General features: G+C 44.2%; 1 long non-coding RNA gene across 2 annotated transcripts; it reads right to left on the reverse strand.

Annotated features, from left to right (window-relative positions):
• Nucleotides 1-17,386: 17,386 nt before the first annotated feature.
• LOC136611165 (uncharacterized) lies at nucleotides 17,387-46,276 on the reverse strand. 2 transcript variants are annotated; one of them, XR_010790228.1, is made up of 3 exons: nucleotides 46,147-46,226; nucleotides 43,637-43,680; nucleotides 39,103-39,424 (listed from the first exon to the last, which is right to left on the reverse strand). It is a non-coding gene; the product is annotated as an uncharacterized lncRNA (long non-coding RNA). The 2 variants fall into 2 exon arrangements; XR_010790227.1 differs by lacking the exons at nucleotides 39,103-39,424; nucleotides 43,637-43,680 and adding an exon at nucleotides 17,387-18,341 and having other exon boundaries at nucleotides 46,147-46,276.
• Between the last annotated feature and the right edge of the window lie 25,813 nt (nucleotides 46,277-72,089).

Below are 72,089 nucleotides of genomic sequence, written 5' to 3' on the forward strand. Positions count from 1 at the left end.
TGATGTTTTCTCAGGTTATCGGAGACGGTGATACTAGAGTCACATTCAATGTTGGCTAGAGGAGATAGATTTTCAATTTCATAAATTTAGAAGTCCGATTGACATCAGCATGTGCCTACTTAGCCCAACACTTCAGATACCACCTTGTGCTTCTTGTGTGACTGCGGCGGTTTATAAATACAGCTATGTATTGTAGAAGGGTCTCTACGCCGAGAGCATCTTCATAAATAATGATCAATCACATGGCTCCCTCTTCAGCATCGGCCAGACAGGCGCCGTGTAAGGGCTTCTTCACACGGGCGTAATTTAGGCCTCTTTCACACGGGCTACATAATCTCGCTACAGAACGCATGTATATGAAGCTCATGGTTTCCAATGGGTTCTTTCACATGAGAGATGTTTTGTAGCCTGAAAGAACCCATTGGAAACCATGGGCTTCACATACATGTGTTTTGTAGGGAGATTTTGTAGCCCGTGTGAAAAAGGCCTTAGTCCCATTATGCGTCCGTGATAATCACGGGACAAACGAAACCATTGATTTCAATGGTTTCATTTTCATTAGCAGTATTCTCACCTGTTAATAGCACGGATGAAAAAAGAAAGGATTTGCCCTAATAACTACCTGCTGTTTTTTAGTCCAAGAGGAAAGAAAAAAAACTCCATTCATGCACAATTATGCTCCGTAGCGGCAAGCGTAGTTATGCAGACGCCCATGTGTTTTTGTCCTAAGGCCGGACTCACATGAGCATATCTTGCTGAGTGTGGGTTGCAAGATATATACATGTGGCATACAGCAAATACTGGTTGTATGCCGCCCTTCACCGTGTACTGTCCTGGAGTGTATGTGTGAGTAACACGCGCCAAGATAGAACATGCTGCGATTTTTCTTGCATGCGTAACTTGCACAATTGGTGTGAACGGTAGCATGGTACAGCATATTATGTGCACAAAACCCATACATTAGTGAGAGACAGCCCTTACTGACCCCATTTCTGTTGGTTCCATCTACATACAGTAGTGATTGGAAACGCTAGCAAATATATCAAATATACAGAAATCTTCTATGCAATACTTGTCAGCAGCATCACCCTCACAAATGTGTAACCTGACATATATTACAGAGGAAAGCTACTTAATACTGACTTCTGACATGTAGCTTATAGGTAGATTATCAACGCTTTCTGCAAATTGATCAATTTTAGGATATATTGGATTGTAATATATTGTGCTTCCCATAATTTGACACATGAAGTAAAGTATTAGAGTGCCATTTCGTATTCATACCGCACAATCTGAAACACATGATGGCTAACGGTCATCAGGTCAATTGCTCAGTAGTTTACTCCAACCGGTTGTCATTTCACCACTTGAATAACATGATTGCCAAAAGGCATTGTGCTCCCAAATGTGTCTAGAATGAAAATGTATTTAGGGTAATGTTTTCAAAAATCCAGATCTTCAGAATGTATTATGATGATGATTAGAAATGCAAATGACTGTTATTGTTATTAAAGCAGAAATGTCTGGTGTTTTTTTCATATTCAGTCTTATTTACTTAAGAAATGTTGTGTTAAGAGCGCCATCTACTGTCAGAAAATGGAGATAAGTCAGATCCACTTATGATAAAAGAATGAGTTGCTTCCTTATGCTTTATTTCTATGGGGATTGTTTTGAATTAGAAAATTGGGAATAGCAAGAACAAAAAATAGCAAAGTACAAGATGAACTCAAGTATAAAAAGTAATAGAATAAAGACCTGCCTAAAAAGAATAAATGGACTCATTTGCTTCATTTGCTGGGATTTGTGCTTCCTTGCTATGAATTAGAAGAGAGAGAGAGAGAGAGAGACCGAGAGACCTAGGAGGAAAAAAAAGCTCGGCTCCCGGTGTCCCAGATACAAAAATGCTCGAGTCTCCCATTGTAGCCAATGGGGTTCGTTACTCGAGTAGAGCTCTCGAATTTTATGAAAAGCTCGAATAACGCGGACCCGAACATTTGGGTGCTCACTCATCTCTAGCCCTTATGGATGGAAACAGTTTAGGGGCACAAACCAAACCATAAGTAGTCTGGAGGACCTTATGAATCCAAAAGATGTTTGACACTTTATTAACCACAAACAGTCACATTAAAATTGGAAAAACCCTTTTGAAATGTCACTTTTTTTTTTGTAGAGTTTGAATTCATGTCTCATGTAAATGTATTTGACGCAGTGCATGTTTAACCCCTTAGTGACATAACTAGTCTTAGCCTTAAAGGGCTTGTCCCCGTTAAACCATCTCGGTCCCATTAAGTAACATAGCAAATTGTCATATAATCACGTCTGCCGATCGCCCGCTCTGTTGCAGCCCTGCCTGGTTTAACGAGACATCACAAGGGCTGCAGTCAATAACAGATCTCAGCGATCCCCTCCCTCTCTGCTCTGCACACACACTAAGCCAGATGAGAGCTGTAGGCGCTCAGTATAGGTGTGCACAGAAAGCGCTTCTATAGGAACCAATAGTTTCCTATAGAAGCGTTCAAATGAAGGAAAGTTAGACGCACTAAATTCGCACATTTAACAAAGATAGGACATGCGAGTGCAAGTTCGCATCTAAGGTCCGTGGTGCGAGAAAATATAGGACCTGACCTATCTTTGCTGCGTGCTTTCCATAGACTTTTATGGGAGCTGGATAACACGCACCTCGGATCAAGTGAATGGGCTAATTCAAATAGCTGGAATTAACCGTTCATGCGATCTTTAGAGCAGTGTATAGAGCGGCTATACTGCGGGTGGACAGCACTCCTGTGAACAAGCCCTAAACATGACAGCTAGAGATGAGCGAGCGTACTCGCTAAGGCAAACTACTCGAGCGAGTAGTGCCTTATGCGAGTACGTGCCCACTCGTCTCAAAAGATTCGGGTGCCGACAGTGGAGAGCGGTGAGTTGCGGGAGTGGGGGAGAGTGAGAGAGAGATCCCCCCCCCCCCCCCCCCCGTTCCTCCCCGCTCTCCCCTGCCCCCCGCCGGAACCCGAATCTTTTGAGACGAGCAAGCAGGTACTCGCATAAGGCACTACTCGCTCAAGTAGTTTGCCTTAGCGAGTACGCTCGCTCATCTCTAATGACAGCTGTAAATTCGGTATTCCTGACCCCACTTCAAATGGCTATAACTTAGCTTATAAAATGACACCACATATATATTGGTAGCCCTGACAAAACCGGAGCCATTTAAAGTAGAGCAAGGTCTGTTTGACCTAAACTATAAAGTACTTTTCCTGCAGGAGGAACAGCGCTGGTTCTAAACTGCTGGAGGGTTAAGAAGTCTGGATACAAGGCTGTTCTGTCTCTTATCTCAAGTAACAGAGGTTAAAGGGGTTTCTGGGACTAGAAAAAAAATTCTGGGCAGGGATTGGTGGAAAATTTAAAAAAATAAGCCAACTTCACTGGTGATACTGCCATAAATGGAATGTGATCGCTGAAGCCAGTGATGAATGAACAGCATATAAATGTTGCAGCTTCTTCCAACACTGGTAGGCTATTTAAGATGTGAGTTTGGCCCCCTGCTCATGGGCGGAAATTCCGCGGCGGGATTTCCCGCAGAATTTCCACACCTGCCCGCCTGCATAGGATTGCATTACAAAACGCAATCCTATGCAGATGACGGCGATTTGTCCGCGTGAAAACACACGTGGAAAACAAATCGCGGCATGTTTTATTTCTGTGCGTGTCTCGCAGAGGCCCACACAGAAATGTCACTCCTGATGCCCTGGCTCTGCTCTGCGCATGTGCTGCTGTCACATCACAGAGCAAACGCTGAAGAGGGTGAGCCGCACTGGTCACTGCAGGGGCGCGGGTCGGATCCCGCTGCCAGAATTCTCGCAGCGGGATCCGACCCGGCCATCTGCAGGTGGCCTATGGCTTATTTCTTCATTTTCCCCCATTCCCTATCTAGCATTTCTTTTTTCCCAGAAAACCGCTTAAAACTAGAGTTCTACACATAGACATAACGGTTGATGCTCTCTAGCTGTAAGATATTATCTAGGCCTTTTTCGTAAAGGTTTTTATGTGACCAGCTGATGTGGCCTGAGGCAACTACTCCACAGTTTGGGCTTTTTCATACGACTGTATAAGTTGTTACAGCCGCCCATATGCAGCCAATCAAGTCCCGATTTTTCACTGTCTATTTTCTGCTGTTCACACAGGCAGCGGCAACGTATCGGCACAAAAATACGCTGCAGCGCAGAAATCCCTTGATCGGCAGAAATCTTCAGAATGACTGGTAATGCTTAAATAGAGCTATAATCTTCTCCCAGCGTTGGACACAGCTAAACTGTCTCCCCTCCTTTTATTTTAAGCTCCCATAGGAGTCTATGGGAGCTTCCAGCGTATTTCCGCCAAAGATAGGGCAAGACCTATCTTTGGACACGGTGTATAAAATTGGCAACCACAAAAAACATAGCCAATGTGCTATGTTTCCTGGCACAATTTTTTTAAGCGGCTAAAAATTGTCTGTCTGGATGAATACATTGGAATCCAAAGGTTCAGATGGTCGCAAATTTCTCCCGAGTTTTGGACAAAGCTAAATAGCACCATATATACGGTCATGTAAATAAGCCCTTTCACTGCTGAAGATTGAAACTTTTTTCCCCAGATGGAGGCATTGACACCTGTGTCTTGTCTAGTTTACATGGAGCAATTTTTCACCATACTTTTTGTAGGGGACAAATTTATCATGTGTTCCTTAAAGAAGTTGTCCAAAATACTAAAATAAACAGGTTCCTCACGATAAAGCATAATAAATACGCGTATACTTACCTATCCAGAGTCCTCAATGCAGATTGATCCTCTGTGCTGGGTCTGTGTTTATAGGCTTCAGGAGCACTGAGGTCTGCGATTGGCTGCAGCAGCCTGTGATGTCCTATACACAGCTGCTACAGCCTGTAAGCATCACATCATAGAAATGACCAGACTTGCTACCACAGGAGATGCGGGAACCCAGAAGCTTTTTCATTATGTTTTAACACAGGAAGCCTATATTTTGTAAATTATCTCCTACAACTCCATTGAATGGCATCAAGTGCTTCAAAGGAAGGGAAGACGAATCAGTGCTGTTTGGTTGCTAGCAATGGCTAAGAGCACAAAGTAGACCCACAGGAAAACATGGCGCACACCCAAACCGCATGAAATAACAAAAGCTTGATTACAATGTATGGAAAGCACACAAACAGTAAAGAAAAGATTAAAATAATTTTTTTAAAAAGAAGAACTACCTGAACCCTTACAACATCAGGGTTTGGGTGAGCAACAATATCCGAAAGATCAATATAGGATGGCAGCAAAAAGTATAAATGAGCTGGTCAACAAATTCCACAATACAAACAGTACAGCAATTAAACTAAAGAAAGTAATGTGATGTGCTGAGAGTATAAAGGGAAAGGAGCTGAACAAGAAGACCAGGAAGGACATATATGAACAAATATATCAAAAGTATACCCATTCATGCTACTGTGCTTAGATGATGTCAGATTACTTATTGGATGGATGGATATAATTTTCTTCACGTTTGTGTTTTCCATAACTTGTAATAAAGTCTGTCCCATATTTTGCTATTGGGTGTGCGCCATGATTCCTATGGGTCTACTTTCTGCTTTCAACCATAGTTACAGTGATTGGAAACATTGTGGCCGCACTCCATTGGAAAATAGTGCGGTGCCTTTCCCACTTTCATGTGTTTGGTTGTTAGTTGGCATTGTGTGAGACAAATATAAGTTCATTTGTGGGAACATTTTTTATTTTTCTAATAAAATATTTGTTCTCATAACTGTGCATTGTAAAGTCCTGGAATATTTTTGGCTACTCTTAATTTTAATAATAGTCCATGAAACAAACTGAATTCATTCCCCGCAGCTGCACGACTTGCCATTCAGCAGACAGCAAGCATGCTGCGTGCTGCTATACAATTTGTTACATTTTCAAGCCAGACACTTGGTCTGTCAGTACTAAAACGCTGTTGACAAGGTGCCGTTAGGCTGGGTTCCCATACGGCGTATTCCTGGGGAAAATCTCGCGGTTTGGCCGTAGCAAAAAAATGCGAGATTTCAGCCGGGAAAGCGCTGCTTCCAAACCCACGGCACTCAGACGCAGGTTTTGGAGCGGCTTGGCCACTCGCTTTTCCGTTGCGGCCAGTGCTCCCATAGAAGATAGCGTGTCCGCAATGGAAAAGAAAATAGACATGCTGTGGCTGGCGAATCCGCAACGCCGGCTTCTGCTGGCTTTGCCGCGATGTAGTCGCCATCCCGTGTGGATGAGATTTCTGAGAAATCTCAGCCAAATGCCTGGCTAACCCTGGGATTAGCGGCCACAGGCGGACTTGCTGTGGCGAAATTCTGGACAGAATTTCCACCGCAAATCCACCCTGTGTGAACCCAGCCTTATACTAAGTTTGCTGACTTTTAATAAACAGGTCCTATCACAGCAAGGAAAGCAACAGTGTTTGCATTATTTATATAGGCAAATTAGTAGATTAAAAATCAAAGGTAAAGATAATCAATGGCGTTTACTGTAAGCCTATGCATTTACTTGGGACCCACTGGATTTTATTCTAGCGTGAACTACAGTGTGCCTGTTTTATTGTATTACTCACTGCGCCCTCTAGTGACTGAAATGCAATTTACAGTGATACTGTATACAGTATGTCTTTTACTACAATTTGTTTTACTCAACTATATCAATTAAAAAACAAGAAGGAAAAATCTTGGGGCAATAAACAAAACAAAATGTTCACATAGCCCTCATAGAGAGATTTCACCCAAAAAGGAAAACATTCTATATATTTGTCCATGTCTGTCTGTTTGTTTGTTGGAGCGTCACTCACAAACTGCATGACTGATTGACATGACATTTTATAATCACACAGTATAATCTCAAAGCGGAGAAGGTTATAGGCTAAAAAAAATCTGAAATTTTGTTGTCTTGGCAGCCTTATTTACATTTTTTTTGCCTTTGCTTGAATTTTAATGCAGCAACCCCCAAATTAGCTTTCACCAATAGATTCTATGTACTCGATTTAGTATTCCTGGTTATTTCCAACAAGTAATTTCCCCTAAAAGAGTCAGACTGAGCACTGAACATTTGTGTTTCAGGACCGCTTCTTAGCCCCAGTCTAACCCTGGTGGAGCCACCAATCATTTGCCCATTTTGTCCTTCCTAATAGTACAATTACTATGATCCAAATTTATGTTGGTTTTTTTTTTTTGCTGTACTACTTCAATTTTTTCTTTATTTTCTGCCACCATCTTCTGTGCGCAATAACTTTTTTATTTTTCCGTCCACATAGTTGTGCAAGGGCTTACTTCTTGTAACACATCCTGTAGTTTGTGTTGGTACCATTTTGGAATACATACGACTTTTTGATCCCTTTCTATTGCATTTTTTCTTGGAGACAGAATGACCAAAAAAAAGCACATTTCTAGCGTTCTTAATTTTTTTTTCGAATGACATTCACTGTGTGGGCTAAATAATGCATTACTTTGATAGATCAGACTTTTACGGACGCAGCGATACTAAACATGTATTTTAGCTTTATGATTTTGATTCTTTTATTCAGTCTAACCAATGACCTGTAAAAACACAGTTCAGTAATTACAACTTACCGGTGGACGATCCGCAGTGTTTCCGCCATGTGGAAACATACTCTACATGTTACATAAACACACTCAGTCAGCATGCGGTGTGTAACTGCGATTGTGAAATAGTTGCGCAATCACTTTTGTTATTTTTTTTTATTAGGCAAGGTTAATGGCGAGCTGATGGGATTAATTGTATAGGCAGATTTCCCAAAACTACAATACAACGGCAATTGGATTACATTATTCCCCATAAGTGGAAAACCTTACATGGCAGAAAAAAAATGGATATCATATTTGAATTCAGCGCACTAAAGTTACTATAAGCCGCCTATCTGCTTCTTTGTCACAAAAATTGTGTTGCACAGTGTAATTGTTCTGCTTGTCTCATGTCGATAAAACGTGTCCACATGCCCTATTAGGGCATATGCACATTGTAGAAAGGGGTCCTCCATTGGTAGGGGCCGTTATAAACTAGAATGGAGAGTCATCATCCCACAAGAACAACTTCATATATCCCCCAAACATGGAAAAAAGGCAAGTGTAAACCACCAGTAAAATGATCCAGGATACAAAGCTTCCTTTTTCCATGGCCAATAACCAAATCATTAGAATGATGTATAAAACATCAGATAACGTTTTGAAGGTAAAAAACCCTTCCTCAGATCAGGCAGACATATCTACAGAACATGGGGGCATGCTTTATGCATCATTCTATTAATGTGACTGTTGGCCATAAGAAGGTTCTTCACAATATCTTGGATCTTTTTTCTGCTGGTTTCTACCTTCTTTCTTTGCACTACATCCAGCTCAGATGAGGTCCCGAAGCCGTATCCCAGTGACTGCAGCACTCCAAGCAATGCCTTACAGGCTTCAAAGCTGTTGTGTGTCTTCACACTATATAGGCGTTACTACCAATGAGAACACTCGTCTTCATTTTAGAATTCCCATGTATCATCCTAACATGTTATTGGTAGTATATACTTTAAAGCGCTGCGGAATAAGTTGGCGCTATACAAATAAAGATTATTATTATATTATAAATTTCATCAGTTGTTAGAATTGGGAAGAAACACAGTTAGCAAATGTACAATTTTCAAACAAAATGTGAAGCTTTTTAACACATTTTCCAATATTTGTAACATCTGGATATGCAGTAAAATAGAAAAAGTGTGTGAACTTGGCTTTTTATTTGTGCAAGTAAGAGTTTTGTAATATTCATTCATAGTTCCCCATCTACCCAATCATCAGATCGCACTTGTGTACATTCTCTTTACTAGACATACTATTCAAATAATCTTATTTCTTAAAGGGTCATATAATAATGTAAAGTGTAATGTAAAACTTTCAGGTAAGGTAAAGTCCCCTGGTGCAAGTTTCGAGTCTTGACTGACTCCTAGGGTGACATTGTGACGTTATCTTGGCAAACTGTTTTTGCAGGGTGGTTTGCCATTGCCTTCCTCAGTCATCTTTTACCCCCCAGCAAGCTGGGTACTCATTTTACCAACCTCAGAAGGATGGAAGGCTGAGTCAACTTTGAGCGGGCTAGCTGAACCACGCTTGGTTGGAACTCGCAATCTTCAGGTCGTGAAGAATAGCTTAGGACTGCATTTCTGCTACCTTACAGGGATGATATCTAAATACTCTATATATTAAATCTGTCTTGAGCATAATTGTAGAAAAAAAAATCAAACACCTAGAACAATGGTTCCCAACTGGGATGCCGCGGCGCCCTGATGTGTTGTGAGAGCCTACTAGGGTTGCCACAAAACCCAGGGTGGATTGGCTGTTCACTCCACCAGGAAAAATCTCAGTGAACTGGTCACATCCTGGGGCGGCTTCACAACTACTACTGCAGTAGCAACTGCTACAGGCATTTCCCTAAGCCTCCAGTTTACAAGGTGGCCAGGTGAGGCTATACAGTTAAAAAATAAACTGTATACTTACCTCCTTCACTTTTCCTTCAGTGCGGTCCTGCCTGACTTCCTGTTGCTCAGTCATGTGATATATGTGTGGTGCCCCAGTGGCCAACCAGACACAAGACCCATGCTAAGGGGCTGGGAGGGTAGAGTTGGCACTTGTCATGGTGGCTCTTACCAGGCTCCTCCGCGGAGGGACGCATGCAACCACGGCCCAAGTACCGCTAGGCTTCTTCCAGGCAACGCTGGGACAGCGATTACCTGTAATCGTGTGGTTGACCGTAGACTTGTCATGCGTGACACCACCGTTCCTTACACACTGGTATGATCCTCGGAGAAATGAAATAAGTCCACACACACAATAATCTTTAATACCTCAGTCCCAGGGAACGGACAGGGTCTGGAAAGACTTTACTTGAAGCTTGACAGCATACAACTTAATACACACCAGTGCAGGCAGGACAGTAGACTTGAGGGCAGGGAGGAGACACAGGATGACACTGGTCCTACAGTCCACGTTATCTGTAAGGTACCGCTCCTGTAAGGGGAACACTCTGGATAGGAGTAGGATCACTCCACAGACACTCACTTGACTCAGCACTTAGATCACTGCACGGCAGACTCTTCTCTCCACTCCGCATCTCACTCTCAGATGAAGGTTCCTGGGATAGGGACATCAGGATACCTTTCCTCAGCCTCCATTCTCTTCACCACATGATGGTTAAAGGTACCCCATGTGGCCAGCGCTCTCACCCCCCTTAAAGATCCTGGACTTGACTCACTACCACACCCAAATCACTCAAATTTATAGGACACAGACATCACTTGACTAGATAGATGTTGATAATTTTCCAGACATATCCCAGTTACTTTCAGACAATAACCACTTATATGCTGCAGCTGTGCAATACACATAACAAGAGACTAGACACTTTGCACAGTGCATCCACATTGCAGAAATGACATGTATGACATTTATGGAGGGGCCAGAAATATAGACTTCGGGCCACTACATATGACTGCTGTGGCTAATTGGACACAGCGATCACATCTGACCATGCAAACCGAAAGTCAGAAAGAACTGAAGTGGAAGGAAGGGCCGTTGGAGCGGAGCAGCCTAGACAGCAAAAGAGGTGAGTGTAATTTTTATTTCATTATACAGCATAAGAGGAACTGGGGAAGCACAATTGCTGATGGAGACAAACAAGGAAGGGGGGTATTTTTACTGACGGAGGGTTACAAAGGGCAGCATTATTACTGATGTGAGCAACTAGAAGGATTATAATTACTGATAGGAGCACCATTATTACTGATGAGCAATAAGGGGGATCATTATTACTGACAGAGGCAACAAAGGGAGCCTTTTTAATGATGGGGACAATATGAAGGAGCTTTTTTAATGATTAGGCAATAAAGGGAAGCATTATTCTTGATGATGGCATAAAAGGCTGGCATTATTACTACTGGGGCAACTAACAGGAGAGCCGTTACTACTGGGCCCACTGAGAGGAGGGACTATCACTATAGGGGCCACTGGAATAATGGAGGTAAACTCAAAGTCATGATAAGCTACGTGCCTAGCCACGCCCCTGACCACATTCTTTTTTTGATAGGGGCACTCCGTGGTGCCCCAAGGCTGAAAAGGTTGGGAAACACTGACCTAGGAGTTGTCGGAATTTAATTACATTTTCTATGTGTGATTGTAATATTGATATAAATAAGTGATTACAATATCAGAGCAAAAGGATCATTTATTGTGGAAAACAGAACACTTTAAGGGAAGCTCTAGTACCCTGTTTTACAGCCTCTAGCTGGGATACAAGATGTAATATGGGCAGGCATGGAGGCTCTAGTACCCTGTTGTACCGCCTCTAGCTTGGATGCAGGATGTGATACGGGTGGGCATGGATGCTCTAGTACCCTATTGGGCCGCCTCTAGCTGTAGGTTCCATATAGTATCCTAAGGCATATCAAACCACATTTCTTGCAACTAAGGCTATAGATAATGAAAACTTGTAGGCTGATGAAGAGAGTGTGTCAGGCTGGCAGTACAGGCAGGCATGGAGGCATACAGGTTCTGTATTGTATCCTGCGGCATATTAGGCGGGAAATCACGTCGGTACTGGTGTATTATGTTGCCACCAGAAGTTAGGGGTGGGGACATAATACACCAGTCTTGACATTTGATGATGCCCCCAGCTTATGGTAGGCTGTGGGCGCTCTCAGTCAAATGCGTTCCGGCTCCCTGCTGCCCTCTCAGCTGAATGTCCCAGTGCCGGTCTTCTTGCTGCTCCCTTTGCCGCTGCCGCCATCACTCAACCCCGGCTGGCCGTGGCACAAAGCCCCCTGCGCTCCTGCTATCAGTGACCCCCGGGCCGTGCAGTCACCACTCCTGCCATCAGTGGTCCCCGGCCCTCTGCCTGCTCCGCTGTGCGCTGCAGACTTCCGGAGCTTGTGCTGCTGCTGTGTTTGCCGGTGCTGGCCTCACTTACCCCCACCCCTCTGGCTGCTGCGGTCGGTGCAGCTGCGCTGCTGTTTTCGGCCGCACAGCTGTCGCTCACCTCACCCCGGCGCTGTGTGTTTTCCTCATCTCTCTCCCATCACGGCTGCAGGGCGTCCCGGCTGCTGACACTCGGTCCTGGCGGTGGCGCTGCCCTTGTGTGTGGTAGGAGGTGGTTATGAAGGAGTTTGTGCCCCTGCTGGAGGGTTATGGCTACCCTTACTTTTATTACGATTGGGGCTGCAATAGGGGTCGCTATTACTACTGGGGCACCAATAGGGATCGCTATTCCGACCGGGGTCGCAATAGGGGTCACCTATTACTGACAAGGTCGCAATAATTACTACCGAGGCCACTGTGGGCGTCACCATTACTACCGGGGCCACCAATATAGGGGGTCACTATTACTACCGGGGCCACCAATATAGGGGGTCGCTTCTACTACATGGGGCGGATTAGTTAAAAGTAGCAAAGTGGATGAGATTTTGAAAATCATCCACACAGTGTGGAAAAAATCTGTACAAAACCCGTGTGGATATTGACATGTGGTGCGGGATTTAATTCTGCAGCATGTTAATTTTAAATATAATGTATATCAATAGCCCATCCAGCGCTCTTCCCTGTGTTTTTTTTTTTTTTTTAAACAGCGCTGTCCTTTTTATAACGATGGAGGTAAAAATCATGTTGTAATAAGCCACACCCTAGCCACGCCCCTGACCACACCAGAGCCACACCCCCTTTTGCTAGGGGTGCAGAGCTGTAAAAAAAATTTCCCAGGGATGCCCAAATGTTGAAAAGGTTGGGAATTACTGCTCTAGATCCTGCTAACTCATTGGCTGTTGAAGTTGGCGTACCATCTTCACATACATGCGATTTGTAGCGATGTAGTAATGCGACATAATCGTGCAAATTTGTCACCCTAGTGAACGAGGCCTATAGAGTATGCCATGACTTTGTAGTCTTACAATGTAGCAGCCTACAAAACATTACTAATGTGAAAGAACCCATTGGAAACCATGGACTTCATATACATGCGTTTTGTAGCAATGTTGCATCACTGCAAAAGCATGCGATTTTGTAGCCTGTGTTCAACCAGCTTTAGGCCTAATTCACACAGGCAACACTGCATTGGAACGAGAAAAATCACAGCGATATCGCACCGCTGGTCCGTGCGATATCACTGCGTCTTCTCGCGGCAATACTGCAATTTTGTAGTGCTACAAAGTCGCACAACTTTGCAGTACCCCATGCAAGGTTTTCCGGGGATGGGTCTTGAAATATAAACCCTACCCCGAAAATCAGCCATAGCTGAAGGAAAAAATTTTTTTAAAGTATACAATCACCTCTCCTGTGCTGTTCGGGACTCCACCACATCTTCTCACTGAGTCCCGGCCCTGATCATTGTCTTCTCTTCTTGACAGGGATTTAAAAAATCCCTGCCTTCTGGAAGCGCTGAGTGTGATTGGCTGACGCTTAGCCAATCACAGCCAGCACTCGATAAGTGGCTGTGATTGGTTAATCGAGTGCTGGCTGTAATTGGATAGGCGTCAGCCAATCACAGCCAGCGCTTCCAGGATGGATTTTTCAATCCCCGGCCAGAAGATGATGAAGAGAAACAGTGCTGGGACCTGGGCTGACAGCGCCTCTAAGGAGATGTATGTCTATTTTTTTATTTTTCCTTGCAGCTAGGGCTTAGACAGTAGGATTTCCACTGTCAAAGTTGCATCGCACCACAAGAAAATCGCGTTTTTATGTGATGCAACAGAGAGGAAGGCTCCATAGGGAAACATGGGCTACAAAACCCCACAAGACGCGGGCATATCATCGGACCGGCGAGCTCTTTGCGTCGGGTTGTTGCATGCTATAAAACATTGCATGTGTGAAGTAACCCATTGGAAAGCATGGGCTGCACATGCATGGCAGTTGTAGCAACACGAAAAAAAAATTGCGCGACTTTGTCGCCAGTGTGAATGACGTCTAAGGCTGCAGCCATACAGGCTACAAAATCTCGCTACAAAACATTGCTCATGTGAAGAGCCGATTGGAAACCATAGGCTTCACATTGTAGCGATGATTTTGTAGCGAGATTTTGTCGCCTGTGCGGCTGCAGCTAATATATAACACTACAGACAAATTCACCACAAATACAAATATATTATAGTATGGATTTGATTCATCCCATTTCCAGTCCCCTCTTCAGGCCAGACTGCCCTATTCACAGTTTGTTTCAGTTACCCAAGAGATTTACCCTGATCTCGGGGCAAAAGAAATCTGCAGGGGATGACTGGATGGATACAATGCTGACATCGGTGCGGTCCGTCCGGAATCAGGGATAGCGCCTCAGACTAGTGAAGCACAATGAACAACAGGGAACGGGACAAACCACATCAGCAACATTAAAAAGGAGGACATCATTTATGCTAACTATATATTCTCCATGTATAGGGAAATTCTTACTGTCACTTTAACCCCTTGAGTGGCGGGTTTCCTACCACCCTGTCGTGCCCACCAGGGCAGGTTTTTTAAAATGGTCTAATCATTGAATTTCAACTAATTTTGCAGTTGCGTCTCAAGAGCCATAACTTTTTCATTTTTCCATTGACTTGGCCATATAAGGGCTTGTTTTTTGCGGGACAAGTTGTGATTTTTTAAACAGGGGGGAGGAAAAAAAGAAATGGGGAAAAAAGAAAAAAAGGGGCCATGTCATTAAGGGGTTAAATAATGTATTAACTTCCTTCTGTGGGTCATTACGACGCATGGATACCACATGTGTGATTGTATTTTTGATTTTTTACAAAGTAAAGGGAGACAAGTGTTTTTATTATTTTTTTTTATTATTTTTTTTTTTTTTTTTTTTTTTTGTCCCTTTAGGGGACTTCCACAGGGACTCATCAGGACCCCTGATCACATTCCAGGGGTCCGATGGTGACAGCCCTTTACATGCTGCAGTGACAGCCCTTTACATGCTGCAGTCACATAGACTGCAGCATGTAAAGGGTTAACACAGCAGAGATCGGAGGTTTTCTCTGATCTCTGCTGTAAGAGCAGGTACCTAGCTGTCCTCTGACAGCTAACAACCAGCTCTCCCTGCCACAGAGACCATCGGCTTGCTTCTGACAAGCCGATGGTCTCTATGGCAACCTGTAAACAAAGCAGGAGGTTGCCGACATATCGGCAATATCTTCTGCTGGTTTTTCAAAGTTCTGCACTGCTCTGTGTGGGTCTGTGCAGGCAGAGCACAATGTCACAGCTTGTGGCATTGTGCTCTGCAGCTCCCATAGTGATACATAGCCCGGAAATCTTCCGGGCTATGTCACTATGAGCAGTGGAGCTCGTCCCGGAAAATTTCCGGGCGTGCCACTCAAGGGGTTAAAGGCCTTTTGAATATTCAACAGGAGTACTAGCCAAAGTGGTGTGTCAATTAGTAGTGGAGAATTATTTGTAGGTCAGATGCAGAGTTCAGAATACTGAGAATATAGTCATTTATGCAGAGTAAATATTCCATTACACTTGATCATTGAAGATCATTTTCTGTTCTATTACAGATTTAATAGGTAAAATAGAATACAGGTTCTTGTTGTAAAGTTTAGATTGCTCTATGTAACCAGTCATTTTAGTGCTCTTCATCTAATACTCTCCTCTGAAGCTGACATTTACAGCAGACTGTGGAATGAAACTGGATTCACATGTGGAATACGATAGCTTTCCGGTGCTCCACTTTGAAACAAACCAGGCTGTTAGAAATACATAAGAAGTTGCAGACATTTGCCTATTTGGTTTTAGTTAGAGGAAGTTTGTCACCTCATTTTAGCATTAACAAGTAAAGCTATCAGAAGATGTGGGACTTAGAGGTTAAATTAAGGCCTGGTTTAGACAAAACGATTATCGGTCAAAAGAGGTCTTTTGAGCGACTTTTGAGCAATAATCATTGTGTGCATTTACAGGGCAAGGTGATCGCTCACATGCTGAGCGATCCCTTTGCGCTCTGAGCGGGGGATGCAAAAAGACAAGCGGGGCCGCTTGTCTTCTGCATCCAGCTGTTCTCTGCTCGGAGCGCTCGGCTGTTATACAGCCGAGCGTTCCAAGCGGGATATGCAGAACACAGCTAGACCGCTGTCTTCTTCATACCCCAGCTGTTCACAGAGCGCTCAGCTGGTATACAGCTGTGTGCTCCGTGTGGAGTATAAAGAACACAGCTGGACTGCTGTGTTCTTCATACCTCGGCTGTGTACACAGAAACAATAGTATCAGTTGAATCCCGCTATGAATTCCTGATAAGGCTGATAGTTCTCTTTCATTTCTCTTTAAATCCCCGACAGCTGCTAGCTCTGATTGTGATTGGCTGAAGCGTGCACGCTGAAAGACAACGATGAGCGACGGCATAACGAAAACTGCACGATGTCAGTGCATTTACACACAATGATTATCGCTCAAAAGACGTCTTTGAGCGATTTTTGAGTAAGAATTATTTTGTCAGCCTTAAGGGTGGTTTCAGACATGGTTAAAAAGTTCACGTGTAAAGATGTGGATTTTGATGCGGAATTGCAAAAAGCCACAGCAAATCAACGTTAGACATGCAGATTTTGGTGTCGATTTACATGGCAAAATATTTTACGAAGTGTGAAATTATCCTCATGACACTGACACACACTGACACACTCTGACACACTCTGACACACTCTGACACACTCTGACACACTCTGACACACTCTGACACACTCTGACACACTCTGACACACTCTGACACACTCTGACACACTCTGACACACTCTGACACACACTGACACACACTGACACACACACTGACACACACACTGACACACACTGACACACACTGACACACACTGACACACACTGACACACACTGACACACACTGACACACACTGACACACACTGACACACACTGACACACACACACACCATTCTCATGTAGCTCCAGAATGAGTACTCAAGTGCACCCAACACTGGCCCCACATGCAACGTAGCTATACAAATGGGAGTAGAGCTGCACAATCAGCATAAACAGGGCTTATTTGTAGTCTGTGACATGTATGTCTGCATAGAAGCTGTAGGATAGTTTTACATCAGGACTACCGTATATAAAACGACGGGGCGTATAAGACGACCCCCGACTTTTCGTCTTATATGCCGGGAATACAGTGTGAAAAAAAAAAATTCAATACTCACCTCCGGCGGCGGCGCTGCTGCAGGCTGTCGCTCCCATGTGCACGCTAGCAGAGCATTGCTTTCTGCAAGCGGGGCTTGAATGCCCCACCTCCAGAAAGCTAATGCTCTGATTGCCTAACGGCAGACCAAGTTAGCCAATCACAGCCATTCAATGACGTCATGAAAATACGGCGGAAAATACGGTATATACAAAAGTTGCTTTATTTCGGTCTTTCTTTAATCATAGATTGCATATCACCAGATAACAAAAATAGATGATCTGTGCAGTGGAATTGCGGGGATGTGATGTTACGTGAAAGACTAGACTGGTTCCTGGCCAGAACGGACAATGATATGTCTAGAGTAAAAGACATTCATTTTGCATGATATTCTGTTTATCTTTATTTTACTGAAAATACACAAGAAAAAAAAAAAAAACAAAAAAAAAAAAAAAAACCAAGAACGACAGGTTCACAGCAACCAATCAAATGCTATCATTTTTCTTGTACAGCTTTACTGCTTTTGATTGTGCTTGAAATATAAACGTAAAATCTACCGTAAACTCGAATACAAAAAATAAATAAACCATCGCACAACAAAAACACAACATTGATAGGAAAACTATTCATTAATGAGCATTGCAATGAATAAATAAGCCCGAGTGCAGAAGTATAGATGGGATGTCTAGAGGCTCTCATTCACTTCCAGTCGGTTGATAGCCGAGGCAGACAGCGTAAACAGCCTTCTCCCAGCTCTCTGTACTCCACAGCTGAGAGTGTAGGATGTTTACATAATCTGTCACTCAGAAGGAAAGCACATCAGCTGCTGGACATGACATTTGCCTGCAGAATGTAACATACCAGCATAAACAGATACAATATAAACGATAAATGACAAGATTTAACATCCCAACGGCTAAGTGAATGGCCAAATGTGTTTACATAAATGGCTTCCCTTCCAAATTTGCTACAGAACATCAACAACCCCCACCATATACTTCCTCTTGCACTGAAGCTCCACTTTTGGGTGACACTTTATGGAAACATATCCCAAGGGCTGCAAAACACCCTCCAGTATCCAGGTGGATGCATCACCCAACAGCCCACAGCGGGCACGTCCATAGATTTCGACAACTTCCAGCTTTTTCGTTTACCCTAAAAACAAAAACATCATTAATTGACATAGGACAATCTTCAATAAGATGGACATGGGTTTAACAATCCTAATGCATTGGTTTAAAGAATAACTAGTAAAAGGATGTATCACTTGGATAAGCAAAAAGGAAGAGCAGGGACAGATGTAGTAACTGAGAATATAAGAAGTGCGGCATTTCACATCTCTAGTTCTCCAAACTTTTAAAGAGTAGCAGCACTTTCACTTTGGAGGGCTCCTGCTCCATCACTGGAACTTCTAACAGCTCCTTCCGGCAACTGAAGATGGCCATATATAGTGCTATACGGGGCTGGCTGCCAGGAGCCAAGAACGGCCAACGGAGCAGGAGCGCTCCGAAGTGAAAGTGCTGCTACTATTTAAGAAAGGACTTAGCAAGGCTGTAAAAAAGGTAGTCAACAGGCTCAACAAGCAGGGAGTCACACACACACGCCACCTGCTAAGGGTCCGATTTGTGCCTGGCTTTTCTACTAATGATTTCAGTAGGCACCTGGCTGACATACTGGACGCCACCACCATACTTCCCTGACAACACTGGAAACAAACAGTATTCTATAATAATCACCTTACTGAGGGGGGAGTACAATGCATGCCCCGAATAGCCCCCAGATGCTTACACAGATTAGATACATTACTTCATACCAGAGGAATCTGATGCATGGCGTATGCCACCAAAGTAGCTTAACATAGGGCAGGAATGTAACACTATACAGAGCAACAAGAACCAAACTGCATCTACAGCAGTAGTTGTCAAGTAATTTCGGTAAGTGCTCTGTACTTTACCAGCAGTGAAAGTCTGGAGGTCTGAAGTACTTGAGTCTCCGAGGCTCGGAATTAGCTAAAAAGATAGAAGAAAATGAATGCCATTCTGAGAGCTGTCACATAGGCATCCACTTAAAGGGACCTTGCCTCCATGTACAGGCCGTTCCATCTACCCGCAGCATGTCAGAATAGGAGCAGCTGAACACATTGATATAGTATAAATAAAAAATCATTATATAACATTTTATTTGTGTAAATGTCTGCTCTAGAACTAGGAGTCCAGTGGGCAGCCGCATTCAATGACAGTTAGCTTTGTATGCATATTAATAGGATGGGGAAGGCGGGTGGGGAGGAAGAATTAGTTGACCGCCAACTGGACTCTTCATCACAGGCTGAGCAGGGATTTCAAATCACTGATATACTGAATGATTTTCCACTAAAACTATCTCCTCAGCAACACCTGCTGTATAACATGATGCTGGCAGATCATGCTTCATGTTCGGGGAGGGTCAGGAGTAGAGATGAGCGAGCATACTCGTTAAGGCGATTTACTCGAGAAAGCATCGCCTTTTTCGAGTACATGCTGGCTCGTCCCTGAAGATTCGGGGGGGGGGGGGGGGGGGGGGCGCGAGGGTGGATCAGGAGGGAGAGAAAGATCTCTCTCGTTCTCCACCCCGCTCCCCTTTGCCGCCCCCCCCCCCCCCCGAATCTTCAAGGACGAGCCAGTAGGTACTCGAAAAAGGAGATGCTCTCTCGAGTAAATTGCCTTATTGAGTATGCTCGCTCATCTCTAGTCAGGAGTCCTTAAAATTATAACCCCACATCTATATATTATACAGTGTATCTCTACAGTAACAAGAAAGGTAAAAATAAAATAAGAAAAACAAAAACATGAATGCAACATAAAACAGCCCCAAGCTAAATCGGATGTTTCTTTTTCCTTTTCTGAGGGTGCAGGAAGTTTTATTGAAAGAACTCGAAGACAACTAAAAATAAGTTACAGTATTTAACATGGGAATATCTCCACAGGGAGTGGATCCTGGAATCTTAGGATGTAGAACTTACACCACTGCTAGTCGGTTGCTTTAGCTTCATTTGATTTTTTGGCAGTAAGAATGGTCTTCGTCTGCTTTGCTATTTTTTGCTGTAAAAAAAATTAAATAAAACCTGGTGGACCCTTTATAAATAAATGGGCCAAATTACAATCTGGTTCATAAAAGACCAGATATTGCAGTCATTGCTCTGCTATGGGAAGCCACGATGAACAGAGCCGTACTTCAAGTGAATTTTTCGATGTACATTTAATCACAGCTTCTCAAAAACTTAAATGAGCACCAGAATCGCAAGTTTTGATCGGTGTGGGGTCTGACCTTGAGAATGGGGATTCTGTGTCCCATTTTGGCTGTCACTACGGGTGTGACCTTTTGCCCTACCGTGACATCAGAATGAATGGAGCGCTGGTCAGGCATGCACAGTTGACACTCCATTCATTACAATGGAGTTGATGGAAAGACCAAGAACTTGCCACACGGCCATCTCCAGTAGTCACATTGAAAGTGAATGGAGTGCCAGCGCATATGTGCGACCATCACTTCAGTCAGTTTCCTCACTTTTTCTCGATCTTTTTCGGTGAGGGTCTTAGGGGTGAGAACCCCACTGAACAGCAAGTCATCCCCTATTGCCTTTTTCTTCTTTGTTACATAATCATATAGGAGTTCCAATGAGGTTATAAGCATGAATTAGCAAAAATTAGCAAGCTTCTGGACTAATATTATCCTTCGTTCGGCAAAGAGCCATAGAATATAAGCAAGAGGAAAAAGAAGAGTCTGCTATGCTAGCATGTGTGCTTGAATAGGTCAGGAATGGTTCCTCATGCTCATCTCCTGTGACTTTCTTTACCTGACAAATGGCAATGTTAGTCCAAAAGCTTGATGATTTGCGTTAATAACCAGTCACATATTTTGTGTGAAATTCTTGCTCATAACGTCTTTGGAACCCATAAAACATTAAATTGCATAGTGAAAAAAAAAAGTGTGTGCTGCAATGTATTACTCTCCTGTACATGAGCTATTAGAGCCTTGTGTGGCGCTAAGACAGCAAAAATGCAGTCCAAGTTCTCGCTCACAACCTGAACGTCATTCACTGAATGGCTGTGATTGGCTCATCAAGCGCCGGCTGTGATTGGCTGGCGCTCGATCCAATCACAGCGCTCGCTTTGCTGGAGGTGGAGTATTCAAAGCCCCGTCACCAGGAAAAAGCAGAGATGTCAGAGCGGAGGACACTGCAGTTTGCCGCAGTGCCACCGGAGACCATCTCAAGGCATCGAGACGCCGCAGACCAGGTGAGTATAAGCCTACTCCGAAAATAAGACACTGTGCCTCTTTTGGGGCAAAAATTATTATAAGACAGTGTCTTATTTTGGGAAAACGCAGTATTGTTTTTTTCTATCATTTTTCTTTACTGATTTATGTAATTATGTTTTTTTACTATCTATGTCTCCTGTGACATCATACAAGATCTCTGCGGGACATGCATGTTTTTTGTTATTTCGCATTTTTCCACTGTAGCTGGGGCATCCATAGGAACCCAAAGTTACAAGGGAAAACATCCCCTGTAGTGACAGTAGTCACTGGCAGAGCTGGTCAGGGTCTGCTGGGACCCTGCAGCTCTGCTGTAGCAGGGAATCCCAGCGGTCACGTGACCCCCTGGCTCCCGAAAAGGAAGTTAGACTTCCACTTTTTGGTACACAGCGCTCATTGAGCGGTGTGTACTGGGTAAAGGAGAAGGCAGAAAGAGTTAAAAACCCCTACTGCCTTCTCCTCTGGGTTATCAGCTGTTACTAACAGCTGACAACCTGTCCTGCTTCTAATTGATTACTTGTTTGTATCATGTACCTGATTGTACAAGCATAATGAAAGAATAAAGCAAAGAAAAATCATCTGATGTGTCCGTATTCCCATGTATCCACTATTAATTGATTACAGCAGCAGGAGGCTCTAATCCCTGCCGTAATTTTACATATGGTTGGGTTTAAAGCCCGGAACCAGGCTCCGTATATTTATAGTGCCTGGTCCTAAATGGATTTAAAAAAAAAAAAACATTTTATGCCATGGACATGAGGCCTTAGGGGGATAAAAAGATGACTGAGGAAGGCAGCGGCAAACCAGCCCGCAAAAACAGTCTGCCAAGAAAGCGTCACCCGAGGAGTCGATCATGACTTGGTGTCTGCACCAGGAGACTTTACCTTTACCTACAAAATTTGCATTTGAACAGGTGAAATCCAAAAGCGGGGGGGGGGGGGGGGGGGGGGGGGGAGTTAAGCTCTTACAAGATTTCAGCTCACCTTAATTAGGCATTTAATTGCCAATGCAAGCCATGGGGAGCAGTGTTCTATTCGCCAGAAGAACGCGTTGCGAGAATAGTTTTTGCCCTATATTGATCAGGTGTTTGGACGTCTGCCTACTATGTTCTCCTGTTTGTTTGCCCGTGTAAACCTTGCTCCACAACCCCCCCCCCTCTCCCCCCAAGCAAAACGTCCTCTTGCAAGAACGTTTAAGTATGTTTAATTATGCACGCAGCTTCACCTATATGGGTGTCCACTATAAAAACCCTCATTGCACAGCGGCTCAAGTACGGCAGACATTTATAATTTTGTGTTTTTGCACAAGGCCTATTATCCTGAGATTTTCCACCCAAAATACCTTCATGCAAATATGTAAAAAAGACTCTGCTGATAACCGTGCCCATTCCCTTGTGTAAATGCACAATTTTTCCGCGAATGAAGTTTGGCCCTTCTAAGCAACAAATTCCTTCGTTCATAAGATTTTTACTTTTTACCGAGCTAGGCACTTTTTTTTTGTTTGTTTTTTTCCCCACACGCCTATTCTGCGCTAAAACCACATTTCTGTAACTGAGGCCCTAAGGAGAGCATCTAGAAGGTGTGTGAGGAGGCTTATAAAGGCCATGCTTGCTCCTTTATTGGATAGCAGCATTCCTGCAAATCAATCTTTGACCCTTTAAACAGGTCTTTGTAACACTAATTGAGAATTGAAAACCAAGCTAGAACCCATACACAGACAGCATTTTCGAGGTTTTTCACTCCTCTAGGTGGTCTCCCGAAGGAGAGAGGTTACCCCTCCCAACCCACATTACAAGCCTCTAACTAGCCAAGCCAGGATCCTACTCCACACTGATGAGGGGCAAAAAACCCCAAACAGCTGTCTGTGTATGGATTCTGGCTTGGCTTTCAATTCCCAGTTCTTGTTTTAAAGACTTGTTTAAAAGAGTCTGACACTGAATTGCAGGAATGCCGCCATCCAATAGGTGGCGCTGTGGACGAATTGTTCCATTTTCCTTATTTGCATATATTCGTGCGTGAAACACTGAATGATCAGTATTTAAACCGCCCGATGAGTGAACGAGCCGGCGCTGATTTTTATGCCGGCTAAAACTGAACGAGTGAGAGCCTCATGACTCTTATTGTTCTATTTAAGATGTGAGCCAACGACTAAACAACTATTGTTCAGTTTCGCTCTTTTTAACAAGTTTCTGAACTTGGTAATCGGCCAGTCTTAATGCGACATTAAAATCAAACGTGGATCTGGGACTTAACAGTTGTGTTAAGAGGCCCTTAGTCTATACTCATTCATCCAGCTCTGTTATATAGGTGGTTAGCAATTTGGGTAAAACGTAGAAACAAGTTTGAGATAGAAGACAAAACGCCAATGTTTCAGTGGTCTGCTGGAGACCCAAACAAGGAACAGACTGCTTATCCAACTGATAAACGTCATAGCCACATACTGGAGGAGCTCCAAAAACAGCTTTGTGCATTTTGTGAATGCAAATAATCTGCAAGGAGAGCTTTTCCAGCTATTAGCCCATTTCCTTCATTACAGGGGAGTCTCCCAAATGACTGCAAGGCTGACGAGCGAGCGCATAGATTATTCTGGGCCGTGTTTACAGAAGAAACTTTAGCTGGAAGTAACATGGGAGAGGAGACTCAAATCAGCTCCATCAAGTCAAAACAATGCCGTCCCCAACAAGAATGTCCCTCCACTCCGCCACATGGCAGCGTTTAATTACTTGCTCAGCAGGTTTGGATTTTTGCTTTTTGTTGATTTTTCTCCCCATGCAAAATAGCCAGCTCAAGAACATATAAATCACTCATTTGTATTACAGAGCACAGTAGCAACTTTTTAATCATCCCACATAACCCTTTAATTATACCTTTCATGTAGGCCTGAGTGAGGAGATGATGCCATAGGAACTTAAAAAAAAAAATATATCAACAGCAAAAACATAGTAAACTTAAAATACACACACCACAAGGGAATGCTCACGCCAGTTCATACGCTAAACTCTTAGGCCTCCCTCACACAGGGCGTTTGCAGAAACGCAGCGTTTTGCAACGCTGCGTTTACTGCAGATTCCGCCCCGTTTCAGCAGCGCTGGCATACTTTATGCCAGCGTTTTGGCTGCGTTTTCAGCTCGGCTGAAAACGCAGCCAAGAATGCTGAAAAGAAAAAAAAAACTAAATACTCACTAGCCGCTGTAGTCCGGGTCGCGGCCGCTGCTCTCTGCCGCTGATCCGGGCTCCCTCTGCACTCAGAAGTCTATTGCCGGCAATAGAGTGCTGTGATTGGTTGTCGGCGCTTGCTCGATGCCCAATCACAGCCCTTCATTGACTGTCTCAGCCAATCAGAGCTTGCCGGCGCTGATTGGCTGAGACAGTCAATGAAGGGCTGTGATTGGGCGCCGACAACCAATCACAGCACTCTATTGCCGGAGCCGGGGTTCTCAAACCTGGCCTCCGTCAATAGACTTCTGAGTGCAGAGGAAGCCCGGATCAGCGGCAGAGAGCAGCGGCCGCGACCCGGACTGCAGCGGCTAGGTGAGTATTACTTTCTTTTCTTTCTCTACCTAGCAGGGACTGATTTTCGGGGTGAGGGCTTCTATTGCAAGCCCTCACCCCGAAAATCGGCGAGCGGTTAACGCTGCCAAAAACGCGGCACCAAGTGTTGCCGCGTTTTCAGCAGTGCTAAAACCGCTGCCCATTCATTTCAATGGGCGACGCAGGGCTGAAAACGGCCAAAAATAGAACATGCATCGCTGTCAAAGCGCAGCGTTGGAAGGCGCTGTGTTTTCAGCCCTGTGTGAGCAGCCCCATTGAAATGAATGGGAGTGTTGTACAGCGTTTAGCGCTGGGCTGAAAAGGCAGCGCTAAACGCTGTATAAAACGCCGCGTGTGAGGGAGGCCTTATAACATGGGGGTAATAAAAGAGTATAAAAACATGAATATCTGGGAAAGTTGGGCGACTATTTTGCTTGTCACCACTTTCGGAGTCCTCAGCAACAAATTGGACCCATTATGTAGAAGAGGATCGGCTGAAGTAGAACTGTGTTGCCCTGTTTAAACAGAATGATACAGGGATATGCAAGGTTTTGCTGTTTTGAAATGAAGCGGTGTAGCGGAATGGAATTTTTTCACAGATTCCGAAAATGTCCTTTAAAATTTCGTATCACGTCAGGTTTTTTCACAAATCCCAAAAATGTGAAAATCTAAAAAAGAACGTAATTTTTTAGTGACATCCATATAGGACGTTTCTGACGTGTAAAAATGCTAACATTTACCACTTAGTTCCCCTTGAAATTTCCCCTTTTTTCGGCTTTCATTCATACAATCTCTTTTCAACATCCAACAATAGTCGGCCATCATATGTGCGTCCACTTTCCCTGATATTTCTTTTCCATCACTTTAATATCCTGGTGAAAGCGCTCACCATGTTCTTCAGTAAAATCACTGAAATTGTCAGGAAAGTAATTTAGATGAGCCTGAAGAAAGTGAACTTTGACGCTCATGTTGCAACCAAGCAGTTTATAAGATTCCAACATCTCGTCAACTAAAATGGTGGAATTTGCAGCCTTCGTGTTCCCAAAAAAGTTTTGTACCACATTTCTGGATGCAGTCCATCTTCGCAATTCGCACTCACTCACTTTCTCAAATATGTTGTCCGCCATTAATATTACAATCACCTTGAAATCACCGCACACAGACCATTCATGAAGCTTGTACTGCACACTTTACAGCAGAAATGTAAGGTTTTCGTATGTCTCTTTCATAGTCAAAAAATGTGCTACTGGAATGGATGGATGGATGTTAGGATTGTGTAATAAAACACCTTTTAAACTGGATATGCTGGCATCTATGAACAACCTCCATTGTAATTAATGTTGAAGTATTTCATGACTGCCGGAATGTCTCGACAATATACCAAAGCGCCTTCCTCAGGAATTCTGCTTCTCGGTGTCTGTACCGGGAGAATCTCGTATTAGGACACAGTAAATTTTTTTCATGAAGTCGTGATCGTTACAACTCTGATGCGTCTTCAGGCAAACTTAGATTGTGAACCAAATCATTCAGTTGATGCTGGGTAAATGGCACTGGGGTTTCATTCTCCATACTGTCTGGTATCATCACTTGTATCACCGTCTGAATTGGTGTCTGTTGGGGGGGGCGTGATATTGGACAGGGATGGATTCACTATGAGGCACTGGTCTCATGGCAGATGGCATATTGGAATACACAATGTTACCTGAAGTATTGAAAATAAGCATTTTTCATGAAAGGTATAATATTTTCCCTCTGTTTTCCTGTCATATAACAGCCACATATGTAGCAAAATAGGTCTGGATGATTTGCACAACCACATGAAGCCATTGAACACGCCATGAAGAAACAACCGAACGATCACTATAAAGAAAGAGGGCAGAGGTGGGGTGAGGTATGAGTCATGCTGGCGTGCCAAGATTACTTTCTCTCATGTTTAGGCTTTGTGAGTGCGGCAAATCTTGACATGATACAGATAAATCAATTTCATTTTCGTAATCAGCTATGTATTTATGTTTATCTATTCCTGACTATTCATTCCATCCCTCCAGAGAATATTTTCACACTTTATAAACTTTGTCATATATCAAGGTCATTTTTTTTTTTTTAATTACGTTTTTGTTTTTTTGGGGGGTTTTTTGATTTTCACATTTTCATGATTTGTGAAAAAACCTCCAGTGATACAAAATTTTGAAGGTCATTTTTGGAATCTGCTGAAAAAATCCACACCTCTATTTAAAAACAGACACAACTTGCAAAATTACAGATCGGTGTTGTGGGCTCCCTATGATGAAGAAGGTGGTGGACTTTCATAATTCCCCTACGACGCCATAGCTCGAACATTTTATTACCTTGCCCTTCTTTGAACTCCGGATGCCCCCACGTTTTGATATGAACGGTAGCTGATAGTTTTTACGGGTTATTTCCCAGGCAGCAATGGTGTCCTTTGCCATAGCAGAATGTTTGGCCTCCGACGGAAGACTAGAAATTCCTGTGTGTAGGAGAGCGTTTAAGCTCTAAGGGTGCATCAGGTCATTCTCTAGCTGGTAGTTTGAGAAATGGCTCGTCTTCAGTAGCCAGTCAACTGAATGTCGCATAAGGCTAGCTATATTATATGCACGTATATCTGGAAAGTTCAATCCACCTCTAGTCTTAGGTAGCATAAGCTTTTTCAAGGCTATACGTGGACGTTTGCAGGACCAGATAAAGGCCGTGAATGCTGTGTTTAGCCTTCCCAAATCCTGTTGTTTAAGTAAAAGTGGGATTGATTGCAAGGGATAGAGAAGCTTTGGGAAACTAATTATTTTAATCAGATGACATTGGCCCAAAAATGAAAGTGGGAGGTTGTTCTATTTATATAGTTCATTTATGATTTTATGTATTATTGGGGGGGTAGTTCAATTTATATATACTCTCAGGGACCCTACCTATATTTATTCCCAAATACTTAAATGGAGGTCTTTACCAAGGTGACCGGTATTTTTTTAATGTCTATATTATGCAAATTACCCCAAGGAGAAATGTCTAGCAATTCACATTTTGTGGCATTGACTAGAGATGAGCGAGCATACTCGATAAGGCAAACTCTCGAGCGAGTAGTGCCTTATTCGAGTACCTGACCGCTCGTCTCTAAAGATTCGGGTGCCGGCAGGGGGCGGGGAGCGGCGGGGGAGAGCGGGGAGGAACGGAGGGGAGATACCAGTGTCGCCAGCCGAATCTTTAGAGACAAGCGGGCAGATACTCGAAAAAGGCACTACTCGCTCAAGTAGTTTACCTTATCAAGTATGCTCGCTCATCTCTAGTATTGACCCTAAAACCAGATTGTTTCCCAAATGACTCAAGGAGAGCAAAAACCTGTGGCAAATCTGTATGCGGTTGTGCCAGTACCAACATGATATCATCAGCAAAGAGCATGGATTTAATAGTTTGATTATTGATCTTGACCCCTTCTATAGCTTTGCTTTCCTCCAGCATACACACCAGTGGTTCTATTGCAATATTAAAAAGTAACGGGGATAAAAGGGCATCCCTGTCTGGTCCCCTTCTGTAGTGGAAACCTTGGGGAGAGAAAGCCAGGAGTATAAATTTGTGCTAGAGGAGAAGTGTATAAATTCCATATATAGGAGTAGAAGGAGCCCTTGAAGCCCATCTTAGCCATCACCACTCTCAACCAATTCCATGAGACATTGTCAAACGCCTTTTCTGTGTCTGTAGTGCTGCAGAGGGATGAGCCGATGGGTTACTTTTAACGGCATCAAGAATTGTCAATATTTTCCGTATATTCGTAGTTGCAGATCTACCCTTCACGAACCCAGATTGCACTGGAGAAATCAAATGAGACTTTTTTTAAATAAAGAGGTTGGAGCTTGGTGCGGGATTCTGCATATGGATTACTCCTACTGAATGAGAAGCCATGGCAATTTGTATAAACAACAGTGATGATTTCTACTGAAATTTGCATTGAAAAACTACATTTTAGTGTGAAGAAGACCCATGGATGATTTTGTTTTCACACAGCGCTAAATGGAAAAGCACTGGGTTTTCTTTCCAAAACCCGATGGGGCCAGATGTTAGCTGTAGGTCAATAGGGAGTTACGAAGCATGTTGCAGACAGAGCAGTTTTTGCTTCTGTCCTCCTCCCTCAAAATGCAGAACAATCTAGGCATGACCTTTTTTTTTCCTTCAAGTGTTTTCACAGACTTTTCTATAAGAGTAAACAAGTATGAATAATAATAAAAAAAAATAATATATATATATATATATATTAATCCTAAAAGGCGATGTGGCTACCAGCTGATGTATGCAAGCATGAATGTAGCTCTCTCTTTCTAGATCTAGGACTGTTAGGGAACCAGCTAAGCTGACTGGGTACCCCAGGCCCCTCACCTCTGGGACTCCCACTTTTCAGACATCTGAAGCATTTTTTTTAATTATTATTATTTTTAAAGTGGAGGCAAAAAACGATTGAAAGATTATGCCAAGAATGTTGTGAGTCCGATTTACATCATTGGAGCATTTAGATAATAAACCCAAGCCGTCACAGTTCATTGACACTGGACATCGTGTGACTTATTTACAAGCTAATCTCTAGAAGTGCAACAATCACTTGCGTTATGTCGTTATATTTGCATTATACAGCACAACATGTATATGCCTGTGCGTAATAGATCATATAGAAAGAGCGCCCTGTGGGGAAATAAAACTAAAGGGGTTGGAACAACGCAATATACAGTCACCACACAAAGGCCAAATGGCATGTGTCTTGTAGAGCAAAGTGTAGGAAGCCAGAAAGGCATTTAGAGAGCACTACTGCTCTTCATACAGACATGGAATGTCAATTATGTACGTACCGGAGCAAGTACCCTTATAGCCGAGATGTTATCTGCCTCTCCAGCTATCTTATATCTACAGCAACAAGTAGGAACCAACTACTCAATTCGAAAGCCCTGACACTCTTATTGTATAGTAGACATTCCAGCAAAGTGTAACCGTACACCAAGAAATGTGTGCGGCGGGCAGTGCCATGCCCAAGCGTTGTAGCAACCACATACATACAGCCAAAACAGAGGAAGATACAGATACCTAGTGGATTGTAAAGAAAGTTCATACCATACATCAGCCCAACGTAGCAACATTCATACAGGAAACTAATGTTGAAACATTTTACAGAACTTTCTTTTCTGCGCATGTCTATTAACACAAAATACAACTTTGGAAGTTATTTCACAGCAAGCCCTGTCCATTTCCTCTTATGGCACATCAATGAATGACATGGTTGGCCATGCATCGGAGGGGCTGGCATGTAATGCTACATTTCCCCTGCTGCAGAGGAATTCAATGTATAGTAGCTCCCCCTGATCGCCGGGGATTAGAGACACAGACCCGCAGTGAGCCAGCTTCTTCTTTGGGAATAAGTAGTTTTCATTAGACAAGCTAATTACAGATGTCCATTGTCCGCAGCACACACTCTTCTTTAGTGTATGCAGTCATATATTGTACATCATGTGAACCTATCTAGAAAATGCTTACTTGATGACCTGATAGATTTTGGCTGGTCTCACACAAGCAGATTTGAATTGCGCATTTCCTGAACGCTATCCGCGCATATGATACGCGGCAGTTAAAAGGCATTTGCAGGTAGGAATTGCGGATTCTGCGAGCGTAAGAAAAAGTGCAGCACGCTCTATTCTACCGCAGATCCCACACGTATGAGCTCCACTGAACTCTATGGATGCGTTCAATCTATAGTATATACGCAATTACATTGCGTATGGACGCAGATTCGCTGGCATGTTGCTAGGAGACCAGACACAAGTGGTATAAAGAAAGCAGGAATTTGTGGGCAGACAATGCAGAACGGAGTCTAGAGTGCAACACCCGATCCAGACTGCTGTCTGCAACCTCTGCTTATTCTTCTGGGCTCTTCCTTCACAAGAATAAGTGGGGTGTTTTTTTAAGTGGTTTATACTACTTCCAAAAAAAGTAGTATTATAAGGACACTGTCCTTAAAATGTACATGCGTGCAGAAAACCACACATATGTACATGACCATACGCAATTCATTTCCACAAATATTCGTGTGAACCCGGCCTATGAAATAGTTGATTGCCACAGAAGTTCTGCAGCTAGTTTACATCACTATGACACGCTTCATCGTAGCAGCTACCAATAAGAAAATCAAGTGCAGGACTAGTTGCAGCAATATAGATTTGAGTTCAGTGTGACACATTAAGGCCCTCCTGAATACAGACCATTGGGAAGTCCTTGAAGCCAGTGGCAGTTGGCAGCTGCAAACATCCGACTGAAAGCCCATCAGCTTCTTCACAGCTTCCAGTCGAGGATGTTTACAGCCGCTTACTGTCAACAGCAAATAACCTGTTGAGTTTCTATTAAGCAGAATTCTTTAAACTTTAGTTCTATGAGAAATGCCAACTCCTGTAGCACATGAATATTACTGCCTACCATCCTCCAACAGCCAAAGGTTACAGAATACCAAAGAGAGAGATCTGCACTCATGGCAAGATTGCAATTGAAAAACTAATGGACAAGGTCATACTGGCAAATATATTAAAGTGTACTGAGAAACCAAATAGTCTCTGGGTCAAGTCATGAGAAGAACAAAGCAAACTTTATCAAAGCGGAGCAACCCTTCATTCCAGACATTCCTCACACTTGGCATCAGTATAAAACTTCATCGAGAAAGACTATTTAACAGAGAAAATACTAGACATTTCATAGCATCTACTGAATGAGCCAAGGGGAAAAAAATGACCTACAGGCCCAAAGAGAAGTTCAGTTACTGCCAGCGTGGCCCTGGAGACCAATACAAAGTACCAGCAGCAACAGGCAACGTGTTAGGCACATGTGCAGAAAACCATCCATGTAGTTTCTCATATCCTTTTTAGTATAAGGATTTGACTTGCACTTTTTCCCCCCAAAGTATGAGAGAGCAAAGAGCGATACTACCTGTAAAATAATGCTGATAAAGGCTTTCACAGGTATATACATCATTTCTACATATTAGGATGGTTTCACATCTGCCGCCAGGGATTCCACTTTTATTCTCCGTTCGGGGAACAGGAAAGGGGAATCCCCACGGCCAAATAGCTCTGTCTTAAGACGAAACCGAACGGACCCCATTGACTAGAATGAGGATTCGAATTCCGCACAGCTGCCTGGATTTTGGTAAGAAGATAAAGCACTGAAGGCAGCACTTTTTCTTCTGGTATTTTGTGCCAGTACCACCAGATGGGGGCACCAACGTGGATGAAAATCGGCCTTAGCATGTATACAAATGTAACAGATTCAATACGCTTTACATAACGCTCTCTTCCACAGGTGGTTTACCCTCTTAATTGCTTTACAATGTGTTTTGTTGTGTTAAGATGAGAGAAGAGGAGCTTGGTCATGACTTATAAAATAACTTTTCGCAGAGATTTATCATACACAAGCTCAACTTTACTATATAGGTATATCAGATGTCAAAAAAAAAAATACAGAATTTTCTCTTTAGGTAGCTGTAAAAGGTAAAAAGAGTCAGATCAAAGTCAAAAATAGCATGGCATTTCAAAACACATTCCGAAAAAAAAAAAAATGGTCTGTTGAAGTGGTCCTCCGGTCCTGCATTAGTGTACATCATTAGTCTATGACTCTGCAGGCAACACCGATTGCCCAGTGGAGCCCACATGTGCAGCACTGGCCAGTGATAGACTACTGATTAGAGATGAGGGAACGTGCTCGTTTAGGACAAGTTCTCAATCAAGCATCGCTTTTTTCGAGCAACTGCCTAAATCGGGCGAAAAGATTCGGGGGGGGGGGGGCGAAGAGAGAGCTCCCCCCCTGTGCCCGCCTGCTACCCCCGCTTCACCCCCCCCCCCCCGAATCTCTTCTCCAGAGTAAGCAGTTACTCGAAACAAAGCGATGCTCGATCAAGTAATTGTCCTAAATGAGCACGTTCACTCATCTCCACTACTGATACATACAGTATGTAACAGCTAGACAGAGAAGAGGTCCAGCCATCTTTGTTTGCCCAGGAGCGGAGCCTCATTTTAAAAGGGGACCTGTCACCAGAAAATCCATTTTAAAACCACTAGCTCCTACGCCCCCCTCTGTCTCTTCTTTCCAGCACATGAAACAGTGAAGCATGGTGTATACAGCTGGACTTCACCACTGCACTGTACATGGAGGACGCAGCAGGAGGGTTGCATGGCATGCACATGAGACTTCAGCACTAGTAATCCCAACGTCCTCACACAGGAGGTGACGGCGAGAAGTGGCCATGCTTCATCTGTGATGCGCTGACTCAGAGGGCTGATGCGCAGGCTCTGATTTGAGGTGGTGCATTTACATACAGGGCATGCAAAATATAGAGGAAGACTTCAAGTTACTGCAAAATGGCCTTTTTTTGGGTGCAAGTAGTGCGTGGACTGTTGTGTAATGCTCCAATACACTGTGCTGGTGGTTTCAAATGTATCTCCTCATGACAGGTTCCCTTTAAAGGAGTCTTAACAGAGAGTCTGTAAGCAGACCACTGAAGAGGGAGGAAGCTGCCACACCAAGGCTATGTTCACACAGTGATCAATGCCAGATTAGTTCCAAAGTCCTATTTTAAAGGGATCTTTGCATTTAACGTGGTTTTGCGTTTATAGAAGCCGGAGATCTGCATGCCAATTCAGTACAAACTAAATGGGGCAAATCTGAGTGCGCATTTGCAGATGCAAACCATGTCAATATATATTGCCGTATATATACTGTATATACCATGTCGTATATACAGAAAGCTCAAGCTTCTGCACATCAGCTATGCGGCTCATAAAGTATATCAACCATTACAGAAGGAATCTGAGAAATGTTCTTGCCCAGGTAAAACATTAACAAGCGATACAATTAACTTTGTACTATGCACACACATTTCCATTTCATAACTGATTAATTAATTGCTGCAGGTTACAGAATAACAGAAATATCAGCAGGTCTTTAATATATGTAGACAGTTTTAAAAGCCATTTGTGCAGGAAAAACATGAAATTAACTTTCTACATTCTATTAAATATATTCGCTTGTCCAGAAAGACCAAGAGAAAGAAATAAGCAGCACTATGTGACATGTAAATGGAGTCCCTGCTAAATATGCTATGACATATTAATATAACTTGTATTATCCGGAAGAGACAGAGGACGAGGCTTGGTGCCATTCAACCTTGGGAACAGAGAAGCAGGTCCTGCCCATTTTTGGTTACTAAGTTGAGTTGACTAACAAAATGAAAAAGGGTATATCCACCGTTGAACACCATTTTAGAACAGGTTTCCAGTGACATCCAGCAGGACTGTAAATGTAGCTCTAGTCTATGATACTTACTGAAAAACATATCATTTAAATAGAACATTATCGCTAGAATGTGAAATGTTTTTTTCAGTGTGGACATGTCCATCAAGCCGATAAAAAAACTTTACGGCTCAAGTCCGCTGTACCCGACCCGGTGGTGGACATGAGGCCTTATTCAATTACTATTCCACTTCTGGAATTTAAAGAGCTATGTAGTTGAAGCCGGACAGTCACTTGGAACATATGTTCTATATATATATATATATATATATATATATATATATATTCACAAGCATATAATGAGAAGGATCACTTTATTTAGAATTTCAATCCTAGAGGAAAGAACTCCAAAAACTCCATGCTAAAGTCTAACTTCTCTCTAACTTCGCTCCATAAGAAAACATTATCTAGAGATTACAAGTTTACTTTCACAGTTCTCCCATTAAACTGGAGATTTCCGAAGAGATTAACTAGCTTTCTAAAAGGTTAGCATGCAACTTCAGCTTTGAATGACATTTTCCGTACAGATATAATCTCTATAGGAAAATAAGGAAGTGTGTAAATCTATTCCTTCACCGTTCTGGTATACAACTCGTAGCCCGTTCTGATTTAGGCTTTCTTCACATGCCCTTATTTAGGGGCCAAAAGTGACACTAAAAAATGCATTTCAAATTTTTTACTTTTTATATGCTTTTTATAAAATTTATGTTCCACTTTTTTCCTTTGCCAAGTGAAGCCAATACAAAAATGCCCCAAAACCACAAAACAAAAAGAAACAGCACCAACAACATCTCATTGACCTGTAGCTAACATCTGTCCATGTTTTCTGCCTCAAGAAAGAATGCCACCACGAGTACCTGTACAATAAGCAACCATCATCCCATTGGCTGCTCAGAAAAGTTGAGGGTCAGAGATTTTTCTCCAAGCAGATTCTTCACAAGTTCCTCAAACATAAGAGACTATTCTTTACACCAGGTTCCTTTTCATCCAGCAAAGACTATTTTTTAAGTGAGCGAAAACTTAACGACAATTAAACCCTCACTTGTCATTTGTTTGGCGGCCATGTTTACACGGGACATAATTGTTTTGATTCGCTCATTCGAGCAATTGTTCAGCCAATAGTCATAAAAGGTACCTTAAAACAATGTTGAGTTTCCAAAAAATGCCGTGTACTCACAATTCTGCTGGCTTCCGAGCGCAAATCCCACCGCTTTTTGTGCACTCTCGAAAGCTATACATTAAAAATACTGAAAACAAAAAAATCTAGGATAGCACAAAATTCTCTCAGAACGCTTTTTTGACTTATTTAAATAGTAACCGGCAGAATTGTGATTGCAGCTCTGAGTATAAAGCAGCCTATAGCTCCAGATCAGTACAATACAAGCCATTTACAAGTTAGTTTTCTTGAGATTACATCTAAATTGTAGCACTGAAGGTTGAATACACATTCATGGTGTGACTTTACCACACTGAATGTAGGTCTTTGGAGAAACAAATATCGAAAACTGTTGCCTTTAGTGGCGCAGTGATCCAAGCTGAAACCAGTAGAAGGGAAGAATAGTATCACTGGCAGGGACCGTGCAAGGCACTGCTTACTGATGCTGGTTGGTAGGCAGGTCTCACGTTCCCAGAAAGTGATAAAACAGGTTTGAAGGAGTAATTAGAGGTAAGAGGCGCACTTGGCAATGCAATACTTTTACGAAGACTAGAAGAAAAGGTTAACTATCAGATGGAAGGAAAAGCAAAACAGTGAATCCACAATGTGAGGGAACGTTCAACGTACAAAAAAAAAAAAAAAAGTGGCACTGAATGCTCAGTTGCTATGGTACAACTCATAACCTTCAAAGCTCTCAAGGTTGTTCAGTTACTAAAAACAAAGAGGAAGGACAAAATTCCTGGGTACATATACTGGAGTATTTCCATTACTTCCCTAGCCTTTCAGACACACCCTATAAAACAATTAATGACAGGAAGAGATTCAGATTCAACATTTTTTTGCGAGTAGACGGCTTCAGGCAGAAGTAAAACTTCCCTAACTTCTGGTTTGATACGAGACAATTACTCTTCTCATTTGATATGCTAAGCATGGCTGAAAGGGAGAAAAAGTGATCAGTCAACCAGACGTTTAATGCTGGAGTATGATTAACAAAAATCAGCTTCTAAAGGTCAATTAAAAGCAGACAAATTATAATGTATACTCTATGTAAACCACTTTAAGGAGTGGCTATGAAGAAAATAGATGGCAGATCTCACTACAGTATTGTCCATGTGGTAGCGTGTATCAGGTCTGCTATGGCCACAGCTTCAGGGTGCATTCAGACGAACGTATATCGGCTCGGTTTTCACGCCGAGCCGATACACGTTGTCCTTGTGTGCGGGGGGGGGGGGGGGGATGGAAGAGCCAGGAGCAGGAACTGAGCTCCCGCCCCCTCTCTGCCTCCTCTCCGCCCCTCTGCACTATTTGCAATGGGGAGAGGTGGGCCGGGGCTAATTCTTGAAACTTAGCCCCGCCCCCGTCCCGCCTCCTTTCATTGCAAATCGTGCAGAGGGGTGGAGAGGAGGCAGAGAGGGGGCGGGAGCTCAATTCCTGCTCCTGGCTCTTCCATCCCCCCCCCCCCCCCTGCACACGAGGACAATGTATAATCGGCTCGGCGGGAAAACCGAGCCGATATACGTTCGTCTGAATGCAGCCCCCGAACTAGGACAATAACTTAATACATTTTTCATTTTTTCCTTGTCTTTTATACATTCCCATAGGCATCACATCATGGTGGAGGGGCTGTGGCCAACTGGAACATCTGCACTCAATGACATACAGTGCCAAGTATCACACGGTGGCACAGGGTTGAGGCCATTTGCCATTACACAACCTACACCCCACAGTTAACAGTGTCCATGGGGTCTAAAGTTTGGAAACGGACCACAGTATGGCTGGGCTCACACAGGCGGATTCTAATTGTGGAATCTGTGATCGGAATCTGTGTGGAGGATCCGTGGCAAATCGTAGGCATTATAAGGCATGTAAATAAAACAAGCATCTAAAGTTAACATTGCGTATGGGCAGCGGGTACCCGTGTCATCACTAAGCAATGGCGCAAGAAATTCAAATCTTGAACAAAAAAAGACAAAACCTGTACTGCGCATGATCAAAGAAGGTATGCAGGATCGCCAGCCGGGCTCACAGCCGGAAACCGCTGAAGGCCTACCGCATGCAGAATCCGATCTGCCCATGTGAGCCCTGCGTGTCAGGTTTACCCCATGAGTTAAGAGACATGCATTGTTTTAGGCCTCATGCACATGGGGCAAATTGAGCAGCGGATTCCACGCTTGTCAGCAAGCACAGGTGATCCGCTGCTCAATGTGCCCATTGATGTGTGTGGAGATTCCTCTCTCCAACCACACCAGATTTTATTGGTGGTTCCTACGGGCCGAAATAAAATCGCAGCATGCTCTATTGAAGGCCATGGAAGCCGTCCCTGCTGCAGCACTTTTGCAATGAGCATTGTGTAAGTGTCACGGATCCGCGTCATTGCCTAGGCGACGGTGCTGAAAAATCTGTACTGCGCATGTGCAGCACATCCGCATACAGAAAAAAAAAAAAAAGATCTGACAGGTACGGAGGCAGTGGGCACGGGAGGATTCCATGCAGGATTTCCCACGGGGAATCAGTGTGTGCCCGTGTGCATGAGGCCTTACCATATCCCAGTAACCTGTATTTCATCTAGGAATAGTCTGTATACAGCATCTGTAGAATTCGGCAAGTAAGAAGCAATGAAAGTGGACATCTGGTTATCTTAAAAAGTCGCCGTCAGCAAAAAAAAACGCAGGATAGAAACAATGTGTACAAGATGCTTCAGAAAGGGATTACCTGCCATTTAAAACAGCATTGAAGTTATTTTGTATGTGATGGTTCTTTTACCTACTTTTCGTCTTCTTTCTATAAAACTCAGAGTTACTCATTTTATAAACGGTGTGCCATCTGAGTGCAAAGAAAACTGCCATAAAAACTTTTCTTAGCCGAGACAAATAATCCTGTTATATTTCTCATTGTGAATCAAAAGATTAAGTTGTTAGGTAGATTATGCAGTTCAAAGAAGAACACATTACACGTCTCAGATTAATTCAGGTCGAATCAGCATGGAGCTGTCATGTTATGTGACGGGGATGGGAACAGAACGCCAATGAGTGAACTTTGATCACAATGGGAGCTGGCTTGTGGCCAAAAAAATATTGACCTGACAAAATGCAGAAGCATGTGTGACATACGGCAGGGTAATTCACGCTGAATCCTGGATGGAATACAGACAAACTGAGAGGTTCAGAGGAAAAAAATTTCCACTACCAAAGCATGAGAGTTATTCAAGGACAAGCAGAGGACGTGACAAATGTTGTCACAACAGCACTACATACACAACACCGAAAATGACAATTATGTAGGCAGAGAACTTTGCCTTCAATGGCATGCAGAAGCAGTGTAGATGTAAACTATCTGCAGTCATACACTTATATAAAGAGGGAAGATTCAACCTGTCATAGACAAAACATATGACCAGAAATAGACCGTAGACTCGTGATAGGGTTCCCAATATCCCCAAAATACCGTGCTGTGAGCATTTTAACCTATTAGGCCATGATCACACAGGATGGATTTGCTGTGGGGAATGGGGAAAAAAAAAAAATTTTAAAAATATATATATTTTTTTTTAATGTATATTGGACAGTGAATTGCATTATTAATAATACCAAAAAGTGAAATTAGCAAATATGTGCCACTTTTTTAATGCAGAATAGATTAGGCAGCAGTTTTGAATTTTGGTAGCAAGCCGTAAAACCCCACTCACTTGCACTGCACTGTAGTTTGCAGCAGAATATGCATGGTAAATCCCCTCCAAGTGCCATATAGCCTATAGATCTGGGCTTCACTGTAATTGCACACCCAGGTGAAGGCAAAGATCGGCTGCAACTTGCATCCAGCCAATGAAGAGTAGACAGACAGACTGGTATCCATAGCAGGAACAGGAGCTCCGGAGGGACATTGTTATTAAATGACATGCTGTAGTGGCCCGGTGACAAATAAGGAGGGGAAGACTAATCCTGAAACGAAAGACAAGAGCTACTAATAACATCAATATCTATGCAAGTTGAATATTTGAGGCTAAAGTTTTGAATGTGGGATTTTATTTCTAGCACACCACAGCCTTCCTATCAAAGCATACTGCCGGCAGCCGCTGCCCAGCCCCTGACAGCTGATAATGCAGTGCCATATGCTTTGTCACCACGTACAATCATATTATGGTAGTAGCTTCTACTCCGGAGTTAACAGTGAGAATGCTTTAGATTTTTGGCTGCATGACTTACGTTCATGACAGCTAGACTGACCCATTTTTTGACTAAATCCAAAAAAATCCTACTGGCTAGTAATGGGGCCCATCATATTTTACATCAGGTATGTTTGAGAGCAAGAACAACACTGTGCCACAAGGTTAGGGCAACTCAGCGACTTTCGCCACTCAATGCAACAGTGCAGTGTTCAGCTAATGATTGCCAAGGTAGTTGCTACATGCTGGAATTGGTGGTCTTAGGTCTCACGTGACATTGCCAGCATAAGCCTCAATGTAAGCTATGTCCAAATGTAACAGGTGTATGATTATTATATGTAACTGCTAAATCACAGCTATTAAAAATAAATATAGTCGCTGGCTAATCATATGTTTTTTGGTTGTGTAAGGCTGGCTTCACATGAACAGGTTGGATTCTGCAGTGGATACCAGCTGTGAGCCCGGGCGGTGACCCTGTGTATGGCACTTTACTGTATTGCGCATGCTGCGGAGGCTTGCAAGCGGTCATGTGCAGTACAGGTTTGGTTTTTTTGTTTACTTGTTTACTTGTTTGCACTCCGTTGTTTAGCGATGGCGTGGGTACCCGCAGCCCATACACAATGCTAATTGCATATGGGCTGCAGGTCAGACGTCTCCACTGACATCCATGTGGATTCCGCTTTAAAATAGAGCATGCTGTGATTTTTCTTCCGCTCGTGGGATATGCAGTTTGATTTGTGTGAAGAAAAATTTGAAAAGGCATTTTACTGTGAATCGTCCACATGGATGCCAATCGCAGAATCCGCAATTCAATTCCGGTCGTCCGAGACCGGTCTAAGGTTGGTTTCACACTTGTGCTGGGGATTCCGCTCTGCTGCTCCATTTGGGGAGCAGGAAAGAGGAATCCGAACGGCTCTGTCTCTGGAAGGAACGGAACAGTGCCGGGTAGACCCCATTGACTATAAAGGGGTCCGCCTGCTTTCTCTCCAATTAGGGGATGAAAGAAAAAGAGCTGAATGCAGCATTCTTTCTTCCGGTATTTGCAGCCGGATCTGCAACGGAGCCTCCGATGCAGATGTGGAACCGCCCTAACTAAAGTCGTCATGTAGCCTTGCTGCCATGAAGAATCAAGTGAAGCAAAAGGGAAAAGGCCATTGTGAACAAAGCCTAAGGTTGCCATGCCTGTTATTGGTGAAAGCCATGATGCTAGTGTGAACAGGCGTTTTCAGAGGTTGCATAAAGAAATCCCTACTATTGACAATCCAGGTTTCATTAGTAATAGAACTGCTCAGGACCAACAGGTATTTCCCGCGGGTGTGAAATGACAACAAACTATACCTCTCTTACGTTCCTCTTACCGGCTTACAATGTGTATCCAGTAATACTAGAAAAGACTTTGTTGATTGAAGCTTCATTTGGCTGCCTATACGTCCGATCTTCGCCTCATACTCTGATGGAAAGGAAACTAATTTTAGCAGAACGCATCCTGTCATCAGTCTAACATCTGGATTATCTTTAGAGAAAAGGTCAAAGAAAGATTTAAATGCAGAAAAAAAATGTAACCGAGATCCAACTTGTAATTCCGGTTACTCAAAGCGGGAGAACGTTTGCTAAAATCCATATTCTGCTAACACTAGTTAAGCTCCGATTCAGAGACTGAACTGCTTAACTAGCAATTTCTCATTCTGTTCTTTACCAGTATTACTCCTGTCTGCAAGCTGATAACATGAAATGCTCAGCAGCTTTCCTGCAGAGGTTGTTAGGATGTGAACTACTTGTGCCATAGCCGCGCTGAGAGCAGACAAGCTGGCACTGATGGAACCTACAGGCCTGGATCACAAAAACAGAACGTGCAAATAAAAAATATTGCTATATAGCTGCTTGGAGACAAAGCCACTTTTTACACCCCCTCCACCCCTCCATCCACGCCAACTCCAAATGAATACAGCGGTTGGCATCAGAAGGCACGGTAGGAATCGCTTCATAAATACTGAATTTGGTGTGTAATAGTCAGTTTCAACACATTTTCTGCTCTATATCTCAGTTAAAGTTCTGATGTGCAGTAACCATATGCACCCTCTTTTTTACCGACTCGGGTCACACTTGCTTTCATGAATTTGGTTTTCCTGTTCCAATACAAGAGCAGTAAAACTAAATACCTGTCAGAATCTGATCCAACCTATGACAGAACTGAACGGCACTGGACAGACCCCAATGACTATAATGGGGTCAGTCCAGCTTCCACCATGCCCTCAATGACTATAATGGGGTCAGTCCAGCTTCCACCATGCCCTCAATGACTATAATGGGGTCAGTCCAGCTTCCACCATGCCCCTAATGACTATAATGGGGTCAGTCCAGCTTCCACCATGCCCTCAATGACTATAATGGGGTCAGTCCAGATTCCACCATGCCCTCAATGACTATAATGGGGTCAGTCCAGCTTCCACCATGCTCTCAATGACTATAATGGGGTCAGTCCAGCTTCCACCATGCTCTCAATGACTATAATGGGGTCAGTCCAGATTCCACCATGCCCTCAATGACTATAATGGGGTCAGTCCAGCTTCCACCATGCTCTCAATGACTATAATGGGGTCAGTCCAGCTTCCACCATGCTCTCAATGACTATAATGGGGTCGGTCCAGCTTCCACCATGCCCTCAATGACTATAATGGGGTCGGTCCAGCTTCCACCATGCCGCTAATGACTATAATGGGGTCAGTCCAGCTTCCACCATGCTCTCAATGACTATAATGGGGTCAGTCCAGCTTCCACCATGCTCTCAATGACTATAATGGGGTCGGTCTAGCTTCCACCATGCCCTCAATGACTATAATGGGGTCAGTCCAGCTTCCACCATGCCCTCAATGACTATAATGGGGTCAGTCCAGCTTCCACCATGCCCTCAATGACTATAATGGGGTCAGTCCAGCTTCCACCATGCCCTCAATGACTATAATGGGGTCAGTCCAGCTTCCACCATGCCCTCAATGACTATAATGGGGTCAGTCCAGCTTCCACCATGCCCTCCAGCATTTTCCTGGATGAAATAGACCATTATGCTGTGCAATTTTATCTGGAATTTTGGGATGGATCTGTGCTGAAGGCCTCAAACATTTCCTTAGATGTGAGTATACATCTGGGAGAAGAAGAAGCAAAAAACAACAACACGTGCCGAATACAGAGTGCAGGCTGCCACTATCTTCAGACCATAAAACCTGCAACCTTCAGGTCATGAGTGAGGGTATGTTCAAAGCCATCCTGAGACGGAGCTGTTCGGCCGTGTGGATTCCCTTTCCCTGCTCTACACGGAGCAGGAAAGCAGAACCCTGAGTGCAGGTGTGAGAAACCACTCCAAGTATAATGTTGCATCCCTTTTGACAATATTTTTTAGGATTTGGGAAAAAAAAACAAAAAACAAACAATGAAAACCCAAGACAGAAACAAACACGGCCATGTACTACAGTATACAGCCAGATGTGGTGTGAACTTACATGGTCGCACTATACTTCAGCTTGTGATGGACAACACTTGATGCAAGTAGCTTCACAAGTGTTACAATTTTTATTTAGGAGTTTCATAAATAGAAAAATAAATAAATAAACTCTAGCAACAGCACAACAGTAAGCTATATGACAGGTGGGACATGGCTGTAGATGGAACTAGCATGAAAACCTACATGCTGTGCATTACTAGTTCCATTTAGAGAACTAAAAACTCCAGAGTGCCATTGCCCCTTTATTTGGAAACACAATGACCTTTTTTAAAAAAAATATTGTATCTGAGGGAACTAGCTTGGGGAACTGAGGGAACATGGGGAACTAGCTTCGTTAGATTTCCCCCGTTATGTACATGGATACCACTAATCTAATAGCAGTTTACTTTATATGCATGTAAGTAAAAGGAGTGTCAGATAAAGTATTTGTACTCTCGACTAATGCTTTAGAGCCCCCGCTCCACAGTATCATTATAAATATATACTCACGTTCTACAGATGCTCCATTACCCTTGAACCGCACTTGAGCCATCCTACAACATCACAGAAAAGTGGCGATTTATATCTGCGACATTACAATGTATCAGGCCAAGGCTGACATTGCAACAAGGTCAGACCACACCAATTGCAGAAGGCATCTCTAGACATCAGTAATATTGGACTGTAAGGCTTCTCATTAGAAGGAGTTAAAGGCAGGGCAAATTCACACACACAAGCCCAACCCTATGGCGCTTATTTATCACATTGGTTGATATACAGCGGCTCGTTAGACTTAAAGGGCCACCAAAGCTAACGGCTGCACCTTTTAAAGGTGCCACTTGCATCATCGCAGAATAGGTATTGTAAGTAAGTGTTTATAGGGATCCTCAGGAGATAAGCGTTCTCCCTTATGGCTGCCAATCTATCAGAAGACAGATTGTATAAATGCCCACTCACAGACAGATTGTATTGCCTTCCTCTGGATCAACAAGGAGGGTGGAAACAGGCTGAACTGGATGGGCATTGTCTCCTTTCAGACTAACATGTTATGGTACTATGAGCTGCACACAAAATGAGGAGGTCCAATGACAGATTATTAGATTATAGCCCCTTTAAACCGTGATGGAATTTCTTATCAGCACACAAGAAGGGTAGAAGTGTCATCCTGCTTCTAGAAGTCCCCCACATGAAGCAGCTCCCCTTCAGATAGTTGCTGTGAAACATCACTGAAGTGTACGAATGACAGCAATGATTGTTCATTAGTGGTTTGCCGAGATAGCCTTCATAGAGGGGTCGCCATGCTAATTGGTTCACAAGTCCTTCAAATATGAAAGACTGACTTCACAGCTGACTACGTTTGGTCAACCTGCGACTTTTTTTTTTGGCAAGCTGCAACGAAACACTTAGTGACTTATCAGTCGCCCTTGTCGGTGGCCGTGCTTACACCGAGCGACTGTGGGGACGCCTCACTTCACTAGTAACCACGTGGTCTTGGATTCTCAAATTGCAGCCGATTTGGCACGCAGTGAATAAAGGTGAGGGGCGCAGGCTCACAGCAATCAGATATTGGTAGAGGTTATAGATGAGCTGGAGACTAGAGCCGCCATACACATAAATGCAGTTATCTTATAGCTCTGGCAGATCAACACTTCACATATTGCCCACGGATAACCCCCTGAAATAAGCAGTATATCAGCTCTGAGTACGTGGGGGTGGGTGAATATAACCAGACGTGGCCGCATACATGTTATATCCTGGCACCAGCAGCAGGGTATGTTCTGTACGGCTAGCATAAGGCCCATTTACACAGATGGGTATTCTATATTTTTTTGGGACGGGACACGCAGCCTTTAAACTAAATTGGTGCCTTCAAGCATGCCTTTAAAAAAATAAGAATAAATGGACCAAAGATGCTAATAAATAAATGAGATAATATCGCAGCATGTCCCACTTTGGTCAGTATTCAAACACGAAAATTGCCCAAAAACATCTATAGGAGTGCAACACAAAAAGTAAAAGTTATGCAAAAACACGGACGTCACATGAAGGAGGACAGAATTTATTTTATTTTTTTTAAATGCATGTTGCCAGGAAGCTGTAAAAACAAAAACGTGACATCAATTGGGCGTTTTGCGGTTTTTCTTTTTTTTTTTTTTTTGCCTGTGTGCAAAATGGCTGTAAAAAACAAACAAGGGATGCAACGCGGACATACACGCGCAGTGAAATCTATCCGTTTTTCCTGAGCCTGTACGACATCCAGCCATGAAAATGGGCCCTGAGCTCCCAAAGCCCTGAAGGTCACTGGAGTCAGAGCATTCTGGGAAGTACCCCTGCACATCTGTAGCAGTCTGCCATCCGCTCAGCCTGGGTGGGCACTGCCAGAAGAAGGGGGTCCTGCTCATCCGACTACCACCTCCCCACTAGATGGACGCTGGCAGGACTGCACAATCTACTCTGGTTTGTTTGTAGTCTGTCACCATGGCAACGCAAAGCCTGAGCTGCTGCGGACGCAAAACATCGCGCTTATAACTGACTTGCAAATCCTACTTGTGCGCGATTATCGCCGACATAGCACCATCGTGGGAGCGCCCTCCCTGGATGCCCGGAGGCCGCGGGTGCCCCGTGCCCTTGAGCCGGGCACATGACAGCTCGCACTTTCCCACGTTGATTACGTCTCCGGGATCAGCAGACATGATTTCCGGTTTCCCAGAAGTTTCTACTTGGCACGGAAAGTTGCCGGCGGAGGGAGCGGCGGGAAGGTCACTTACCGGAGTGAAGGGCAGAGGACGGGCCGTAGCTGCCGGCTCCCCGCGGGGTCACAGCCCGGGACACTCCGCCGCCGCTCTCGCCATATTCTTTGTGGGAGCCCATCTACTCCCTCCCTCTTTAACCCTTCCCCGGCCGGGCAGGTCGCTGTCACAGCTGTTCCAGCAGACAGGCTGCCCCACACGTGAGGAAGTTGTGCCGGGCACGGCAGGAGAACACAGCCTCCACATCCCCGCTACATATGGCGTCCTCACCTGTGTGCCGGCTCTCTCCAGGAACCTCACTGCTCGCACAGTCCCATGTGATGTGACCCCCATGTCCCCATACACCGCTGTCAATGAACTCCGGAATAACACACCCCTCCCCAACATGGGACGGTCTGCAGGAGACAGGAGCCACTCCGCGGTCAGGGCGGTACCAAGTTATTTAAAGGGGGAGGGGATTTCCCAAGCTGAGCGCCCTACAGAAGAGCTCGGCTCTTTGATGAAGTTGCGGGGGTGCGGCCATGTGTCACTGCTTGTACAATGTCACTTCTGTTATCCACAACCTTATGTACTTCCTCTTTATAGCTTTCATAGGAACATAGTGTTTAGCTGAAAAAAATACATATGCCCACCTACTTCAGCCTATTACCCCCCAATGTGGATCCAGAAGAAGGCAAAAAATCCCGAAAGGTAGAAGCCAATTTCCCTCATTTAAAGGGAAAAAAATCCTTCTTGACTTCAATCTGGCAATAATAATGCCCGGATGACCAACCCCCCTGAAGTAATCAGTGATTATAATATTATGCCATCTCACCTGATGCATGAGTGCCAGCCACAGTGCCCTCTCAATACAACCTGCCATGATGCACTATAACATTCATTGCCAGTCATAGTGCCCTTTTAACCAGCCCATCATGGTACGCCCATAACACTTCCCACCACAGAACTCTTAAAGGGGTTTTCCAGTGAAATACTATTGATGATCTATCCTCAGGATAGGTCATCAATAGTGGATCGGCTGGGGTCCACCCCACTCGGAACCCCGACTGATAAGCTTAGCGGGCACATGTCAGCACTGCATATAGATAGAGGTCGCTCTGCTAATCGGTGGGCGTCCTGAGCAACAGTCCCCAGCCGATCAACTATTGATGACCTATCCTGTTTTAGGTCATCAATAGTATTTTCCCTGGAAAACCCCTTTAACCTACAATGGTGCCAGCAGGCTTGGACTGGCCCAATGGGACCTGAGCAGCAGTGTGCCCCCAGCCTTTCCACCCACCTGCAGGACATACGGATCGGCTGAGATGCTGTATGCCGCCTATCTATACATCCATATAATAAACTGGATAGTTAATCTACAGGGGGTATAAAAAGTCTACAAACCCCTATTGAAATGCTGTGAATAGCACCCCACATCACGCTGCCCACCATGTGAATTCCCCGCAGATGCGAGGTGTTTTCATGTCAAAAAAGTCTGACATCACTTCGGGGAAGACCTTGCAGCGCGTGCATCTAGCACATGGTGTGATGCTGCTGCCGGTCCCATTGACAAAAATTGGCGCTGCGATGCAAGAGCATGCACAGAGATAGAACATGCCGCAATTTGTTTCCTGCATCACATTGTATACACACCATAAGGGCTTATTCACACAAATGAGAAACTCACGTGTTTTGTGCGATGTGATGTATGCAAAACTCGCACAAATGTGGAATCCAATCTTTTAAATGTATTTATTCACATGTGCGATATTTTTCCATGCAGCGAGGAAAAAAAGGAATCACAGCATGCTCTATTTTTTTGGGCATTACCATGGGAGGAATTGCCTGTTGTGTCCTATGGGACCTTGAAAAAAATTGCATGGTACTCGCATACTGTGCGATTAGGATTTTTTCATTGAAGCCAATAGGAAACATTTGCGATGATTTCACGCAAGTGAGGATCACAATTTCACAGAAGTGATGAGATGACTTTTTTATTAAAAAACACATCCCATCACTGTGAAAATCACACATTGGTGAGCGGGATATCGACCGAAGAGTCTCGGCTCCGTATCGCGCTCACCCATGTGAATGTAGCCTAAAACTGATACAGTACTTGCCGGTTATCTGTCACCACTTTTTAAATTGATTTCACAAATGTTTCTTAAAAGGGTTCTGTCATACAAAAAAAAAATTCTATTTTTACCTATTTCTCCCCCGTCCGTCTTCTTACCAGATCTTCACTTCACCGATCTTCTGGCTCCTCCAGTCCCCCGGGTCACGTCACCTCCAGCCGTCCGGATCCTCTTTATCCTGTGATGAAGCGTCCATTAACCCCTTAAAACTCTTTTTAATTTTTCCAAAACATAAATATCTATAATATTATTCAGGCGGTATAAACGCGGCAATAGCCTACGAGATAGCATCGAATGGTATGTACTAAAAAAGTGGTGACAGATAACCCACAAGTACCTCTAATGCTTTGTTAATGCACACTGTGCTTTATGGCAGCATTCAGTCTTTTTGGGTAGGTGTCTATCAGCATGGCACATTTTGGATGGCAATATTTGCCCACTCTTCCTTGCAAAAGTTCTGCGAGATTGTGAGGGCAACTCGTGTAGCGCCCTCTTCAGGTCAACTCACAAATTATCAAAGGGATTCGGGTCTGGGCTCTGGCTGGGTCATTCCAACACTTTGATCATCTTCTACTGAAGCCATTCTTTTGGTGATTTGACAGTATGCTTTGGGTCGTTGTCGTGCTGAAAGGTGAAATTCCTCTTCATTTTCAGCTTTTTAGCTGAGTCCTGAATGTTTTGTGTCACAATGCACTGGTATTTGGAACTGTTCTGCACTGAGCGCAGCTGGTTACTGCTACATCACCTGACCAGTGGCACTGGGCTCAGTAGAAGCCGCCGGGTACCGGGTGAAGGCAGTGCTGGCAGCTGAAGACTTCGGAGCTGAGCACTGTGTCTTATGAAATCGGCTGCGGGTACGCAGCTGATCTCCAGTCAAAATCTGCACCAATGGATTTTGACTGCGTTTTCGATGTTTAAATACTGTACAATTTTCAGCAGAATTTCTGTTGTGGACACAATGCAATATTTCCGCCACAGGTAAACATATCCTTATAGTAATTAAGGGTGAAACGTGAATAATCCCCTAGACTCCACTCCCTGGTTTTGTTCTCACGTTACCTGCCATGGTATCCCATAATTGTGACAGCCACAATGCCCTTTTCAATGCAGCCATCATGTACCTACATAATGTGCCCCATCTTCTTTAAATGGGTTCTGTCATTAAAAAATAAACAATACTTACCTATTCCTCCCCCGGCAGTCTTCTTACCACATCTTCTCCTCGCCAATCTTCTCCTGGTTCCTCCAGTCTCCCAGGTCTCCTCACCTCAAGCCGGCTGGATCCTCTCCTTCCTGTGACGTTATGTACATTGCTGGCAGTCTCCTTCCTGCAGGTCAGTGTACCCGGTCACTAATGGCATAGCGTTCACTGCCTAGCAGGGAATGCCGAATCCTATATCAGGCTACTGCTGCGACTGCACATGCACGCTGTCTGAAGACAATAGTATATGAACACTCGCAGCGAGACAGCATGCATGCACAGTCTCAGCAATAGCTCAGCATTCCCTGCTGGGCAGTGAACGTTACGTCACAGGTGACATAACCTACATTGACCTGCACAAAGGAGACTGCCAAGAATGGATGCTCCAAAACAGGTATAAGAGGATCCGGACAGCTAGAGGCGAGGTGAGCCAGAGGACTGCAGGAGACAGGAGAAGATGCGATAAGAAGACTGACGGAGGAGGAATAAGTAAGTATTGATTTTTTTTAATGAGAGAGCCCCTTTAAGGCCAATTTTATTATCACTTAATTAGCGTCTGGATGTTGTAGGTTTGTTTTCTGCCAAGATATTGGAGGCTGTCTAGTGTTGGTGATATTATTCCTCTTCTCCATATCCCCTAGTATTAAAAAGCATCCTGGCTAAACATGCACCATGGGAATGGCAGTTTTTACACACCGGAGAATGATCGGCGTTGAATAAGTTTGTTCCTTAACCTTGTTCCTTTTTTATACTTAACCACCTCCCGATGTCAGTCATTGAGGCCCACGTGCGGACCGTGTCATCGGACTGAAAGCTGGCACCCAGGCGGTTAAGAGTAAAAACTACCTTCCTGCATGGTTGAGAACCTGCACTATGAGCACTATAACGTAGGGAAGCGTGACAGGTTCTCTTTAAGTAAATTTGGTCTTATTATTTTTATTTTTTTATCAAATTAAATTATTCAGTTTCTCTTTTTCTACATTTTATTTGAAGATCAGAAACTTTAGTAACAAATTTGCAATAATAATGTAGAGGATGCTGAGAAACAATAACTACTGCTTGCTAGGAAAGTTTTTGTTGATCTGCTCTAAGATCTGGATCAGCAGCAGGATATCTTATTTTAGAAACTTGTCCAAAGACCCCTTCCACTCCCCAGATGGTCTTCTCCCTTTTTTTTCAGTTTACCCTAAAGCGTTCTACTATGATCTCTTCAGCGCTGTTTATAAATGGCAGCTGGAGTTTCATTGTGCCAGCGCCAAGGTGCTGAACCCTGTGACCACCGCGTAGTACTATACAGCGGAGGTCACAAGGAAGACCCAGCAGGGGTGAAGTTTAACACTAAAGGTTTTGTTCTGAAAAAGAAAAATATGGTTGCTTTTTTCCAGAACAAGCACCACACTTGACCATGGGTTGTATCTGGTATAGTATGGTTCCTTTTAGGCTGCAGCAAAACACACATGTGGACTGGTGTGATGCTGATTTTTCTACTCCTGGACAACTCCTTTAAGCTCTTAGATGCTGCACTCAATAGTGACCAAGGCATCTAGATGGTTAGACAGAAGTAGGGTTCTCCCTAAGACTAAGGCAAAGGTAATGTAATGGGGAAGATTTATGAGGTAGTATTGTATCTTGACGCCACCAGGTATTCCTAGTGGAGCCAAGATTGACAGGGGGTGACGCCCCCTTTACCTGATTGGGTGCACAGGCTGTTGCCCGGCAGGTCCTGCAAGGCTAGTAAAGATTTAAAAAAAGATAAAAATACAGCGGACCAAGTGACTTTGCCGGCGGCGACGGGAGGGGGGCAGAAGGACGACCCTCCCCCCCTCACAGTCGAAACGCTGCGCCTCGTCGCCTAAAAGGAAGGGCAAAGGCAACTCACATTTCTTTACCAGGAGCGTCCATCACACAGCTGTGATGCGGCCAGCAGAATGGAGATCACTGCCGCCGGCCGGGAGGGAGGCGCTGCAGAAAACTCAGACGTCAGCTGCTGGGCGCGTAGGCCACATGGGTGCACTGCTGTCACATAGCTGTCATGCGGCCAGCGGAACGGAGAGCACTGCCGCCGGGCCGTGAGGGAGGCGCCACAGAAAACAGAGAGGTGAGCGGGCACAAATGGCGGCTGTCCAGGAGCACACAGGCTGCAGCATGTGCATTGATTAGTTCCAGCACTGCGGCCTTAGGCTGACGGTTAATATACTTCTTAGCTTCACATTATGACATGTAAATCGTCCCATGTTACAGCCGTTACATGGCAGAATTTACAGGTAATAATGTAAGCCTAAGAAGTATATTAACCATCAGCCTAAGGCCACAGCGCTGGGACTAATCAATGCACATGCTGCAGCCTGTGTGCTCCTGGCCAGCCGCCATTTGTGCTGCTAGGACCTTTGTGCCTTCACCCTATTGGGAGCTAGGGGTGTGAGAGAGGTGTTCCTCCTGTCAAACCTCTAGCTTCCGGTGGCGTCAAGGTACAATAATACCAATTTATGAAACTGCCTAAAAGCAAAACTGTCTTTGTTGCTTGTAGCAACCAGTCACAGTGCAGCTTTCATTTCTGAAGACAAGAAAATAGTCTTGCAGCATAGCTAAGTATATGTAGCTGCAAATGCAGGTGAGGTTTTATGAACAATACTAAGTGCAGATCTTGCAGATCTTTATATCAGTAAATTTCTCTGCTGGTTACTTCTTATATGAGTCTTGACTCACTGAGCCCACCATGACTTAGCGTGATACCTGATCGGTCCTCCTATAGCAGGCCTACTCCTGTCTTGGATCGGCGTTCTGACTCGTGGATGCTCTGTTCCATGGTTGGTTCTCTCCTTGCGCACAGTCCTAGCACTTGTACTAGCATACTACAAGAGATGAGTGAGAGCTAGCTTCTGCACCACACACAGGCACTTTCCAGCTTTCCCAGTCTCAGCGCCTATAACACACACTGCTCTTCCATAGCAACTTCACTTCCTCTTCCTGCTATTCCAGAAAGCACCTCTTCTTTTAGAACAGCAACTTCCTCTCTCAGCCTCCTCTGATGGCAACTGCAGATTACATGGGCCTCAGCCATCAGCTATCTTGAATGCAACCTCCATGGGGACAGGTTTCTGTGGTCAGACAAGAGACCACTGAATCCATAACAAACCTTGCGTTCTGTACTGTTTACTCTCTTCAACAGTCAGTGCCCTATTGAGTGTGCATGTCACCACCAAGCACTGTGCAGCACTTACGGCTCAGTCACACAAGCGTATTTTGGCTGTGTATTATGTGTGTATTCTTTACAAAGCAAATATGCATGTAACATGCATATTTTATGCACCTATAGACTATAATGGTGCATAATACACAGCAAAATAAGCCATGCTGCGTTTTTTTCACGTGCAATGTGAAATACACAAGTCTGAATGGCCTAATGTAAATCAATGGGGGTTTAGCACTGCATATTACGTGCGTAATACACAGCCAAGTATGCTTTAAAGTGTCAGTAAGTATTTAGCAGTTTGTGCCTTGGTTTGAGAAAAGTAATAAAAACTTCGTCAGCCCACCTACAATATTAAATCCCAGCACAGAGCACTACTTCAACAGTGTTTTATGAATGTATGCTGAGTATCTTTAGCCTTCAAAGAAGCACCATGTAAAAATTAACTTACATCAACCTAAACTTCAGTGATCTGTTCAATTTCACACTGTACGAAGATCTTATTATCATTAGCTAGTAAATACAGAAATGAATTAAAAAAGTTAGATATTAACAGAATAAAAGACACTTTAGGTAAGTGAGGCAAAGGGAAGATTAGAGAAGTTAATGCCGTAGTACTAACTGACCTCAAGGCACCAAGTGTCTTTGCTCACATCAATTCTTTTTTTTTAAGGAAAAAAGAAACAATCTGCAGTACAGAACCTCATCCTAATCATGTACAAATAAACCCCAACCCAGTATATTGCTCTATAGCTAGTCAGGTATGCAATTCGTGAGTCTGGAAAAACTGGGTGACAACCATTGTGTCAGCTGTATACATTCAATAGTTGGGCATTATTTTATTTCGTATTTTGAATTTAGCAATCTATGTATATAAAGCCCTCACTGACTCACTGACGGATTCGCCACTAATTCTATAACTTCCCGATGTCGTACAAACTTGAAATTTGACAGGAGCATTCTTTAGGTCCTAAATAGGAAAAGTAAAGGGGTCACAACCTGATTATTCAATGTTAAGTGCAAAACTATTGGAACCCCTATGGTATGTAACTTCTAGGTGTCGTACAAGCATGAAATTTGGCATGAGCCTTCCCTAGGTCCTAAATAGGAAAAGTAAGAGGTCACAACTTGAAAATTCAATTCTAAGTGCAAAAGTATTGGCACCCTTGTGTAATATACCAAATCTAATTCTATAACTTCCCGATGTCGTACAAACATGAAATTAGGCTGGAGCATTCTTTAGGTTCTAAATAGGAAAAGTAGAGGGGTCACAACTTGATTATTCAATGCTAAGTGCAAAAGTATTGGCACCCGTATGTAATGTAACTAACTGGTGTCATACAAACATGAAATTTGGCACGAGCATTCTTTAGGTACTAAATAGGAAAAGTAAAGAGGTCACAACTCGATTATTCAATGCTAAGTGCAAAAGTATTGGCACCCGTATGTAATGTAACTAACTGGTGTCATACAAACATGACATTTGGCACGAGCATTCTTTAGGTACTAAATAGGAAAAGTAAAGAGGTCACAACTCGATTATTCAATGCTAAGTGCAAAAGTATTGGCACCCCTATTTAATGTACCTAATCTAATTCTCTAACTTCCCAGTGTCATACAAACATGAAATTTGGCATGAACATTCGTTAGGTCCTAAATAGGAAAAGCAAAGGGATCACAACTCGATTATTCAATCCTAATTGCAAAAGTAAGTGCACCCCTATGTAATGTAAGTTCTCAGTATCGTACAAGCGTGAAATTTGGCACAAGCATTCTTTATGTCCAAAATGAGGAAAGTGGGAGGTGTGGCACATTCTGCAGGGGAACATCGCTACATGCAGCCTGAGGAGAATCTAACGCTCCTCTATGTGTATACATATTTTATTCCTTGCTGACTCTAAAGTAATCTTGACTTCACAAAATTTTCTGTGTATCATATTATCTCGGGCGAGGCCGGGTATTATCAGCTAGTCTTACCATATAAATAACAGAACATCAACACCAACATACATGTAACAAGTTACTCCATCCCCACCCACCCTATATCTATTGAAGAAAGGAGGAGTAAAAAAAGGAGTTATATCACTTACAGTATGGTACTTTTCCAACCACCTTTTTCAATATGTATGCAGTTCTTTTGCCACTGAACTACATTATATCTTTTCCCATACTGCTTCTCTTATTGGCTGGATGCAGGCTCATACAGATGGTGGATCACTTTTTTCCAGTTGTATGTAATAGTTATTCCAGCCGGAAAAAAAAAGCTTTGGGCAAAATATTCTTGTCTGCCCAAGAGCCTGGAAAAGTCCAATCTTCTTCACCTAGTTCTCACTTTTATTTCCTGTCATTATCTAATGCTGCCAGAATATGTGTATTATTTTCATACTTGTATTATTACATCTTTGACATTTACCATTGTCATTAGTCCCAAAATACCTACTTTTTTCTCAATGTATAGTAAGCCATATGTATGAGTATTGTATATAACTGTGAAGTTTTATGCAAATTGATTTAAGCTAGATGGTGTAGGGGACTTTATATAAAATTAGAGAAGAAAAGCACGCAAAACTTTGGAGGCCAGCCCAGCACTCAGTGAGGTGCAGTAGGCAGAAATATAGGGTCAAAAATACAGTTTACCATTATGTATCTAAAAAATCAAAAATTACCTGTAAAGTATAATCGTGCCAGCATATGTAGGAAAACGGTTAGTGTATTATGCATGAATAAGCAGTAAATTCAAGATTATACAATCAATAATGGAATCCCTAAAATTTATCTGTACATCCCAATAACTATTTACTACATTCTGTGTTATTAAGCAATTATACAATCTTGATTTTACCCCCTTTTTTCAACTTGACCTGTTTAACCCCTTAATGACATGGCCTATTTTGGTGTTGAGGACCAAACGATTTTTGGTAGATTTTCATCTCCATTTTTCAAAAGCCATAACTTTTTTATTTTTCGGTCGACGCGGCTGTATAAGGGCTTGTGTTTTGTGTGGCGAACTGTAGTTTTTATTGGCGCCATTTTTAGGTACATAGACTACATTGTAAAACTTATATTATTTTTTTTTTAATGATCGCCGGGAGAGAAAACACATCAATTCTGCCATAGATTTTTCTTAAAGCATTAATTATGTAGCATAAACTACGCAATACATTTTTTTCTGCGGGTCCGTACGATTACAACGATACCAAGATTCTTATATTTTTAGGTCTTTCCACTTTTCTGCAATAAAAACCCTTTTTTGGAAAGTTTTTTTTTGTAAATCGCTGCATTCAAAGTCCTTTACCTTTTTTTTTTCCATGGACGGATCTCTATGGGGGCTTATTTTTTGTGAGACAAGCTGTAGCTTTTATTGGTACCATTTTGGGATACATACATTTTTTTTGATCACTTTTATTGCGTTTTTTGGGAGACAAAATGCTAAAAATTAGCATTTTGCCTCAGTTTTTTAGCGTTTTTTTTATTCTTTTTGCTGTGCAGGATAAAAAACATGTTCAATTCATTGTACATGTCTTTACAGACATGACGATACCAAATATGTGTTTTTTTTATTTTTTTTGACTTTTTTTGCTAATATGAGAAAAAGCATAAAAAGGTTTTTTTTTTTACTTTTGTTAAATTTTTTTTTTGTACACTATTTTGCTCTTTTTTTTACACCACTTTTGTTCCTCTGGGGGACTTACACAGTAGCACTGATGATCGCTACAATAAGGCATTGCAGCACTTCTCTCCTGCAATGCCTTATCGCTTATTACAGTGACCTCTAGCAATGGCAATACAGGATGCCGGTATCTGGCATCCTGTTGCCATGGCAATCAGCCGGGCTCACTGCGATAACATCCTTATATGGAGAGAAGGGGTTAAAAATAAATAAATAAGAAGTCAGAGAATTTAGCTCTGTATCCATCTAACGTAAATTGTGAGAAATCACCGATGCAGTTCCTGCAGTCTTCGGCCGCTCATACAACATCACTTCCTGGTTACGGGATTCATAAATCCCTCCTTCAGAAAGCAATGGCAGTGATTGGTTCTTCGACCGCTGCTCAGCCAATGCACTACTCGATGTCATTGCATTGGTTTATCGAGCGCTGCATTGATTGGATGAGCAATGCGCGAAGTAACAATCAGAGCTATCGTGTTGTGGAGGCAGGATTTATAAATCTCATAATCAGGAAGTGATCTTCTGTGGGTGGCCGAGGACTGCAGGAACTGTGGCAGAGCTCTGGAGAGCAGTGGGAGGGACTTGGACTGAGCCTGCTAGGTAAGTCTAATAAGACATGCCCAGAAATAAGAGCTGGTGGGGCAAAAATTAATATAAGCAAGGGTCTTATTTTCAAGAAAACATGCAAGCAGCTTCTCCAAGCCTTAATACCTTGCTCCAAATCCTGGACTTATTTGAACTGCCTGTAGAAAGTTCTGTTTGCCACAGTCCAAAGTACTGCACAATCTCAACAGGAAATACTGTATCTGCATATTCCAATATAATCTTCTTACTGTATAGTATTGGCCCCCACATTTACAAACATGAAGCTCTTCTAGTCCTTATGTAATAAAGAGGGGTGCATTTTAAAGGGCCACTCTGGCGAAAACACTTTTTTTTTTATCCCTGTCATACTCTGGACATCTCCTATGCATATTGCAGTCACTTCCATGCATTGCATCCACCTGTCTCATGCTTATCAGTCATTATATTGAGGCTGAGATTTCTACTTTCACTTTCACTATTCCGTGCTATCAATCCCTTTATGCATCAGCACAGCATTATATGAACAGCTAGAGACTGTACCATTTCTGCTGCAGGAAACGCTGCTATTGCATTCTATATTCATCTAAATAAGATACAGACCATGATTATAGAGTCAGGAGGATGAGCTGTGATCTCCTTTATTATAACTGTGAGGCAAGAGCTGTGTCCACCACACAGGAGTTATACTGACTTGGCATAAAGCCAAGAAAATCTGAGCTAGTCAAAATTGAAATCACATGACCACCTGAGAAGAGAGAGGCCAGGTGTTTCGAATAGAAAGGAAAAAGGAACCAAGGAAATACAAGCTGATATATACTGAGGAGATAGATACGTAAGTAATAGAAGAAATAGAAAAAAATCAAAATGGCCCATTAACTAAATACTCTGCAAGGATCTTCGACAATCATTTATGGGCTGAATTGAGCAAGGAAATCGGACAGTATGAATTCATATGAACTCAAAAACCATATGAATTCAAAATCAAACTAGTAAGGCATCTTACATTCCATAAATATAGCATCTTATTAAGAATAGCAATAAAACTTCCAAAAGAATCCAGAACCATATATCATCATACTTTGACAGTGGCCCGGATAGAATCCAATCAGTACCAGAGGATTTTCCATTAGGCAATTGTCTTGCTACCCTCCATAGTTCTGGAATAATCGAAGATTCCAAATACTCTATCTGTGCCACCATCAATGTAGGCAACTCACTCTTTTCTAGGGATCTCAAAAGAATTATCTACTGAGTAGGCACATTTGGAGAAACAAAGGTACTGAAAAAGCCCCACAAATTCTATTATTACTTAAACAGGCTCAAAAAACATAATTTCCTTTTTACTAATTGCACTTATTGTAGGGTTGTGTGTCTGGCCCTTGACAAATCTTATAAACCATTTAGAGAATGAACTCCCCCACTATTATTTTTATAGATATTAAATAGGGACTGACTTTGGGCCTTCTGATACAAAAAGGGTTCTTTAATACATCCTGTTGTTTCTCCCACCACATTTTCTTTTCTTTTGAGGGAGCAGCAATATACGCTCTGAAATTCCTGCTCTTTTAAAGTCAGGTCATCCACAAACCATTTGAACTCTAGTTTAAATCTGTTAGCAACTAGAGATGAGCGAACGTACTCATCCGAGCTTGATGCCAATAGAAAGACAGGGAAGGCATTACAACTTCCTCCTGTGATGTTCCAGCCCTATACCACCCCCCTGCAGTGAGTGGCTGGCGAGATCAGGTGTCACCCAAGTATTTAAATCTGCCCCGCCCGCGGCTCGCCACAGATGCATTCTGACAGAGATCAGGGACAGTGCTGCTGATGCTCCTGCTGCTATAGGGAGAGCGTTAGGAGTTATTTTAGGCTTGAAGAACCCCAACGGTCCTTCTTAGGGCCACATCTGACCGTGTGCAGTACTGTTGAGGCTGCTGTGAGCAGTGTTGCACTTTTTTTTTTGTATATCGGGCGTGCAGAGCATTGCGTCCTCAGTCTGCAGTAATTTTACATAGTATAGGGCCAGTAGTGGTGAGGCAGGGACAGTGGAAAAGGTGAAAGAGATATACTGTCTATATAGGCAATGGGCTTTTTCAAACAAATTTGGGAAAAATACTATTTTGGGCTGCCTGTGACCGTCTTGAGTGTATTGCGTCTCTTCTGGGGGTAGTAGTCCTAATTAATACGCAGCTAAGTGTTACAGCAGGCTTGCGCAAAATTGTTTCCTGGCTCTGCGTTGCCCATTACATCACCGCCGTAATCCCGTCCAGAGGGAAACAGTCTGCAGTAATTTTACATAGTATAGGGCCAGTAGTGGTGAGGCAGGGACAGTGGGAAAGGTGAAAGAGATATACTGTCTATATAGGCAGTGGGCTTTTTCAAACAAATTTGGGAAAAATACTATCTTTGGGCTGCCTGTGACCGTCTTGAGTGTACTGCGTCTCTGCTGGGGGTAGTAGTCCTAATTAATACGCAGCTAAGTGTTACAGCAGGCTTGCGCAAAATTCTTTCCTGGCTCTGCGTTGCCCGTTACATCACCGCCGTCATCCCGTCCAGAGGGAAACAGTATACATATATACGCTGCCTACAGTATCTGTCTGCTGTCTCAGCTCAGCCTTTAAAAAAATAGAAGCAAAACACTTAAGGCCTACTAGTGGCCTTTGGACACTTGACTGTTTCTGCACTGTGAATTCCACTAGCTCAGTCATACGCACCTACGTCTCACTACAGGCTTGCGCAAAATTCTTTTCTGGCTCTGCTGTGCGTTCCGTAAGCGAAGTCAACCTCCAACCACAGGCCAATAAGCGGCACATTTAATTACAGCGTTCTGTTTCTGCACTACTGGTAATACACCATGCTGAGGGGTAGGGGTAGGCCTAGAGGACGTGGACGCGGGCGAGGACGCGGAGGCCCAAGTCAGGGTGTGGGCACAGGCCGAGCTCCTGATCCAGGTGTATCGCAGCCGACTGCTGCGGGATTAGAAGAGAGGCACGTTTCTGGCGTCCCCAGATTAATCTCACAATTAATGCGTCCACGCGGTAGACCTTTATTAGAAAATGAGCAGTGTGAGCAGGTCCTGTCGTGGATGGCAGAAAGTGCATCCAGCAATCTATCGACCACCCAGACTTCTACGCCGTCCACTGCTGCAACTCTGAATCCTCTGGCTGCTGCTCCTCCTTCCTCCCAGCCTCCTCACTCCATTACAATGACACATTCTGAGGAGCAGGCAGACTCCCAGGAACTGTTCTCGGGCCCCTGCCCAGAATGGGCAGCAATGGTTCCTCTCCCACTGGAGGAGTTTGTTGTGATCGACCCAACCTGTGGAAAGTTCCCGGGTTCCGGGGGATGAGGCTGGGGACTTCCGGCAACTGTCTCAAGAGCTTTCAGTGGGTGAGGAGGACGACGACGATGAGACACAGTTGTCTATCACTCAGGTAGTAGTAATTGCAGTAAGTCCGAGGGAGGAGCGCACAGAGGATTCGGAGGAAGAGCAGCAGGACGATGAGGTGACTGACCCCACCTGTTTTGCTAAGCCTACTGGGGACAGGTCTTCAGAGAGGGAGGCAAGTGCAGCAGCAGGGCAGGTTGGAAGAGGCTGTGCGGTGGCCAGGGGTAGAGGCAGTGCCAGACCAAATAATCCACCAACTGTTTCCCAAAGCGCCCCCTCGCGCCATGCCACCCTGCAGAGGGCGAGGTGCTCAAAGGTCTGGCAGTTTTTCACTGAGAGTGCAGACAACCGACGAACTGTGGTGTGCAACCTTTGTCGCGCCGAGATCAGCCGTGGAGCCACCACCACCAGCCTCACCACCACCAGCATGCGCAGGCATATGATGGCCAAGCACCCCACAAGGGGACAAAGGCCATTCACCGCCTCCGGTTTGCATCACTGCCTCTCCCCCTGTGCCCCAACCTGCCACTGAGATCCAACCCCCCTCTCAGGACACAGGCACGACCGTCTCCCGGCCTGCACCCACACCTTCACCTCCGCTGTCCTCGGCCCCATCCAGCAATGTCTCTCAGCGCATCGTCCAGCCGTCGCTAGCGCAAGTGTTTGAGCGCAAGCGCAAGTACGCAGCCACGCACCCGCACACTCAAGCGTTAAACGTGCACATAGCCCAAATTGATCAGCCTGGAGATGCTGCCGTATAGGCTTGTGGAAACGGAAGCTTTCAAAAACATGATGGCGGCGGCGGCCCCGCGCTACTCGGTTCCCAGTCGCCACTACTTTTCCCGATGTGCCGTCCCAGCCCTGCACGACCACGTCTCCCGCAACATTGTACGCGCCCTCACCAACGCGGTTACTGGCAAGGTCCACTTAACAACGGACACGTGGACAAGCACAGGCGGGCAGGGCCACTATATCTCCCTGACGGCACATTGGGTGAATTTAGTGGAGGCTGGGACAGAGTCAGAGCCTGGGTCCGCTCACGTCCTACCCACCCCCAGAATTGCGGGCCCCAGCTCGGTGCTGGTATCTGCGGTGGTGTATGCTTCCTCCACTAAACTACCCTCCTCCTCCTCCTACGCAACCTCTGTCTCGCAATCAAGATGTGTCAGCAGCAGCACGTCGCCAGCAGTCGGTATCGCGCAGCGTGGCAGCACAGCGGTGGCCAAGCGTCAGCAGGCCGTGCTGAAACTACTCAGCTTAGGAGAGAAGAGGCACACAGCCCACGAACTGCTGCAGGGTCTGACAGAGCAGACCGACCGCTGGCTTGCGCCGCTGAGCCAACAACCGGGCATGGTCGTGTGTGACAATGGCCGTAACCTGGTGGCGGCTCTGCAGCTCGGCAGCCTCACGCACGTGCCATGCCTGGCTCACGTCTTTAATTTGGTGGTTCAGCGCTTTCTGAAAAGCTACCCACGCTTGTCAGACCAGCTCGGGAAGGTGCGCCGGCTCAGCGCACATTTCCGCAAGTCCAAGACGGACGCTGCCACCCTGCGCACCCTGCAACATCGGTTTAATCTGCCAGTGCACCGACTGCTGTGCGACGTGCCCACACGGTGGAACTCTACGCTCCACATGTTGGCCAGGCTCTATGAGCAGCGTAGAGCTATAGTGGAATACCAACTCCAACATGGGCAGCGTAGTGGGAGTCAGCCTCCTCAATTCTTTACAGAAGAGTGGGCCTGGTTGGCAGACATCTGCCAGGTCCTTGGAAACTTTGAGGAGTCTACCCAGATGGTGAGCGGCGATGCTGCAATCATTAGCGTCACCATTCCTCTGCTATGCCTCTTGAGAAGTTCCCTGCAAAGCATAAAGGCAGACGCTTTGCGCTCGGAAACGGAGGCGGGGGAAGACAGTATGTCACTGGATAGTCAGAGCACCCTCATGTCTATATCTCAGCGCATTGAGGAGGAGGAGGGGGAGGAGCATGAGGAGGAGGGGGAAGAGACAGCTTGGCCCACTGCTGAGGGTACCCATGCTGCTTGCCTGTCATCCTTTCAGCGTGTATGGCCTGAGGAGAAGGAGGAAGAGGAGGATCCTGAAAGTGATCTTCCGAGTGAGGACAGCCATGTGTTGCGTACAGGTACCCTGGCACACATGGCTGACTTCATGTTAGGATGCCTTTCTCGTGACCCTCGCATTACACGCATTCTGGCCACTACGGATTACTGGGTGTACACACTGCTCAACCCACGGTATAAGGAGAACCTTTCCACTCTCATACCCATAGAGGAAAGGGGTTCGAGAGTGATGCTATACCACAGGACCCTGGCGGACAAACTGATGGTAAAATTCCCATCCGACAGCGCTAGTGGCAGAAGGTGCAGTTCCGAGGGTCAGGTAGCAGGGGAGGCGCGGAGATCAGGCAGCATGTACAGCACAGGCAGGGGAAAACTGTCCAAGGCCTTTGACAGCTTTATGGCTCCCCAGCAAGACTGTATCACCGCTCCCCAGTCAAGGCTGAGTCAGCGGGAGCACTGTAAAAGGATGGTGAGGGAGTACGTAGCCGATTGCACGACCGTCCTCCGTGACGCCTCTGCTCCCTACAACTACTGGGTGTCGAAGCTTGACACGTGGCCTGAACTCGTGCTGTATGCCCTGGAGGTGCTTGCTTGTCCTGCGGCTAGCGTCTTCTCAGAGAGGGTGTTTAGTGCGGCTGGGGGAATCCTCACGGATAAGAGTACCCGCCTGTCAACCGACAGTGCCGACAGGCTTACACTCATAAAGATGAACAAAGCCTGGATTTCCCCAGAGTTCTCTTCTCCACCAGCGGACAGCAGCGATACCTAAACAATATGTAGGCTGCACCTGCGGGTGGAAGCATCGTTCTCTATCACCATCAAAAACGGGGACCTTTTAGCTTCATCAATCTGTGTATTATATTCATCCTCCTCCTCCTGCTCCTCCTCCTCCTGAAACCTCACGTAATCACGCCGAACAGGCAATTTTTCTTAGGCCCACAAGGCTCAGTCATATAACTTTTGTAAACAATGTTTATACGTTTCAATTCTCAATTCAATAAAGCGTTGAAACTTGCACCTGAACCAATTTTTATTTTAACTGGGCTGCCTACAGGCCTAGTTACAAATTAAGCCACATTAACCAAAGCGATTAATGGGATTCACCTACCCTCTTGGTTGGGCATGGGCAATTTTTCTGACGTACATTTGTACTGTTGGTACACCAATTTTTTTGGGCCCTCGCCTACATTGTAATCCTAGTAATTTTTAGCCCACCTGCATTAAAGCTGACGTTACCTCAGCTGTGCTGGGCACTGCAATGGGATATATTTATGTACCGCCGGTGGGTTCCAGGGAGCCACCCATGCTGTCGGTCCACACGGAGTTGTAACTCCATGTGTCCACTTCTAAAGAACCCCAGTCTGACTGGGGCATGCATTGTGGGCCGAAGCCCACCTGCATTAAACATCTGACGTTACCTCAGCTGTGATGGGCACTGCAATGGGATATATTTATGTACCGCCGATGGGTTCCAGGGAGCCACCCATGCTGTGGGTCCACAGGGACTTCATATTAGGGATTTGTACCTGCCAGTGTCTATGTATTAAAAACCCCGGTCAGACTGGGGCATGCAGTGTGGGCCGAAGACCACCTGCATTTAATCGGACGTTACCTCAGCTGTGATGGGCAATGCAGTGGGATATATTTATGTACCGCCGGTGGCTTCCTGGGACCCACCCATGCTGTCGGTCCACACGGAGTTGTAACTGCATGTGTCCACTTCTAAAGAACCCCAGTCTGACTGGGGCATGCAGTGTGGGCCGAAGCCCACCTGCATTAAACCTGACGTTACCTCAGCTGTGATGGGCAATGCAATGGGATATATTTATGTACCGCCGGTGGCTTCCTGGGACCCACCCATGCTGTCGGTCCACACGGAGTTGTAACTCCATGTGTCCACTTCTAAAGAACCCCAGTCTGACTGGGGCATGCAGTGTGGGCCTCAGTCTGTGGGCCTGAGTGTTACCTCAGCTGTGATGGGCAATGCAATGGGATATATTTATGTACCGCCGGTGGGTTCCAGGGAGCCACCCATGCTGTGTGTCCACAGGGACTTCACATTAGGGATTTGTACCTGCCAGTGTCTATGTATTAAAAACCCCGGTCAGACTGGGGCATGCAGTGTGGGCCGAAGACCACCTGCATTTAATCGGACGTTACCTCAGCTGTGCTGGGCACTGCAATGGGATACATTTATGTACAGCCAGTGGGTTCCAGGGAGCCACCCATGCTGTGGGTGCACACGGAATTCCCATTGCGGAGTTGTACCTGCCTGTGACTATTTATAAAAAACCCCAGTCTGACTGGGGCATGCAGACACCTTGACAGAATGAATAGTGTGTGGCACATGGGTTCCCCATTGCTATGGCCACGTTTGCAGCTCCTGATGGAGGTGGCACAGGATTGGATTTCTCATTGCTTCTGTACAGCATTATAAGCTATCGCCCCGCCCCTTTTAAAGAGGGTCGCTGCCTGGCCGTGCCAACCCTCTGCAGTGTGTGCCTGCGGTTCCTCCTCATGGCAGACGCACTTATAAATAGACATGAGGGTGGTGTGGCTATGAGGCCAGCGTGTGGCATGAGGGCAGCTGAAGGCTGCGCAGGGACACTTTGGTGTGTGCTGTGGACACTGGGTCGTGCGGGGGGGGGGGGAGGGGGTTGGGCAGCATGTAACCCAGGAGAAGTGGCAGCGGAGTGTCATGCAAGCAGTGATTGTGCTTTGTTGGAGATAGTGTGGTGCTTAGCTAAGGTATGCCTTGCTAATGAGGGTTTTTCAGAAGTAAAAATTGTTGGGAGAGGGGGGGGCCACTCTTGCCGCTATTGTGGCTTAATAGTGGGACCTGGGAACTTGAGATGCAGTCCAACATGTAGCCCCTCGCCTGCCCTATCCGTTGCTGTGTCGTTCCCATCACTTTCTTTAATTGCCCAGATTTTCACAAATGAAAACCTTAGCGAGCATCGGCGATATACAAAAATGCTCGGGTCGCCCATTGACTTCAATGGGGTTCGTTACTCAAAACGAACCCTCGAGCATCGCGATAATTTCGTCTCGAGTAACGAGCACCCGAGCATTTTGGTGCTCGCTCATCTCTATTAGTAACCCTAAGGCCTCATGTCCACGGGGAAAATCAGATCCGCTGCAGATTCTACATGTAGAATCTGCAGCGGGTCCCTCCTGCCCCGCGGACATGAGCGCCGAAAATAAGAATTTAAAAGTATTTACCATCCGGCGCGGGCGGAGAACATCAGCTGTTCCTCACGGCCGGATCTTCATTTTCGGCCGGCGGATGAATTCCTATTTTAGGTCTCCCGCGGATCCGGACGGCTTCCATAGGCTTCAATAGAAGCCCGCGGGAGCCGTCCCCGCGGGAGACCCGCACGAAAATGGAGCATGGTCCGGATTTTTCCATGCTCCATTTTTTTTTAAATCCCTTTTATTGACGATCCGCGGGTATTTATCTACCCGCGGGTGGTCAATGCATCCCTATGGGATGCGGATCCGCACGCCGGAGATCCGCTGCGGATCCTAAATCATATTTTGCCCGTGGACATGAGCCCTAAAAGAGACCCGCCTTACAAATACTTTGAAGGTGCCCCATACAATTCTTATATCCACCGATTGTCATTTCCACTAAAAAAATTCAAACAATTTGGCAACAAAAAAAGCCAGTATAGATTAATTTTAATAAAATACGGCCCATTTACCTTCCCAACGTCAGCGTGACCAAAAGTGCATTTATTACAAATTGCCAGGTCAATCCTAGATATTGTGTTATAAGACCAGGACTGGAATAGTGCCATACATCCAACCACCTTACATTCTCCAAAGGTTTTGCCAATTAAGCTTGCCCAATGACCGTGTCATAGTTTTTTAAATTATGACATGCCCTTTCCATAACTTAAAGTTTCACAAAAGCTACAACAGACATGAAGCCCTTCTGACAATAGAGGCTTGAAGTGCAAGCAATGGATCCAAAGAGCAGACTAGTGGCAGATGTACATTAGCTAACATATAAACCAGTCAATCAAATTCATAATATACAATGACATATTGTCCCTCAGAGTCCACCATATCAACAAAAATATCCTAAAGATCTCCCCCACAGAATACTTAGAATATACAGAATGAAAAGATCTATCTAACCACACTCAAGCAAGCAGCTGAGTTGCTTCTCCTGTCAAATGGTGTTCCTGTAGGAATACAACTGAGGGAAGTTATGAATCAATAAGCTTAAACAATGCCAACTTCTTAAAGGCCATTTACATGGGATGAATGTCGGGTAAACGATGCCCGAAACTCATCCCTGTGTGTACTCACTCAAATGCTGCTGCACAGCAGCAAGTATCGCTGGCTCGCTCAGCAGGGGGACCGAGATGGCTGTAGGAGACTTCTCTCCTCTCTCTCCCTCCCCTCTCCATTCACTTAACACAGCGACCGTTCAGTACACGGCTGCTGTTTATACTAAACAATCATCGTTCATCATTGAAGCTGCATAAAATCCTGAACGATGATCCACAGTTCTGGTCCAATTTGAGTGAAATTTTGCATGAGCGTTCTTCAGCAGCAGGCAACAAATATTGGTGAAATTGAAAATCGAAAACTCACTGAGTTCCCCTGTAATTTTTGATGGCAATAGCAACCAATCACAGCGCAGCTTTTTGTTTTTTATACTGCTGAGGTAAAATGAAAGCTGCACTGTGATTGGTTGCTAGAGTTCAGCTTTCATTTCTTACACGCACGGGTCTATTTCCCAGTACTTAATAATCATAGCCCAGTGTCTACTGCCAGACAGCAGAAAACACAATGGTACTTTGAGCTCTGTCAATTCAGAAGTGATCTGAGAAACCTTCCTGACCAAATGTTTCTACTACCCAGTTGTGAATAAAACTAGCAGGGCAACCTGATACAGAATCCTTTGAGAACCTAAAAGGCGGAGGTGGCACCGGTGATAAAAACCTCAAGATCAACCATCTTTGATTCCAGTTGAACGTCAGAGGGGTTGTTCGAGTACGAGATCATCTTTTAAAAATTAATTCAATCTCTCAAAACAATCAAAGCAGTGGTACCTTCTCTGGTGATCCAATGTTGCAGCCTTTCGGTTCTCCTGGTCTTTGCTTAGGAATGGCTACTACCTGACAGCTGACACAGCAGTCAGGTGCCACTCTCCTGGCATCATGGCCCCCAGCATCTGAGTGGTGATGCCTTTGAAGAAAAAAAAACCTTAAAGGAAACACAGTTGTGGTGCCATCTTTCATGTGTAAAGACCAAAACCACCAAAAAGCAAAAAAGAAGGTATATAAATGCACTTAGAAATTATACTTTAACTCTCATTTCTTTGAATACGTATTAAAATAATTGATGTTAGGATATCTTGATACAGATGACACCACCTATGCACTATAATTAATGATCAGTAAATATAATAATCATAATCAATAAACACTAAAGTATATCGTGCCTGAATACATAATTCATATCAAATATATAAATAATAATTCATGTAATTATCTCCAAGTGCAAGAGGCAACAGAAATTCATTCATTTAAATATCACCAGGTTCCATAGCAAATTCATATAGTAATTCATAAGAGGCAATTGACTCATACGGGTGTATCTCACAGCATACAGACTGTGAGATATATGCACAACATATGCAGCCAGCAAGCAATGACATTGTGTACTGGCTGTGTCTTGCCTATCGCCATGTACTATCTTGGTATGTATGTGCACGTAATACATGCCAAGATAGAACATGTTTAGATTTTTCTTATGCATGCAATTAATGTGAGTGGTATCATGGCCGCTTATGGGAGAATAGTACAGCATATTACACAAAACCCGCTATACTGAAAAGCTCATGCGAGACCGGCCTTAAGGCCTCGTTCACACAAGCAACATGGCATTGCTGCGAGAAAATCACAGCGATATTGCATCGCTGGTCGATGCAATATCGCTGCAATTCTGTAGCACTACATAGTCGCATGTGATGCTACAAAGTCACGACCTACCCTGAAAATAAGCCCTAGCTGCAGAAAATGTAAAAAAAGTATACATCACCTCAGAAGCACTGCCCGTGGCTCCACTGCAGCTTCTCGGGCACTGTTTATCATCTCTTCTGGCCGGGGATTAAAAAATCCCCGCCTCCTGGAAGCGCTGGCTAAGATTGCTTGATGCTTAGCCAATCAGAGCCAGCGCTTGATTAATACCAATCAGAGGCAGCACTTTCAGGAGGCGGGGATTTTTCAATCCCTGGCCAGAAGAGATGAAGGAGAATAGTGCCGGGGAGAAGATGTGGCTGGGCTGACAGTTCTTCTAAAGTGATGTATACTTCTTCTTACATTTTTTCCTGCAGTTAGGGCTTAGGTTAGGGCTATGACAGTAGGATTTCCTGCTGTCAAAGTTGCATCGCATGGCACGAAAATCACATTTTCGTGCGGTGCAACAGAGAGAAAGGCTCCATAGGTAAAGATGGGCTACAAAACCTCACGAGTCGCAGGCATACCGCAGGACCCGCAAGGTTTTCGTGTCAGGATTAGAGATGAGCGAGTATACTCGCTAAAGGCAATTGCTCGAGCGAGCATTGCCTTTAGCGAGTACCAGCCCGCTCGAGATGAAAGGTTCGGGTGCCGGAGGCGGGCAGGGAGCTGCGGGGGAGAGCGGAGCAGAACGGAGGGGAAGGGGAGATCTCACCGCTCCCCCGCGCCGGCACCCGAACCTTTCATCTCGAGCGGGCAGGTACTCGATAAAGGCAATGCTCGCTCGAGTAATTGCCTTTACCGAGTATACTCGCTCATCTCTAGTCAGGATGCATGCTACAAAACATCTCACATGTGAATTAACCCATAGGAAAGCATGGGCTTCATAAACATGCGATTTGTAGCATTGTGACAAAATCGGGCGACTTTGTCGCCTGTGTGAACGAGGCCTAACGCCCATTTACAGGCAACAATTATCCCTCAAAGTTCGTTCAAACAATGACATATAAGCAATAATTGTGCGTGTATACGCTGCCATCGTTGACTCTTCGGCTGAATGATGATTTTGAGGTTCTTTTAAAATCCATCATTCAGCTGGAGAGAGGGACCGTACACTGTGTTCTCCATGGGATCCGGAGATTACATTGTATTCTGCAAGAACAATGGAGCTGTGTGCCCAGCCCAGCCCATATGATGTGCTCTGCATACAGCTCCTGGAGGCCCTTTTACACGCAAATGAAGCTGATAAAGTGTCAATGGACATTAGTGTCCATTAACACTTTATGCGAAATGATCACTAAAACTGTCAATCTTTTAATCGTTTGAAAGATTGTCTTTGTGTGTAAATGGGCCATTAGAATGAACAGTACAACTATTTGTGTTATTCATTTAGTCAGATTTTGGTAGTCTATAATTGTGACTTAAATAACAATTGAACCACATTTATTAGTATGCAGTGTAGCAATCCAGATAATTCCAAAGTGTTCACTTTTGCATACAATTGCACCTGGCTCATTTATTCTCTTGGGATAAGAACCCACAAGCAGGATTAATAGTGACAAAACTTTCTAAAATATTTCAAAGTTTATTGGACAAAAGTACCTGAAATGTTGAAATGTTGAAGAGGCATTTTGAGAATACTCTATATAGAATATACCATATTTCTTAAAGAGCATTTCTGAAACTAAGATATTGGTGAACTATCCTTTGGGTAGGTCATCAAAATATAAAATCAGCAGTTCAGCCACTCGCTACCACCACCGATTAGCTGTTTGAAGTGACTACTTCAGTCGGTACCAGGCACAGTACCATACATTGTACAGCAAAAACAAATTCAGTCAGCACTTCCTACAAATGAATCAAATGCACAAGGACACAAACACATGGCTGCAAGAAATACAGTAGCAAAAATACACACATCAGAACTCATGCGCATTTATCAATAAAACTGCATAACTATTATATTTACTAACCGTATAAAAGTGTATGTTTCTTAGTGTATATCTTGATCATGGATAGTGTTGAGCAATTATTCAAATAATTGAGTTGGGAGTGACCGACCCGGCACTTCTGCTTCCGACTTCCAATAAAATCAGTCTGAGTAAAAATGAGATGATCTGATTTGGCCTCCCTGAACAACACTGGAGGTGGTGGTGTAAGCAGCCCAGTGGTAGGCACTGCTGTCACGCAGGTTTAAATCCCTAAAAAGGTCAAATTCAAACCTAGAACAACTCCCCCACTGCAAGGCAGAAGTGCTAAACCAACACACCAATCCTTTCTGCTCAAAACAGAAAGACAATCTTTTGGTGATTTTTGCTAAAAATCCGACCCGGATCATCTAATTAAGCAAAAATCGTCATAATCACCATGAGCAGCATTAATCATGGAGTCTGGGATCTGGGCTGGTTTACAGGCTCTGAGGGTCTGTATTTGTTTGAAAATATGCCTGAGGTTTATATTAGTTTAGGGGGGTCTGTATTGATTTTGAGGTGTAATCAAAGGAGTCACTCTTTATGCACTATGTGAGATTCCAAGCCGTAGGTTTCCTATTTGCCCTATATACAGTAAATGGATGGGGCACAATGCCATAAATGCGTACTTTTCATTTCAGAATCTCCCTCATGTAAAGTTGGTAAGCATGGTTTTGTAGCATTGTTATTTAGACCTTGCTTACCTGCTGCCGGGGCTGCGGTTAGGCATCTCTGCCATTCACACTCTGTACACATCTCCTCTGTTTGCTTCAAGGCTTCTGCCCTTAGGGCTTGTGCAGCTCTCATCCAGCATCTTAAAGAGCCAGTGTGTGCTCCCATTACTTGTCCCCCTCCAATGCGATTTCTGCACTTGCTTTATTAGCAATTTGGTCTCACCCTGCCAGTTGTGAAAAAGCTTTTTCGTTTGTGTTCCTGGTTTTGAGCATCTGCCTGTATTTGACTATCCTGACCTCTGTATTCCTTGACTTTAGTTCTGTATCCTGGACTCTGCTTTGTCTTCTGCCTGCCCTGACTAATAGCCTGTCTATTTAGCACGTGTCAGTTTCAGACCTTCCAGTACCGTGCATTGGCCCAGTACAGTGTACAGCCACACAGCGGGACTATATGTGTGTGCAATGGCCTAGGGACCCCGCAGCAAAGCCAGCATGCCACTTGGAGGGGTGAAGGATGAAAACTAGGGTTCCCTGGGTGCTACCGCCTTAGTTAGCCCACAGCCAAACCAGTGTGTGGCAAGGTGGATCCAAATCCGCCTGTCTGACACACTATAATAATGATAACAATGATAGTAATGATTTTCTAGATATTAGTCCCTTTGAGAATTATTACGGCTTTTACGATATTGCTATTTCAGGTAAATCAGGGCCTTCGAGAAAAAGAACAGTACTCAATACAAATGTATACAAAAGTTTTAGAAATATTACACCTGTGTTACTCAGGAAGTTGCCTTTAGTTACTGCCATCTTATATATACAAATCAAGAGAGTTTAGAATTCAAAATGACTTTGAGCGATGGAAACACATATTTCAGAAATAACCCCATTAACAAAAAATGGAAATATAAAATGCTGTGAGAAGAATGTGGAAACTTGGAACTGGTGTTGTAGTCTTCATAACACATTCAAATTATGCAGCACATCTACCCTGTTTATGCATTTTAATGTAAAATTATGGAATTTATACCACATAATCACATTTTATCTACAAAGTAATAAAGCTCAAAGTTTCTGCAAAGTCTTTTAAAACCTCAGGCCACTGAATGTACATTATATCTGCCTAAACATAAAGATGTAGCCATTAGAGATGAGCAACCATACTTGATAAGGCAAACTACTCGAGCGAGTAGTGCCTTATCCGAGTACCTGCCCGCTCGTCTCTAAAGATTCGGGTGCCGGCAGAGGATGGGGAGCGGCGGGGGAGAGCGGGGAGGAACGGAGGGGGAGATCTCTCTCTCCCTCTCTCCCCCCGCTTCTCCCTGCTTACCGCTGCAACTCACCTGTCACCCATGCCGGCACCCGAATCTT

Source organism: Eleutherodactylus coqui, chromosome 1, assembly GCF_035609145.1.
Source record: "Eleutherodactylus coqui strain aEleCoq1 chromosome 1, aEleCoq1.hap1, whole genome shotgun sequence".
Classification (NCBI taxonomy): domain Eukaryota; kingdom Metazoa; phylum Chordata; class Amphibia; order Anura; family Eleutherodactylidae; genus Eleutherodactylus; species Eleutherodactylus coqui.